Source organism: Oncorhynchus masou, unplaced genomic scaffold (genome assembly GCF_036934945.1).
Source record: "Oncorhynchus masou masou isolate Uvic2021 unplaced genomic scaffold, UVic_Omas_1.1 unplaced_scaffold_1733, whole genome shotgun sequence".
In the NCBI taxonomy this organism is placed as follows: Eukaryota; Metazoa; Chordata; class Actinopteri; order Salmoniformes; family Salmonidae; genus Oncorhynchus; species Oncorhynchus masou.
The window spans coordinates 36,306-108,394 of NW_027007474.1; the positions used below are offsets into that span (position 1 = coordinate 36,306).

General features: G+C 42.6%; 2 protein-coding genes across 2 annotated transcripts in view; one reads left to right on the forward strand and one right to left on the reverse strand.

The window, feature by feature from the left end:
• Positions 1 to 23,715: 23,715 nt before the first annotated feature.
• On the reverse strand, positions 23,716 to 54,799 carry LOC135532118 (Fc receptor-like protein 5). The gene is made up of 5 exons (XM_064959743.1): positions 54,775 to 54,799; positions 36,461 to 36,736; positions 34,979 to 35,221; positions 26,256 to 26,396; positions 23,716 to 24,336 (listed from the first exon to the last, which is right to left on the reverse strand). The coding sequence occupies exons 1-5, from the start codon at positions 54,797 to 54,799 to the stop codon at positions 24,317 to 24,319; spliced, it is 705 nt and encodes a 234-aa protein (XP_064815815.1). The 3' UTR covers positions 23,716 to 24,316.
• An 8,831-nt stretch (positions 54,800 to 63,630) lies between these two features.
• Positions 63,631 to 72,089, forward strand: part of LOC135532119 (butyrophilin subfamily 1 member A1-like) — a 10,691-nt gene continuing 2,232 nt past the window's right edge. Inside the window, exons 1-2 of the mRNA XM_064959744.1 lie at positions 63,631 to 63,672; positions 68,670 to 69,017. Coding sequence (XP_064815816.1) covers positions 68,693 to 69,017 — 325 coding nt within the window. The 5' untranslated portion in view covers positions 63,631 to 63,672; positions 68,670 to 68,692. The remainder of the gene's footprint in view (positions 63,673 to 68,669; positions 69,018 to 72,089) is intronic.

Here is a 72,089-nt window from a genome sequence, read left to right on the forward strand (position 1 = left end):
TCACTGTATCACTAACCCTAATGTACTGACTGAGGTAGGTCCAGATCACAGTATCAATACCCCTAATGTACAGACTGAGGTAGGTCCAGATCACTGTATCACTAACCCTAATGTACAGACTGAGGTAGGTCCAGATCACTGTGTCACTAACCCTAATGTACAGACTGAGGTAGGTCCAGATCACTGTGTCACTAACCCTAATGTACAGACTGAGGTAGGTCCAGATCACTGTATCACTAACCCTAATGTACAGACTGAGGTAGGTCCAGATAACAGTATCACTAACCCTAATATACAGACTGAGGTAGGTCCAGATCACTGTATCACTAACCCTAATGTACAGACTGAGGTAGGTCCAGATCACTGTATCACTAACCCTAATGTACAGACTGAGGTAGGTCCAGATCACTGTATCACTAACCCTAATGTACAGACTGAGGTAGGTCCAGATCACTGTATCACTAACCCTAATGTACAGACTGAGGTAGGTCCAGATCACTGTATCACTACCCCTAATGTACAGACTGAGGTAGGTCCAGATCACTGTATCACTAACCCTAATGTACAGACTGAGGTAGGTCCAGATCACTGTATCACTAACCCTAATGTACAGACTGAGGTAGGTCCAGATCACTGTATCACTACCCCTAATGTACAGACTGAGGTAGGTCCAGATCACTGTATCACTAACCCTAATGTACAGACTGAGGTAGGTCCAGATCACTGTATCACTAACCCTAATGTACAGACTGAGGTAGGTCCAGATCACTGTATCACTACCCCTAATGTACAGACTGAGGTAGGTCCAGATCACTGTATCACTAACCCTAATGTACAGACTGAGGTAGGTCCAGATAACAGTATCACTAACCCTAATGTACAGACTGAGGTAGGTCCAGATCACTGTATCACTAACCCTAATGTACAGACTGAGGTAGGTCCAGATCACTGTATCACTAACCCTAATGTACAGACTGAGGTAGGGCCAGATCACTGTATCACTAACCCTAATGTACAGACTGAGGTAGGTCCAGATCACTGTATCACTAACCCTAATGTACAGACTGAGGTAGGTCCAGATCACTGTATCACTAACCCTAATGTACAGACTGAGGTAGGTCCAGATCACTGTATCACTAACCCTAATGTACAGACTGAGGTAGGTCCAGATCACTGTATCACTAACCCTAATGTACAGACTGATGTGGTCCAGATCACTGTATCACTAACCCTAATGTACAGACTGAGGTAGGTCCAGATCACTGTATCACTAACGCTAATGTACAGACTGATGTAGGTCCAGATCACTGTATCACTAACCCTAATGGACAGACTGAGGTAGGTCCAGATCACTGTATCACTAACCCTAATGGACAGACTGAGGTAGGTCCAGATCACTGTATCACTAACCCTAATGGACAGACTGAGGTAGGTCCAGATCACTGTATCACTAACCCTAATGTACAGACTGAGGTAGGTCCAGATCACAGTATCACTAACCCTAATGTACAGACTGAGGTAGGTCCAGATCACTGTGTCACTAACCCTAATGTACAGACTGAGGTAGGTCCAGATCACTGTATCAATACCCCTAATGTACAGACTGAGGTAGGTCCAGATCACTGTATCACTAACCCTAATGTACAGACTGAGGTAGGTCCAGATCACTGTATCACTAACCCTAATGTACAGACTGAGGTAGGTCCAGATCACTGTATCACTAACCCTAATGTACAGACTGATGTAGGTCCAGATCACTGTATCACTAACCCTAATGTACAGCCTGAGGTAGGTCCAGATCACTGTATCACTAACCCTAATGTACAGACTGAGGTAGGTCCAGATCACTGTATCACTAACCCTAATGTACAGACTGAGGTAGGTCCAGATCACTGTATCACTAACCCTAATGTACAGACTGAGGTAGGTCCAGATCACTGTATCACTAACCCTAATGTACAGACTGAGGTAGGTCCAGATAACATATTAACTAACCCTAATGTACAGACTGGGGTTGGTCCAGATCACTGTATCACTAACCCTAATGTACTGACTGAGGTAGGTCCAGATCACAGTATCAATACCCCTAATGTACAGACTGAGGTAGGTCCAGATCACTGTATCACTAACCCTAATGTACAGACTGAGGTAGGTCCAGATCACTGTGTCACTAACCCTAATGTACAGACTGAGGTAGGTCCAGATCACTGTGTCACTAACCCTAATGTACAGACTGAGGTAGGTCCAGATCACTGTATCACTAACCCTAATGTACAGACTGAGGTAGGTCCAGATAACAGTATCACTAACCCTAATATACAGACTGAGGTAGGTCCAGATCACTGTATCACTAACCCTAATGTACAGACTGAGGTAGGTCCAGATCACTGTATCACTAACCCTAATGTACAGACTGAGGTAGGTCCAGATCACTGTATCACTAACCCTAATGTACAGACTGAGGTAGGTCCAGATCACTGTATCACTAACCCTAATGTACAGACTGAGGTAGGTCCAGATCACTGTATCACTAACCCTAATGTACAGACTGAGGTAGGTCCAGATCACTGTATCACTAACCCTAATGTACAGACTGAGATCCAGATCACTGTATCACTAACCTAATGTACAGACTGAGGTAGGTCCAGATCACTGTATCACTACCCCTAATGTACAGACTGAGGTAGGTCCAGATCACTGTATCACTAACCCTAATGTACAGACTGAGGTAGGTCCAGATCACTGTATCACTAACCCTAATGTACAGACTGAGGTAGGTCCAGATCACTGTATCACTACCCCTAATGTACAGACTGAGGTAGGTCCAGATCACTGTATCACTAACCCTAATGTACAGACTGAGGTAGGTCCAGATAACTGTATCACTAACCCTAATGTACAGACTGAGGTAGGTCCAGATCACTGTATCACTAACCCTAATGTACAGACTGAGGTAGGTCCAGATCACTGTATCACTAACCCTAATGTACAGACTGAGGTAGGGCCAGATCACTGTATCACTAACCCTAATGTACAGACTGAGGTAGGTCCAGATCACTGTATCACTAACCCTAATGTACAGACTGAGGTAGGTCCAGATCACTGTATCACTAACCCTAATGTACAGACTGAGGTAGGTCCAGATCACTGTATCACTAACCCTAATGTACAGACTGAGGTAGGTCCAGATCACTGTATCACTAACCCTAATGTACAGACTGAGGTAGGTCCAGATCACTGTATCACTAACCCTAATGTACAGACTGAGGTAGGTCCAGATCACTGTATCACTACCCCTAATGTACAGACTGAGGTAGGTCCAGATCACTGTATCACTAACCCTAATGTACAGACTGAGGTAGGTCCAGATCACTGTATCACTAACCCTAATGTACAGACTGAGGTAGGTCCAGATCACTGTATCACTAACCCTAATGTACAGACTGAGGTAGGTCCAGATCACTGTGTCACTAACCCTAATGTACAGACTGAGGTAGGTCCAGATCACTGTGTCACTAACCCTAATGTACAGACTGAGGTAGGTCCAGATCACTGTATCACTAACCCTAATGTACAGACTGAGGTAGGTCCAGATAACAGTATCACTAACCCTAATATACAGACTGAGGTAGGTCCAGATCACTGTATCACTAACCCTAATGTACAGACTGAGGTAGGTCCAGATCACTGTATCACTAACCCTAATGTACAGACTGAGGTAGGTCCAGATCACTGTATCACTAACCCTAATGTACAGACTGAGGTAGGTCCAGATCACTGTATCACTAACCCTAATGTACAGACTGAGGTAGGTCCAGATCACTGTATCACTACCCCTAATGTACAGACTGAGGTAGGTCCAGATCACTAACTAACCCTAATGTACAGACTGAGGTAGGTCCAGATCACTGTATCACTAACCCTAATGTACAGACTGAGGTAGGTCCAGATCACTGTATCACTACCCCTAATGTACAGACTGAGGTAGGTCCAGATCACTGTATCACTAACCCTAATGTACAGACTGAGGTAGGTCCAGATCACTGTATCACTAACCCTAATGTACAGACTGAGGTAGGTCCAGATCACTGTATCACTACCCCTAATGTACAGACTGAGGTAGGTCCAGATCACTGTATCACTAACCCTAATGTACAGACTGAGGTAGGTCCAGATAACAGTATCACTAACCCTAATGTACAGACTGAGGTAGGTCCAGATCACTGTATCACTAACCCTAATGTACAGACTGAGGTAGGTCCAGATCACTGTATCACTAACCCTAATGTACAGACTGAGGTAGGGCCAGATCACTGTATCACTAACCCTAATGTACAGACTGAGGTAGGTCCAGATCACTGTATCACTAACCCTAATGTACAGACTGAGGTAGGTCCAGATCACTGTATCACTAACCCTAATGTACAGACTGAGGTAGGTCCAGATCACTGTATCACTAACCCTAATGTACAGACTGAGGTAGGTCCAGATCACTGTATCACTAACCCTAATGTACAGACTGAGGTAGGTCCAGATCACTGTATCACTAACCCTAATGTACAGACTGAGGTAGGTCCAGATCACTGTATCAATACCCCTAATGTACAGACTGAGGTAGGTCCAGATCACTGTATCACTAACCCTAATGTACAGACTGAGGTAGGTCCAGATCACTGTATCACTAACCCTAATGTACAGACTGAGGTAGGTCCAGATCACTGTATCACTAACCCTAATGTACAGACTGAGGTAGGTCCAGATCACTGTATCACTAACTTCAACCTTCTTCAACTCTAACTTCAATTCTGTCCCTAAATTCAAGCCGAATCCTAATTTCAACTCTAACCCTTAAACCTTAACTTCAAAATGAAGTGTTTATTATGAATGATGTAACATGTTGTGGTTGTTATGAATGATGTAGCAAGTTGGGTTAAGAATATTGTAGCATGTTGTGTTTTCTGTGAACGATGTAGCAAGTTGTGTTTGTTATTAACGATGGAGCATGTTGTGTTATGAATGATATAGAACATTGTGTTTGTTGTGAAATGTAGCATGCTGTGTTTGGTATGAATGATGTAGCATGTTGTGTTATGAATGAATTAACATGTTCTGTTATGAATTATGTAGCATGTTGCTTGTTATGAAGGATGTAACATGTGTGTTTGTTACAATTGATGTAGCATTTTGTGTATGTTATGAATGATTTATCATGTTTCGTTTGTTATCAATGATGTAGCGTGTTGTGATGTTAATGATGTAGCGTGTTGTGATGTTAATGATGTAGCGTGTTGTGCTTGTTATGAATTATGTAGTGTGTTTTGTTTGTTTTGAATGATGTAAAATGTTCTTTATGAATGATGTAGCATGTTGTGTTATGAATGATGCAGCATGTTATGTTGTCAATGATGTAGCATTTGGCGTTTGTTATGAAATGTAACATGTTGTGTTTGTTATGAACGATGAAGAAAGTTGTGTATGATATGAATGATGTAACATGTTTTGTTTGTTATTAATGATGAAGCATGTTGTAATATTAATGATGTAGCATGTTGTGTTATGTCGTTTCTAGCATGTTGTGTTTGTTATGAATGATGTAGCATGTTATGTTATGAATGATTTTAGGACTTTGTGGTTGTTATGAATGATATGACATGTTCTGTTTGCTATGAATGATGTCGCATGTTTTGTTAGTTATGAATGATATAACATGTTGTAAAATTAATGATGTAGCAAGTCATGTTAAGAATGATGTAGCATGTTGTGCTTGTTATGAATTATGTAGAATCGGCGTCCTATATCGCAACAAAGCATCCTTCACTCATGCTGCCAAACATACCCTCATAAAACTGACCGTCCTACCGATCCTCGACTTCGGAGATGTCATCTATAATATAGCCTCCAACACTCTACTCAACAAACTGGATGCAGTCTATCACAGTGCCATCCGTTTTTTCACCAAAGCCCCATACACTACCCAACATTGCGACCTGTAGCATGTTGTGTTTGTTATGAACGATGTAACATGTTATGTTATGAATGATGTTGCATTTTGTGTTAGTTATCATTGATGCATTTTGTGTTTGTTATGAATTATGTAGCATGTTTTTGTTAAGAATGACGCAGCATGTTGTGTTTGTTATGAATGATGTAGCATGTTGTGCTATGAATGATATAGAACATTGTGTTTGTTATGAATGATGTGACATGTTGTTTTATGAGGTAAGATGTTATGAAATGTAGTATGTTATATTATGAATAATGAATCGTTTTATGTTATGGATGATAGAGCATGTTGTGTTTGTTATTAATTATGCAGCATGTTGTGTTTGTTATGAATGATGTAGCATGTTGTGTAATGAATGAAGTAGCATGTTACTCTATGAATGATGTAGAATGTTGTGTTTGTTATGAATGATGTAGCATGTTTGTGTTTGTTTTGAATGATGTAGCATGTTGTTTGTTATGAATGATGTAGCACGTAGTGTTTGTTATGAATCATGTAGCACGTAGTTTTTGTTATTAATGATGTAGCATGTTCTGTTTGTTATGAACGATGTAACATGTTGTGTTATGAATTATGTAGCATGTTGTGTTATGAATGATAATCAAATCAAATCAAATCAAATATATTTATATAGCCCTTCGTACATCAGTACAGAAATCCAGCCTAAAACCCCAAACAGCAAGCAATGCAGGTTTTAGAAGCACGGTGGCTAGGAAAAACTCCCTAGAAAGGCCAAAACCTAGAAAGAAACCTAGAGAGCAACCAGGCTCTGAGGGGTGGCCAGTCCTCTTCTGGCTGTGCCGGGTGGAGATTATAACAGAACATGGCCAAGATGTTCAAATGTTTATAAATGACCAGCATGGTCAAATAATAATAACCACAGGCAGAACAGTTGAAACTGGAGACAGCAAGGAGTCATCATTCCAGGTCGTCCTAAGGCATGGTCCTAGGGCTCAGCTCCTCCGAGAGAGAGAAAGAAAGAGAGAAAGAGAGAATTAGAGAGAGCATACTTAAATTCACACAGGACACCGGATAGGACAGGAGAAGTACTCCAGATATAACAAACTGTCCCGAGCCCCCAACACATAAACTACTGCAGCATAAATACTGGAGGCTGAGACAGGAGGGGTCAGGAGACACTATAACCCCACCCACTTTGCCAAAGCACAGCCCCCACACCACTAGAGGGATATCTTCAACCACCAACTTACCATCCTGAGACAAGGCCGAGTATAGCCCACAAAGATCTCCGCCACGGCACAACCCAAGGGGGTGAGCCAACCCAACATGCATGTTGTGTTTGTTGTGAATGATGTAGCATGCTATGAATGATATAGAATGTTGTGTTTGTTATGAATGATGTAGCATGTTGTGGTATGAATGATGTAGCATGTTGTGTTTGTTATGAATGATGTAGCATGTTATGTTTGTTATGAATGATGTAGAATGTTGTGTTATGAATGATATAGAACGTTGTGTTTGCTATGAATGATGTATCATGTTGAATTATGAAAAATTATGAAAAATGTAGCATGTAGCATGTTGTGTTTGTTAATAATGATGTAGCATGTTGCACCATCTCACTTTCACACCCAGAGGCCTACCCCAAATCACACCCTGTGTGACAGTATTCCCCCCATCCCCCTAAAGGTGCGGACTCTGGCCGCACAACCAGAACCCATAGGGCATTTCTAAGCTTTGGCAGCTCTGGTGAGGTACGTAGACCCCGCTCCACCTCTGGCTCGGCCCACTTAGGTGGCAGGGACCCTCGCCGCCGACCCCGGACTGGGGACCCTCATTGCGAGGGCCGGACTGTAGGGCGCCTCTGGGAGCTCCGGACTGAAGGGCGCCTCTGGAGGCTCCGGACTGAAGGGAGCCTCTAGAAGCTCCAGACTGAAGGGCGCCTCTAGAAGCTCCAGACTGAAGGGCGCCTCTGGAGGCTCCGGACTGGAGGGCGCCTCTGGAGGGTCCGGACTGGAGGGCGTTGCTGGAGGATCCGGACTGGAGGGCATCGTTGGAGAATCCGGACTGGAGGGCATCGCTGGAGGCTCCGGGCTGGAGGGCGATTCTGGAGGGTCCGAACTGGGGAAGACTCTGGAGGGAGGAATCGCCGAGACAGCCTGGAGCGTGGGGCTGCCACAGGGCCCACCAGGCTGGGGAGAACTACAGGAGGCCTGGTGTGGAGAGGAGGCACCGGATGAACCGGGCTGTGGGAGAGCTCTGGTGTGCAGCTTTGACACCACTCCTCCAGGCTGAATGACCACTTTAGCCAACAATAGAGGATATGTCAATAGAAAGCTCCTTGGTAATAACCAGGTCCAGAGTATGGCTGTGGTTATGGGTGGGCCCAGTAGAACGCCCCTTGGTAGATAACCAGGTCCAGAGTATGGCTGTGGTTATGGGTGGGCCCAGTAGAAAGCCCCCTGGTAATACCCAGGTCCAGAGTATGGCTGTGGTTATGGGTGGGCCCAGCAGAAAGCCCCTTGGTAATAACCAGGTCCAGAGTATGGCTGTGGTTATGGTGGCTGACATTTAAACAGTATAACATGATGTTCTGGTCTGGTTGGCTGACATTTAAACAGTATAACATGATGATCTGGTTGCTGATATTTAAACAGTATATCATGATGCTCTGGTCTGGTGGCTGACATTTCAAATCAAATCAAAAATCAAATCAAATTTATTTATATAGCCCTTCGTACATCAGCTGATATCTCAAAGTGCTGTACAGAAACCCAGCCTAAAATCCCAAACAGCAAGCAATGCAGGTGTAGAAGCACGGTGGTTAGGAAAAACTCCCTAGAAAGGCCAAAACCTAGGAAGAAACCTGGAGAGGAACCAGGCTATGTGGGGTGGCCAGTCCTCTTCTGGTTTTGCCGGGTAGAGATTATAACAGAACATGGCCAAGATGTTCAAATGTTCATAAATGTCCAGCATGGTCGAATAATAATAAGGCAGAACAGTTGAAACTGGATCAGCAGCACGGCCAGGTGGACTGGGGACAGCAAGGAGTCATCATGTCAGGTAGTCCTGGGGCATGGTCCTAGGGCTCAGGTCCTCCGAGAGAGAGAAGGAGAGAATTAGAGAACGCACACTTAGATTCACACAGGACACCAAATTGGACAGGAGAAGTACTCCAGATATAACAAACTGACCCCAGCCCCCGACACATAAACTACTGCAGCATAAATACTGGAGGCTGAGACAGGAGGGGCCAGGAGACACTGTGGCCCCTTCCGAGGACACCCCCGGACAGGGCCAAACAGGAAGGATATAACCCCACCCACTTTGCCAAAGCACAGCCCCATTTAAACAGTATAACATGACACTCTGGTTGCTGATATTTAAACAGTATAACATGATGCTCTGGTCTGGTTGTTGACATTTAAACAGTATAACATGATGCTCTGGTCTGGTGGTTGACATTTAAACAGTATAACATGATGCTCTGGTCTGGTGGCTGACATTTAAACAGTATAACATGATGCTCTGGTCTGGTGGCTGACATTTAAACAGTATAACATGATGCTCTGGTCTGGTGGCTGACATTTAAACAGTATAACATGATGCTCTGGTGGCTGACATTTAAACAGTATGACATGATGCTCTGGTCTGGTAGCTGACATTTAAACAGTATAACATGATGCTCTGGTCTGGTGGCTGACATTTAAACAGTATAACATGATGCTCTGGTCTGGTGGCTGACATTTAAACAGTATAACATGATGCTCTGATGGCTGACATTTAAACAGTATAACATGATGCTCTGGTCTGGTGGCTGACATTTAAACAGTATAACATGATGCTCTGGTCTGGTGGCTGACATTTAAACAGTATAGCATGATGCTCAAAATACCCAAAGCCATCATGCCAAATGTCCTTACTGATAGCGTTTCTAAAAATAGAGGCTGTCTCCACCCCACACATAGACGTATCAGAGCAGTAGATCTGTGTCTGTTTGAGGTTGTATCTGTATGTGAACAACATCACCCATTGTTAAACACCTCTGTTCCTCTGTCACACATTTCACATATAATTTTGATCATTTAACTCTTGTCCAGAGCAGCTTACAGTCGTGAGTTGATACATTATTGTACTTTGTCCTGTACTGGTCCCCTGTGGGAATCAAACCCACAACCCTACATTGCAAGGGCAATTCTCTACCAACTGAGCCACACTGGAATCAGACGAACACACAAAAACACACAGACAGATTGGGGTGTATAAATGCATCTAACTACACATTAAACACTGAGACCTGTTAGGGGAGTATAAATGTATCTAACTACACATTAAACACTGAGACCTGTTGGGGTCTATAACTGTTCCTGTGGTGTTGGAGGTCTTCACTGTAGTAGACTGGATCAGCTCCACTGTCCCTCACTCATCTCTCTCTCTCTCTCTTTACCTAGTGACACTGTTCATCAGAACATCATGGTGGAAGGAAAAATATGCTCTCCAGCTGCGGTGAATAACCACAACCCTGTCAGTCCATCTCTGTACTTCTCCTTTCTCTTCTCTCTCCCTCCTTCCCTTTTCACACCAACGGACTTATCTTTAGACTCTGCGGCCGCCATCAACAGCATCAGCAACTGAGAGGTGTGAAATTTCCACAACAGAGCTAATTTCAATGCACTTCTCTTTAGATGCTGCAGCCTTGTCCTCAAGTTAGTTTATCATGAGAACATACAGACACCACTGACTGGAACTATCAACAACAAGAGTTGGTTTATCATGAGAACATACAGACACCACTGACTGGAACCATTTTTCTATGGAACCAATTATCTTTAGCAGCACCAATTTATGGGTGCCAACTTGCCAAATATAGCTTCCAAGACCTGGAGGTTCTAGTGTTTTATCCTGATTTGTCCACTAGATGGCGGTGTTCCATGTGTTGTATCCTGATCTGTCCACTAGATTGCAGTGCTCCATGTGTCCACTATTTTCTGTTTATTTATTTCACCTTTATTTAACCAGGTAGGCTAGTTGAGAACAAGTTCTCATTTGCAACTCTGACCTGGCCAAGTTAAAGCTTAGCAATTCGACACATACAACAACACAGAGTTACACATAGAATAAACAAAACACAGTCAAAAATACAGTAGAACAAAAGAAAACAAAAAGTGTATGTACAGTGAGTCCAAATGAGGAAAGTTAAGGAAATAAATTGGCCATGGTGGCGAAGCAATTACAATATAGCAATTAACTTAAACACTGGAATGGTAGATCGGCAGAAGATGAATGTGCAGGTAGGGATACTGGGGTGCAAAGGAGCAAAATAAATAAATACCAGTATGGGGATGAGGTAGTTGGATGGGCTGTTTACAGATGGGCTATGTACGGGTGCAGTGATCTGTAAGCTGCTCTGACAGCTGGTGCTTAAAGCTAGTGAGGGAGATTTGAGTCTCCAGCTTCAGAGATTTTTGCAATTTGTTCCAGTCATGGGAAGCAGAGAACTGGAAGGAAATTGGCTTTGGGGGTGACCAGTGAGATATACCTGCTGGAGTGCGTGCTACGAGTGGGTGCTGCTATGGTCACCAGTGAACTGAGATAAGGCGGGGCTTTACCTAGCAGAGACTTGTAGATAACCTGTAGCCAGTGGATTTGGCGACGAGTACGACGAGGGCCAACCAACGAGAGCGTACAGGTCTCAATGGTGGATAGTGTCTGGGGCTTTGGTGACAAAACGGATGGCACTGTGATAGACTGCATCCAGTTTGTTGAGTAGAGTGTTGGAGGCTATTTTATAGATGACATCAGCAAAGTCGAAGATCGGTAGGATGGTCAATTTTACGAGTATGTTTGGCAGCATAAGTGAAGGATGCTTTGTTGCGATATAGGAAGCCGATTCTAGATTTAATTTTGGATTGGAGATGCTTAATGTGAGTCTGGAAGGAGAGTTTACAGTCTAACCAGACACCCAGGTATTTGTAGTTGTCCACGTATTCTAAGTCAGAGCCGTCCAGAGTAGTGATGCTGGACAGGAGAGCAGGTGCGGGCAATGATTGATTGAATAGCATGTATTTAGTTATACTTGCGTTTAAGAGCAGTTGGAGGCAACGGAAGGAGAGTTGTATGGCATTGATGCTCGTCTGGAGGTTAGTTAACACAGTGTCCAAGGAGATGGCAGTGCTCCATGTATTGTATCCTGATCTGTCCACTAGATGGCAGTGCTCCATGTATTGTATCCTGATCTGTCCACTAGATGGCAGTACTCCATATGTTGTATCCTGATCTGTCCACTAGATGGCAGTGTTCCATGTGTTGCATCCTGATCTGTCCACTAGATGGCAGTGTTCCATATGTTGCATCCTGATCTGTCCACTAGATGGCAGTGCTCCATGACTTGAATCTAATTTGTCCACTAGATGGCAGTGTTCCATGTGTTGTATCCTGATCTGTCCACTAGATGGCAGTGTTCCATGTGTTGTATCCTGATCTGTCCACGAGATGGCAGTACTCCATGTGTTGTATCCTGATCTGTCCACTAGATGGCAGTGCTCCATGTGTTGTATCCTGATTTGTCCACTAGATGGCAGTACTCCATGTGTTGTATCCTGATCTGTCCACTAGATGGCAGTGCTCCATGTGTTGTAATGGTGTAATACTAAACACTGTGATACATCTATTACATTCCCTGGCTGCAGACATGGATGATCCTTTAAATAGAAGTTGTCCCTAACCACAGATCTAGGATCAGATTCCTCTACCTACAATTCTGTCAAATCAAATAACACTGTATTTGTCACATGCTCCGAATACAACAGGTGTAGACCTTTACCGTGAAAAGTGTACTTACAAGCCCCTAACCAACAATGTAGTTCAAGAAATAGAGTTAAGAAAATATTTACTAAATAAACTAAAGTAAAAATAAAATATAAAGTAACACAATAAAATGACATAACAATAACGAGGCTAAATACAGGGGTGCCGTTACCAAGTCAATATGTGGGGATACAGGTTAGACCAGGTAATTTATACTGTAGGTAGGGGGAAAGAGACTATGATATAGATAATAAACAGTAGTACAGGTTAGACCAGGTAATTTATACTGTAGGTAGGGGTAAAGAGACTATGATATATAGATAAACAGTAGTACAGTTTAGACCAGGTAATTTCTACTGTAAAGTGACTGATATATAGATAATAAACAGTAGTACAGGTTAGACCAGGGAATTTGTACTGTAGGTAGGGGTAAAGAGACTATGTACTGCTTGTCATGTGGTAACATGGAGAACAGTCTAAGACTTGATGACTGGAGTCTCTGACCATTTTATGGGCTTTCCTCTGACAACGGCTGGTATATAGGTCCTGGATGGCAGGAAGCTTGCCCCCAATGATGTATTGCGTCGTACGCACTACCCTCTGTAGTGCCTTGCTGTCGCAGGCCGATCAGCTGCCATACAGGTCAGGATGCACCCGCTGCACTACAGCCCCGTCGGCACTACACTGCAGGTCTCTGACCTCTTCCCTATAGGCTGTCTCATCGTCGTCGGTGATCAGGCCTACCACCTTTGTGTCGTCAGCAAACTTAATGATGGTGTTGGAGACCTGCTTGGACAATCAGTTGTGGGTGAACAGGGAGTACAGGAGGGGACTAAGCACCCACCCCTGTGGGTTCCCGGGGTTGAGGATCACTAAGCTAAGGACCCTGGGACTAAACACTTCCCTCTGAAACTGGATCCGGGACTTCCTGACGGGCCAGGTGGTAAGGGTAGGAAACAACACATCTGCCAAGCGTGGCACTATGGTGTTGAACACTGAGCTGTAGTCAATGAACAGCATTCTCACATAGATGTTCCTTTTGTCCAGGTGGGAAAGGGCAGTGTGGTGTGCGATTGAGATTGCGTCATCTGTGGCTCTGTTAGGGCGATATGCTAATTTGGGTGGGTATAGGGTTTCCGGGATGATGGTGTTGATGTGAGACATGACCAGCCTTTCAAAGCACTTCATGGCTACCAATGTGAATGCTACTGGGCAGTAGTCTTTTAGGCAGGTTACCTTCGCATTCTTGGGCACAGGGACGATGGTGGTCTGCTTGAAATGTGGGTATTACAGACATGGTCAGGGAGACGATGTACAAAAACACACAATAGCACAATTGTTTAGGGGACTGTAAAATGGCAGCCATTCTCCCCTCCTGACACCGACAACAGTGTCTGCTCAATGTTCATTGAAACAGTGTTGATTGTTGTGTTGTGACAAGGTAGGGGTGGTATACAGAAGATATCCCTACCTGGTAAAAGACTAAGTCCATATTATGGAAAGAACAGCTCAAATAAGCAAAAAGAAACAACAGTCCATCATTACTTGAAGACATTAAAACCTCTAGTGACTCTCCATCCCGCATGAGGGAGCGTAATCATCGAATGACACTAATTAGCATAACGCAACAGACATACATATTCCTAGAAAATATTCCTATTCATGAAAATCACAAGTGAAATATATTGAGACACAGCTTAGCCTTTTGTTAATCACCCCGTCATCTCAGAATGTCAAAATATGCTTTACAGCCAAAGCTAGATAAGCATTTGTGTAAGTTTATCGATAGCCTAGCACAGCATTTTGTCCAGCTAGCAGCAGGTAAATCGTTTACCTTTGATGAGCTTCAGATGTTTTCACTCACGAGACTCCCAGTTAGATAGCCAATGTTCATTTTTTCCAAAAATATTATTTTTGTAGGCGAAATAGCTTCACGTTTGGCTGAGAAATCGCGCTGAAATTGCAGTCACAAACACCAAAAAATATTTCAAATTAGCTCCATAATATCGACAGGAAAGTAGCAAACATTGTTTATAATCAATCCTCAAGGTGTTTTTCAAATATCTATTCGATAATATATATTCACCGGGACAATTAGTTTTTCAGTAGGACCGATTGGAATAATTGCTACCTCTGTATTTTACGCGAGAATCTCTCTGGGAGCATCAGGTGACCACTTGCGCAATATAGCCGCTTATGGGTATTCTTCAACATAAATGCATAAAACTACGTCACAATGCTGTAGACAGCTTGGGGAATACAGAGAAAAAGTAATCTGGTTGATAGCCCATTCACTGCTCAATAGGGACGCATTGGAAAGCAGCGCTTTCAAAACATGAGGCACTTCCGGATTGGATTTTTCTCAGGCTTTCGCCCGCAACATCAGTTTTGTTATAGTTTTGTTATAGTTTTGGAAACTTTAGAGTGTTTTCTATCCTAAGCTGTCAATTATATGCATATTCTAGCATCTTGTCCTGACAAAATATCCCGTTGACTACGGGAACGTTATTTTTTCCAAAAATGAAAATACTGCCCCCTAGTCACAAAAGGTTATTAAGGTCAGTCAATTAAACCACATACAAACATGGTCTATTTTTTTCTTTCTATAAGGCAGCTCCAAAATGCAAGTATTTCAGCTCAGTGCTTTCTGTGGTGGTGAGGCAGCCAGCAGAAAATATATAGCGTAGGGGTTGGTAATGTTCTGTAGTTGCGCCGTGATTGGCTCAGTGTTCTGTCACTCATAGGGACACCACATCACAGCAAAATCTACAGGGAGAGCTCGAAAATTCAAGCCCCTTGGGTGCTACCATAGAGTTACATTAGAAGTGCCATCCAAGAAGGCTCAAGGTCATTGACCACAGATATAATTACATCAAATCTTGTTATATCTATCATAGCTTTGGCTGGACTGATCTGGATCTACTCCAAGTCGGGATCTACTCCTCTTTGCTCCGACCTGAAGATAACTCATGTCATGATACAATTTTTTTCAGAATTCCCAGTTGTCTTGAAAGCACCATTACTTTGATGAGAAAATTTGCCCCCAAGAATGACTGCCGTGCCACCTCCAAAAATGTTTTGTATGCTACTGCATAAATTATGTAACATGCCAGGTACTAAATATGCATACTGTAGCAAAGAAAGTCATCCTACGTGTATGTTGGGTAGTAAGTTGTTCCTCACCCAAATAATTTGGTCTATATCCCCCTCATAATGTAGCCTACTGTTCTGACTTGGTGGTGCACATGTAGCCTATAACCTGTTTTAGAGAAATGCCATCATCAAATATAGTAAGACCTTTCATTGTCTGCTTATAAGCTCCCTTTTCTTATCCTACTGTTCTGACTTGGTGGTGCACATGTAGCCTATAACCTGTTTTAGAGAAATGCCATCATCAAATATAGTAAGACCTTTCATTGTCTGCTTATAAGCTCCCTTTTCTTATCCTACTGTTCTGACTTGGTGGTGCACGTGTAGCCATTAGCCTGTTTTAGAGAAATGTCATCATCAAATATAGTAAGACCTTTCATTGTCTGCTTATATGCCCCCGTTTCATTCTACGACGGTGTGCAGGGAGAATACTGTAAGAGCGGCCTACATAGAGGTATGTGACTGTAGGTGGAGGTATAGAGGTATGTGACTAGGGAGAATACTGTAAGAGCGGCCTACATAGAGGTATGTGACTAGGGAGAATACTGTAAGAGCGGCCTACATAGAGGTATGTGACTGTAGGTGGAGGTATAGAGGTATGTGACTAGGGAGAATAGTGTAAGAGCGGCCTACATAGAGGTATGTGACTAGGGAGAATACTGTAAGAGCGGCCTACATAGAGGTATGTGACTGTAGGTGGAGGTATAGAGGTATGTGACTAGGGAGAATAGTGTAAGAGCGGCCTACATAGAGGTATGTGACTAGGGAGAATACTGTAAGAGCGGCCTACATAGAGGTATGTGACTAGGGAGAATAGTGTAAGAGCGGCCTACATAGAGGTATGTGACTAGGGAGAATACTGTAAGAGCGGCCTACATAGAGGTATGTGACTGTAGGTGGAGGTATAGAGGTATGTGACAAGGGAGAATACTGTAAGAGTGGCCTACATAGAGGTATGTGACTGTAGGTGGAGGTATAGAGGTATGTGACAAGGGAGAATACTGTAAGAGCGGCCTACATAGAGGTACGTGACAAGGAGAATACTGTAAGAGTGGCCTACATAGAGGTATGTGACTGTAGGTGGAGGTATAGAGGTTTGTGACCATGGAGAATACTGTAAGAGTGGCCTACATAGAGGTATATGACTGTAGGTGGAGGTATAGAGGTATGTGACTGTAGGTGGAGGTATAGAGGTATGTGACTGTAGGTGGAGGTATAGAGGTATGTGACTGTAGGTGGAGGTATAGAGGTATGTGACTGTAGGTGGAGGTATAGAGGTATGTGACTAGGGAGAATACTGTAAGAGCGGCCTACATAGAGGTATGTGACTGTAGGTGGAGGTATAAAGGTATGTGACTGTAGGTGGAGGTATAGAGGTATGTGACTGTAGGTGGAGGTATAGAGGTATGTGACTGTAGGTGGAGGTATAGAGGTATGTGACTGTAGGTGGAGGTATAGAGGTATGTGACTAGGGAGAATACTGTAAGAGTGGCCTACATAGAGGTATGTGACTGTAGGTGGAGGTATAGAGGTATGTGACTAGGGAGAATACTGTAAGAGTGGCCTACATAGAGGTATGTGACTGTAGGTGGAGGTATAGAGGTATGTGACTAGGGAGAATACTGTAAGAGCGGCCTACATAGAGGTATGTGACTAGGGAGAATACTGTAAGAGTGGCCTACATAGAGGTATGTGACTGTAGGTGGAGGTATAGAGGTATGTGACAAGGGAGAATAGTGTAAGAGCGGCCTACATAGAGGTATGTGACAAGGGAGAATACTGTAAGAGCGGCCTACATAGAGGTATGTGACTAGGGAGAATACTGTAAGAGTGGCCTACATAGAGGTATGTGACTGTAGGTGGGGGTATAGAGGTATGTGACAAGGGAGAATACTGTAAGAGTGGCCTACATAGAGGTATGTGACTGTAGGTGGAGGTATAGAGGTATGTGACAAAGGAGAATACTGTAAGAGCGGCCTACATAGAGGTATGTGACTGTAGGTGGAGGTATAGAGGTATGTGACAAGGGAGAATACTGTAAGAGCGGCCTACATAGAGGTATGTGACAAGGGAGAATACTGTAAGAGTGGCCTACATAGAGGTATGTGACTGTAGGTGGAGGTATAGAGGTATGTGACTAGGGAGAATACTGTAAGAGTGGCCTACATAGAGGTATGTGACTGTAGGTGGAGGTATAGAGGTATGTGACTAGGGAGAATACTGTAAGAGTGGCCTACATAGAGGTATGTGACTGAAGGTGGAGGTATAGAGGTATGTGACTGTAGGTGGAGGTATAGAGGTATGTGACTAGGGAGAATACTGTAAGAGCGGCCTACATAGAGGTATGTGACTGTAGGTGGAGGTATAGAGGTATGTGACTGTAGGTGGAGGTATAGAGGTATGTGACTGTAGGTGGAGGTATAGAGGTATGTGACTGTAGGTGGAGGTATAGAGGTATGTTACTAGGGAGAATAGTGTAAGAGCGGCCTACATAGAGGTATGTGACTGTAGGTGGAGGTATAGAGGTATGTGACTGTAGGTGGAGGTATAGAGGTATGTGACTGTAGGTGGAGGTATAGAGGTATGTGACTAGGGAGAATACTGTAAGAGCGGCCTACATAGAGGTATGGGACTGTAGGTGGAGGTATAGAGGTATGTGACTGTAGGTGGAGGTATAGAGGTATGTGACTGTAGGTGGAGGTATAGAGGTATGTGACTAGGGAGAATACTGTAAGAGCGGCCTACATAGAGGTATGTGACTAGGGAGAATAGTGTAAGAGCGGCCTACATAGAGGTATGTGACTGTAGGTGGAGGTATAGAGGTATGTGACTGTAGGTGGAGGTATAGAGGTATGTGACTAGGGAGAATAGTGTAAGAGCGGCCTACATAGAGGTATGGGACTGTAGGTGGAGGCATAGAGGTATGTGACTAGGGAGAATACTGTAAGAGCGGCCTACATAGAGGTATGTGACTGTAGGTGGAGGTATAGAGGTATGTGACTAGCGAGAATAGTGTAAGAGCGGCCTACATAGATGTATGTGACTAGGGAGAATACTGTAAGAGCGGCCTACATAGAGGTATGTGACTAGTGAGAATACTGTAAGAGCGGCCTACATAGAGGTATGTGACTAGGGAGAATACTGTAAGAGTGGCCTACATAGAGGTATGTGACTGTAGGTGGAGGTATAGAGGTATGTGACTGTAGGTGGAGGTATAGAGGTATGTGACTGTAAATGGAAGTATAGAGGTATGTGACTGTAGGTGGAGGTATAGAGGTATGTGACTGTAGGTGGAGGTATAGAGGTATGTGACTGTAGGTGGAGGTATAGAGGTATGTGACTGTAAGTGGAAGTATAGAGGTATGTGACTGTAGGTGGAGGTATAGAGGTATGTGACTGTAGGTGGAGGTATAGAGGATAGAGGTATGTGACTAGGGAGAATTCTGTAAGAGCGGCCTACATAGAGGTATGTGACTGTAGGTGGAAGTATAGAGGTATGTGACTGTAAGTGGAAGTATAGAGGTATGTGACTGTAGGTGGAGGTATAGAGGTATATGACTGTAGGTGGAAGTATAGAGATATGTGACTGTAAGTGGAAGTATAGAGGTATGTGACTGTAGGTGGAGGTATAGAGGTATGTGACTGTAGGTGGAGGTATAGAGGTATGTGACTAGGGAGAATACTGTAAGAGTGGCCTACATAGAGGTATGTGACTGTAGGTGGAGGTATAGAGGTATGTGACTAGGGAGAATACTGTAAGAGCGGCCTACATAGAGGTATGTGACTGTAGGTGGAGGTATAGAGGTATGGGACTGTAGGTGGAGGCATAGAGGTATGTGACTGTAGGTGGAGGTATAGAGGTATGTGACTGTAGGTGGAGGTATAGAGGTATGTGACTGTAGGTGGAGGTATAGAGGTATGTGACTAGGGAGAATACTGTAAGAGTGGCCTACATAGAGGTATGTGACTGTAGGTGGAAGTATAGAGGTATGTGACTGTAGGTGGAGGTATAGAGGTATGTGACTAGGGAGAATAGTGTAAGAGCGGCCTACATAGAGGTATGTGACTGTAGGTGGAGGTATAGAGGTATGTAACTAGGGAGAATAGTGTAAGAGCGGCCTACATAGAGGTATGTGACTGTAGGTGGAGGTATAGAGGTATGTGACTGTAGGTGGAGGTATAGAGGTATGTGACTGTAGGTGGAGGTATAGAGGTATGTGACTAGGGAGAAAACTGTAAGAGCGGCCTACATAGAGGTATGGGACTGTAGGTGGAGGTATAGAGGTATGTGACTGTAGGTGGAGGTATAGAGGTATGTGACTAGGGAGAATACTGTAAGAGCGGTCTACATAGAGGTATGTGACTGTAGGTGGAGGTATAGAGGTATGTGACTAGGGAGGAAACTGTAAGAGCGGCCTACATAGAGGTATGTGACTAGGGAGAATACTGTAAGAGCGGCCTACATAGAGGTATGTGACTAGGGAGAATACTGTAAGAGCGGCCTACATAGAGGTATGTGACTGTAGGTGGAGGTATAGAGGTATGTGACTGTAGGTGGAGGTATAGAGGTATGTGACTAGGGAGAATACTGTAAGAGCGGCCTACATAGAGGTATGTGACTAGGGAGAATACTGTAAGAGCGGCCTACATAGAGGTATGTGACTGTAGGTGGAGGTATAGAGGTATGTGACTAGGGAGAATACTGTAAGAGCGGCCTACATAGAGGTATGTGACTGTAGGTGGAGGTATAGAGGTATGTGACTAGGGAGAATACTGTAAGAGCGGCCTACATAGAGGTATGTGACTGTAGGTGGAGGTATAGAGGTATGTGACTGTAGGTGGAGGTATAGAGGTATGTGACTGTAGGTGGAGGCATAGAGGTATGTGACTGTAGGTGGAGGTATAGAGGTATGTTACTAGGGAGAATAGTGTAAGAGTGGCCTACATAGAGGTATGTGACTGTAGGTGGAGGTATAGAGGTATGGGACTGTAGGTGGAGGTATAGAGGTATGTGACTGTAGGTGGAGGTATAGAGGTATGTGACTGTAGGTGGAGGTATAGAGGTATGTGACTGTAGGTGGAGGTATAGAGGTATGTGACTGTAGGTGGAGGTATAGAGGTATGTGACTGTAGGTGGAGGTATGTGACTGTAGGTGGAGGTATAGAGGTATGTGACTAGGGAGAATAGTGTAAGAGCGGCCTACATAGAGGTATGTGACTAGGGAGAATACTGTAAGAGCGGCCTAAAAAGAGGTATGTGACTGTAGGTGGAGTTATAGAGGTATGTGACTGTAGGTGGAGGTATAGAGGTATGTGACTGTAGGTGGAGGTATAGAGGTATGTGACTAGGGAGAATACTGTAAGAGCGGCCTACATAGAGGTATGTGACTGTAGGTGGAGGTATAGAGGTATGTGACTGTAGGTGGAGGTATAGAGGTATGTGACTGTATGTGGAGGTATAGAGGTATGTGACTGTAGGTGGAGGTATAGAGGTATGTGACTGTAGGTGGAGGTATAGTGGTATGTGACTGTAGGTGGAGGTAAAGAGGTACGTGACTGTAGGTGGAGGTAAAGAGGTACGTGACTGTAGGTGGAGGTAAAGAGGTACGTGACTGTAGGTGGAGGTAAAGAGGTATGTGACTGTAGGTGGAGGTATAGAGGTATGGGACTGTAGGTGGAGGTATAGAGGTATGTGACTAGGGAGAATACTGTAAGAGCGGCCTACATAGAGGTATGTGACTGTAGGTGGAGGTAAAGAGGTACGTGACTGTAGGTGGAGGTAAAGAGGTACGTGACTGTAGGTGGAGGTATAGAGGTATGTGACTGTAGGTGGAGGCATAGAGGTATGACTGTAGGTGGAGGTAAAGAGGTATGACTGTAGGTGGAGGTAAAGAGGTACGTGACTGTAGGTGGAGGTAAAGAGGTACGTGACTGTAGGTGGAGGTAAAGAGGTATGTGACTGTAGGTGGAGGTAAAGAGGTACGTGACTGTAGGTGGAGGTATAGAGGTATGTGACTGTAGGTGGAGGTAAAGAGGTACGTGACTGTAGGTGGAGGTAAAGAGGTACGTGACTGTAGGTGGAGGTATAGAGGTATGTGACTGTAGGTGGAGGCATAGAGGTATGACTGTAGGTGGAGGTATAGAGGTATGTGACTGTAGGTGGAGGTAAAGAGGTACGTGACTGTAGGTGGAGGTAAAGAGGTACGTGACTGTAGGTGGAGGTAAAGAGGTATGTGACTGTAGGTGGAGGCATAGAGGTATGACTGTAGGTGGAGGTAAAGAGGTACGTGACTGTAGGTGGAGGAATAGAGGTATGTGACTGTAGGTGGAGGTATAGAGTTATGTGACTGTAGGTGGAGGTATAGAGTTATGTGACTGTATGTGCGGGTAAGGATGACAGGGTCAGAATATATTACCGTTAACCCGGTATTTATTTCCTTCACACAGTAATTTGGGGTAAAATGGGCTGGACCAAAGCAAAGAGAGTAAAAGTGAAGGAATCCCCTCCTACCTATCTTAGCACCACCTGGCACGCTAACCAAAATACAGGGGAGGGTCCGCCCACGTCTTACCTTGTGACAGAGTACATACTACGGGTATATGTATGTCCGCAGGCCTCTTGCCTAAGCACTCCCAAGGTGCCTTCCTTCGGGAACAAATGAAACAGAATAACACACACTTAGAGTGAACAATTTCCATAATCAAAAACAAAGAGTCCTATTGGCACACACATACCTCAGAAGGACCTGCTACAAAATAACTTACAGACCAACATCAAAACACAGGACATATATGTATGCCCCCAGTACCAAGAAGCTCTCTCTCCTAACAAAGGAACACTGGCTTTTCAAGCTGCAGAAGGAGTCCTCATTGTTATAGAAACTCTCCTCGCGAGAGGGCGGGGTCAGAGCTTCAATCAATGGGTTGAACCAATCAGCTGCTTGAAATCCAGGAAGCCATTTCCTGAAATGCACACATACACTAAACCTACAAACCGAAAACACAGAAACTGGGGAATGTAACAATTGATCATGTAAAATAAATGTTGTGGATTAGCTAGATAGGTGTGAGCAGTATGGCATAAATTACTGGGGGTTGTATGGTGGGACCTGGAATGGAGCATGTAGAAGATACTCAAGGCTCTGGGGGCTGTATGGTGGGACCTGGAATGGAGCATGTAGAAGATACTCAAGGCTCTGGGGGCTGTATGGTGGGACCTGGAATGGAGCATTTAGAAGATACTCAAGGCCCTGGAGGCTGTAGGGGGAACCTGGAATGGAGCATTTAGAAGATACTCAAGGCCCTGGAGGCTGTATGTGGAACCTGGAATGGAGCATTTAGAAGATACTCAAGGCCCTGGGGGCTGTAGGGGGAACCTGGAATGGAGCATTTAGAAGATACTCAAGGCCCCGGGGCTGTAGGGGAACCTGGAATGGAGCATTTAGAAGATACTCAAGGCCCTGGGGGCTGTAGGGGGAACCTGGAATGGAGCATTTAGAAGATACTCAAGGCCCCGGGGCTGTAGGGGGAACCTGGAATGGAGCATTTAGAAGATACTCAAGGCCCTGGGGGCTGTAGGGGGAACCTGGAATGGAGCATTTAGAAGATACTCAAGGCCCTGGAGGCTGTAGGGGGAACCTGGAATGGAGCATTTAGAAGATACTCAAGGCCCCTGGGGCTGTAGGGGGAACCTGGAATGGAGCATTTAGAAGATAAATAAAGGGAAGTGAGTGAAATTATAAACAGAGTGGTTGTGATGTCATTCAGAACTGATTAAAAAACAGGCTACATGATTGAGGAAAATCATTTATTTAAATCTATATGCTACAAAGACAAAAGCAATATCTTACCAGGATGATTAATAGAAAAATAATGGTTTTGCACAAAACCACAATAAAACAAAGGCCTACATTAGTTTCATGTTTAAACAAAATAACATAATGACACCAAAATGGGAAAATAAAGAAAATAATTATAATAATTGAATTCTCCTCTCCTGTATGTTTTCTATCTCTGTAACATGTAGCGGTATAACATTATACTGAACCTGTGACAATAATGCCTGAACCACAACACCTATCAGTTGATCTGTATAGACATGAGAAGTGAAGGCATTGACAATGTATCAACCATAATGCTACACAGTATATGACCAGTATATGGCTGATGTTAAAGGACAGCTGCTGAATGAATAATACAACACACATATTAAAACACATTCCAATCAGAATAATACATGTATCAGTTAATAGATCACATTAGATCAAATGCCACTATTGTTCCAGCAGGTGGAGCTACAATGTAACAACATACAGCATTGTGACTCACAGTTCTATATTAGAATTCCATGAGTTCCATTCTGATGGTTGTTATGGTGATCAGGTGATCTCAGCCTCACTCTTCAACACGATCACCTGTTCAACACAGAAGTAGTTCATCAGTGTGGCCATGTATTTACTTATCCAATACAGAACCACTTAGAAATGTAAATCATATCAGATGTTTACTAGTCGATACTGTGCTACTTAGAATCCGATCAAAATCTCTTCCAATGGGGCTCCTGCTTATGTCCAGTTCTCCCTTATCAATAACAGGGCAATTTACTAATTATCAATACCAGGGCATTTACTATTTATGAATACCAGGACTATTTACTATTTATCAATACCAGGGCTATTAACTATTTATCAATACCAGGGAGTACAGTTATCAACCCTTTAAACATGGTTCAGAGTTACAGTTACCAACCCTTTAAACATGGTTCAATCAGAGCTACAGTTATCTACAGAGGTCAGTGAACCATGTCCAAATGACATGTATACTGCCCAAATGATATATTGCACTGTTAAGCCATGAATAAACCTAGATGGTTTATTTGTCATGTATGACAAGAAGATAGAGCCAGCAGCATACCACCCTGCATACCGATGACCGTGAAGATTCTCATCTCCCATACAGCAAATGCCAAATTGTTCCCTTCAGGTATGATAGGACCATTAGCCAGTCAGTCCACAGTGATAGGACCATTAGCCAGTCAGTCCACAGTGATAGGACCATTAGCCAGTCAGTCCACAGTGATAGGACCATTAGCCAGTCCACAGTGATAGGACCATTGGTCAGTCCACAGTGATAGGACCATTGGTCAGTCCACAGTGATAGGACCATTGGTCAGTCCACAGTGATAGGACCATTGGTCAGTCCACAGTGATAGGACCATTGGTCAGTCCACAGTGATAGGACCATTGGTCAGTCCACAGTGATAGGACCATTGGTCAGTCCACAGTGATAGGACCATTGGTCAGTCCACAGTGATAGGACCATTGGTCAGTCCACAGTGATAGGACCATTGGTCAGTCCACAGTGATAGGACCATTGGTCAGTCCACAGTGATAGGACCATTGGTCAGTCAACATTGATAGGACCATTGGTCAGTCCACAGTGATAGGACCATTGGTCAGTCCACAGTGATAGGACCATTGGTCAGTCAACAGTTATAGGACCATTGGTCAGTCAACAGTTATAGGACCATTGGTCAGTCAACATTGATAGGACCATTGGTCAGTCAACATTGATAGGACCATTGGTCAGTCAACATTGATAGGACCATTGGTCAGTCAACATTGATAGGACCATTGGTCAGTCAACATTGATAGGACCATTGGTCAGTCAACATTGATAGGACCATTGGTCAGTCAACATTGATAGGACCATTGGTCAGTCAACATTGATAGGACCATTGGCCAGTCAACATTGATAGGACCAAATAGTTAATCAATGTGATTCTTCCATAAATAGACAAGTATTTACCTCTCCATGGTTGCAGAATTGTATCTAATTTTGCAAACTATTGATTGAAATGAATTGTGGTCAGTTCATTTATATTTTGTAGATGTGAATACCAAGTATGTCTACTTCACCATCCACCCATTTCATTGGTAAACTACAAGGTGGTGTAAACACTGTATTTTAATGATCCAATACATAATACGATCCAATACAATACATTCTTGTCATCATTAGGTTTTAGTCCAGAGAGGCTAGAAAAGTGACCAAGATCTTTAATGAGACTGTGCAGGGATCTAGATTGGGGACTAGACTCATCAACATACATTGAGACTGTGCAGGGATCCAGACTAGAGAGCTCAACATACATTGAGCCTCTGCAGGGATCCAGACTAGAGGCAACAACATGCATTGACACTTTTGTTTTTATCCCCTGGATTTCCCTTGTTGTTCTTGTCGGATCTAATTTTAATAGCTAGCATTTCAATGGCCATAATAATAGAATTCTGATTTACAAATGAGCCGATCCTGTATAAACTCAGGATCTCACCTTGAGCCCTGCTCCTGCAGCCTTTCACCAGCAGTATGATGGTCACCAGCAGGTAGGGAGACCCCACCAGTAGACTACACAGCAGCCTGGGTAGAGACATGGACAACACTGGGACTGCTGGAGGTGGAATGGGAGTTGGACCTGCACATGGAGAAAGAATGAGACCTGTATTATGAGCACATTTATGGGTAGGGAGACCCCACCAGTAGACTACACAGCAGCCTGGGTAGAGACGTGGACAACACTGGGACTGCTGGAGATGGAATGGGTGGAGACATGGACAAAACTGGGGCTGCTGGAGATGGAATGGGAGTTGAAACTGCAGTTGGAGAAAGAAAACAATTTAAAACAACACTGGAGATGGTGATGGACAGAGAGATGGACAACACTGGGATGGTGCTGGGCAGAGAGATGGACAACACTGGAGATGGTGCTGGGGGGAGACATGGACAACACTGGAGATGGTGATGGTGATGGGTAGAGACATGGACAACACTGGAGATGGTGCTGGTAGAGACATGGACAACACTGGAGATGGAGATGGTGATGGGTAGAGACATGGACAACAGTGGGACTGCTGGAGATGGAATGGGAGTTGGAACTGCAGTTGGAGGAAGATTGAATAAACCCCCAGTGCAATCAGCTAACATGCAATCAATGGACAATACAATTGACGACCTACGAGGAAGATGAAACTACCAACGGGACATTAAAACTGTAATATCTTATGCTTCATTGAGTCGTGGCTGAACAACGACATTACCAACATACAGCGGGATGGTTATACGCTGTATCAGCAGGATAGAACAGCAGAGTAAGACAAGGGGGGAGGGGTCGGACTATGTATATTTGTAAACAACAGCTGGTGTACAATATCTAAGGGAGTCTCAAGGTTTTGCTCGCCTGAGGTAGAGTATCTCATGATAAGCTGTAGACCACACTATCTACCTAGAAAGTTTACATCTGTATCTGTCTACATACCAGCACAGACCGATGCACTAAGACCACACTCAATGACTTGTATTACACCATAAGCAAAGAATATGCTCATCCAGAGGTGGCGCTCCTAGTGGCCGGGGACTTTAATGCAGGGAAACTTACATCTGTTTTACCTGATTTCTATCAGCATGTTAAATGTGCAACCAGAGAGGAAAAAACTAGAGACCACCTTTACTCCACACACAGAGACACGTATAAATCTCTCCCTCGCCCTCCATTTGGCAAATCTGACCATAATTCTATCCTCCTGACTCCTGCTTACAAGCAAAAATTAAAGCAGGAAGCACCAGTGACACGGTCAATAAAAAAAGTGGTCAGATGAAGCAGATGCTAAACTACAGGACTGTTTTTCTGTTTAGCACAGACTGGAATATGTTCCCGGGATTCTTCCGATGACATTGAGGAGTACACCACATCAGTCATTGGCTTCATCAATAAGTGCATCGAGGACGTCATCGTCTCAGTGACTGTACATACATAACCCAACCAGAAGCCATATATTACAGGCAACATTCGCACTCAGCTAAAGGGTAGAGCTGCCGCTTTCAAGGAGCGGGACTCTAACCCGGAAGCTTATAGGAATTCCCGCTATGCCCTCCGACAAACGATCAAACAAGCAAAGCATCATTACAGGACTAAGATCGAATCTGTACTACACCATCTCCTACGCTCGTAGGATGTGGCAGGGCTTGATAACCATTACAGACTACAAAGGGCAGCACTGCCGAGAGCTGCCCAGTGACACGAGCCAACCAGACGAGCTAAATCACTTCTATGCTCACTTCAAGGCAAATAGCACTGAAAAACACATGAGAGCACCAGCCGTTCCAGATGACTGTGTGATCACACTCTCCTTAGCCGATGTGAGTAAGACCTTCAAACAGGTCAACATTCACAAAGCCGCAGGGCCAGACAGATTACCAGGACGTGTACTGCGAGCATGTGCTGACCAACTGGCAAGTGTCTTCACTGACATTTTCAACCTCTCCCTGTCCGAGTCTGTAATACCAACATGTTTTAACAGACCACCGTAGTCCCTGTGCCCAAGATCACTAATGTAACCTGCCTAAATGACTACAGACCCGTAGCACTCATGTCTGTAGCCATGGAGTGCTTTGAAAGGCTAGTGGCTCACATCAACACCATTATCCCAGAAATTCTAGACCCACTCCAATTTGCATACCACCCAAACCGATCAACAGATGACGTAATCTCTTTTGCACTCCACACTGCCCTTTCCCACCTGAACAAAAGGAACACCTATGTGAGAATGCTATTCATTGACTACAGCTCCGCGTTCAACACCATAGTGTCCTCAAAGCTCATCAATAAGCTAAGGACACTGGGACTAAACACCTCCCTCTGCAAATGGATCCTGGACTTCCTGACGGGCAGCCCCCAGGTGGTAAGGGCAGGTAACAACACATTTTCCACGCTGCTCCTCAACACAGGGGCCTCTCAGGGGTGCGTGCTCAGTCCCCTCCTGTACTCCCTGTTCACTCATGACTGCATGGCCAGGCACGACTCCAACACCATCACTAAGTTTGCTGATGACACAACAGTGGTAGGCCTGATCACCGACGAGACATCCTATAGGGAGGAGGTCAGAGACCTGGCCATGTGGTGCCGGGACAACAACCTCTCCTCAACGTGAACAAGACAAAGGAGATGATTGTGGACTACAGGAAAAGAGGACCGAGCACGCCCTCATTCTCATCGAAAGGGATGTAGTGGAGCAGGTCGAGAGCTTCAAGTGTCAACATAACAAACAAAATAACAGTACAGAGTCAATGTGGAGGCTATATACAGGGTATTACGGTACAGAGTCAATGTGGAGGCTATATACAGGGTATTACGGTACAGAGTCAATGTGGAGGCTATATACAGGGGGTACACATCACCAACAAACTAGAATTGTCCAAGCACACCAAGACAGTCATGAAGAGGGCACGACGAAACCTATTCCCACTCAGGTGACTGAAAAGATTTGGCATGAGTCAGATCCTAAAAAGGTTCTACAGCTTCACCATCGAGAGCATGGTTGCATCACTGCCTGGAACGGCAACTGCTCGGCATCTGACCGTAAGGCACTACAAGGGGTAGTGGGCAAGGCCCAGGGCCGAGCTTCCTGCCATCCAGGACCTCTGTACCAGGCGGTGTCAGAGGAAGGCCCTAAAAATAATCAAAGACTCCAGCCACCCTAGGCATAGAGCATTCTCTCTGCTACCGCAAGTGATACCGGAATGCCAAGACTAGGTCCAAGAGGCTTAAAACAGCTTCTACCCCCAAGCCATAAGACTACTGAACATCTAATAAAATGGCTACCCAGACAATTTGCATTGCCCCCCCCCCCCCCACCCATCTTCTACGCCGCTGCTAGGCTCTGTTATTATCTATGCATAATGTAGATACTTTAATAACTCTACCAGATGTACATATTACCTCAATTACCTCGACTAACCGGTGCCCATGCACTTTGACTCTGTAACGGTACCCCGTGATATAGCCTCCATATTGACTCTGTACCATAATAACCTGTATATAGCCTCCACATTGACTCTGTACCAGTACCCCTGTATATAGCCTCCATATTGACTCTGTGACGGTACCCCTGAATACAGCCTCCACATTGACTGTGTACCAGTACCAACCTGTATCAAATCAAATTTTATTTGTCACATACACATGGTTAGCAGATGTTAATGCGAGTGTAGCGAAATGCTTGTGCTTCCAGTTCCGACAATGCAGGAATAACCAACAAGTAATCTAAATAACAATTTCAAAACTAATATCTTATACACAGTGTAAGGGGATAAAGAATATGTACATAAAGATATGAATGATTGATGGTACAGAGCAGCATAGGCAAGATACAGTAGATGGTATCGAGTACAGTATATACATATGAGATGAGTATGTAAACAAAGTGGCATAGTTAAAGTGGCTAGTGATACATGTATTACATAAGAATGCAGTAGATGATAGAGTACAGTATATACGTATACATATGAGATGAATAATGTAGGGTATGTAAACATTATATTAGGTAGCATTGTTTAAAGTGGCCAGTGATATATTTTACATCCTTTCCCATCAATTCCCATTATTGAAGTGGCTGGAGTTGAGTCAGTGTGTTGGCAGCAGCCACTCAATATTAGTGGTTGCTGTTTAACAGTCTGATGGCCTTGAGATCGAGAGAATGAAACAGCTTCTGTCCCAGCTTTGATGCACCTGTACTGACCTCGCCTTCTGGATGATAGCGGGGTGAACAGGCAGTGGCTCGGTGGGTGTTGTCCTTAATGATCTTTATGGCCTTCCTGTAACATCGGGTGGTGTAGGTGTCCTGGAGGGCAGGTAGTTTGCCCCCGGTGATACGTTGTGCAGACCTCACTACCCTCTGGAGAGCCTTGCGGTTGTGGGCGGAGCAGTTGCCATACCAGGCGGTGATACAGCCCGCCAGGATGCTCTCGATTGTGCATCTGTAGAAGTTTGTGAGTGTTTTTGGTGACAAGCCAAATTTCTTCAGCCTCCTGAGGTTGAAGAGGCGCTGCTGCGCCTTCTTCACGATGCTGTCTGTGTGAGTGGACCAATTTAGTTTGTCTGTGATGTGTATGCCGAGGAACTTAAAACTTACTACCCTCTCCACTACTGTTCCATCGATGTGGATGGGGGGGGGGTTGTTCCCTCTGCTGTTTCCTGAAGTCCATAATCATCTCCTTAGTTTTGTTGACGTTGAGTGTGAGGTTATTGTCCTGACACCACACTCCGAGGGCCCTCACCTCCTCCCTGTAGGCCGTCTCGTCGTTGTTGGTAATCAAGCCTACCACTGTTGTGTCGTCAGCAAACTTGATGATTGAGTTGGAGGCGTGCGTTGCCGCGCAGTCGTGGGTGAACAGGGAGTACAGGAGAGGGCTCAGAACGCACCCTTGTGGGGCCCCAGTGTTGAGGATCAGCGGGGTGGAGATGTTGTTGCCTACCCTCACCACCTGGGGGTGGCCCGTCAGGAAGTCCAGTACCCAGTTGCACAGGGCGGGGTCGAGACCCAGGGTCTCGAGCTTGATGACGAGCTTGTAGGGTACTATGGTGTAAAATGCCGAGCTGTAGTCGATGAACAGCATTCTCACATAGGTATTCCTCTTGTCCAGATGGGTTAGGGCAGTGTGCAGTGTGGTTGAGATTGCGTCGTCTGTGGACCTATTTGGGCGGTAAGCAAATTGGAGTGGGTCAAGGGTGTCAGGTAGGGTGGAGGTGATATGGTCCTTGACTAGTCTCTCAAAGCACTTCATGACGACGGAAGTGAGTGCTGCAGGGCGGTAGTCGTTTAGCTCAGTTACCTTAGCTTTCTTGGGAACAGGAACAATGGTGGCCCTCTTGAAGCATGTTGAATATGTCCGTAAACACACCAGCCAGGTGGTCTGCGCATGCTCTGAGGGCGCGGCTGGGGATGCCGTCTGGGCCTGCCGTCTGGGCCTGCAGCCTTGCGAGGGTTAACACGTTTAAATGTTTTACTCACCTCGGCTACAGTGAAGGAGAGACCGCATGTTTCCGTTGCAGGCCGTGTCAGTGGCACTGTATTGTCCTCAAAGCGGGCAAAAAGTCTGCCTGGGAGCAAGACATCCTGGTCCATGACTGGGCTGGATTTCTTCTTGTAGTCCGTGATTGACTGTAGACCTTGCCACATACCTCTTGTGTCTGAGCCGTTGAATTGAGATTCTACTTTGTCTCTATACTGACGCTTAGCTTGTTTGATAGTCTTACGGAGGGGATAGCTGCACTGTTTATATTCGGTCATGTTACCAGTCACCTTGCTCTGATTAAAAGCAGTGGTTCGAGCTTTCAGTTTCACGCGAATGCTGCCATCAATCCACGGTTTCTGGTTAGGGAATGTTTTAATCGTTGCTATGGGAACGACATCTTCAACCCACGTTCTAATGAACTCGCACACCGAATCAGCGTATTCGTCAGTGTTGTTGCCTGACGCAATACGAAACATGTCCCAGTCCACGTGGTGGAAGCAGTCTTGGAGTGTGGAATCAGCTTGGTTGGACCAGCGTTGGACAGACCTCAGCGTGGGAGCTTCTTGTTTTAGTTTGTCTGTTGGGAGGGATCAGCAAAATGGAGTCGTGGTCAGCTTTTCCGAAAGGAGGGCGGGGCAGGGCCTTATATGCGTCGCGGAAGTTAGAATAACAGTGATCCAACGTTTTGCCAGCCCTGGTTGCGCAATCGATATGCTGATACATTTTAGGGAGTCTTGTTTTCAGATTAGCCTTGTTAAAATCCCCAGCAACAATGAATGCAGCCTCAGGATGTGTGGATTCCAGTTTGCAAAGAGTCAAAGTTCGTTCAGAGCCATCGATGTGTCTGCTTGGGGGGAATATATACGGCTGTGATTATAATCGAAGAGAATTCTCTTGGTAGATAATGCGGTCTACATTTAATTGTGAGGAATTCTAAGTCAGGTGAACAGAAGGATTTGAGTTCCTGTATGTTTCTGTGATCACACCACGTCTCGTTAGCCATAAGGCATACGCCCCCACCACTCTTCTACCAGAAAGGTGTTTGTTTCTGTCGGTGCGATGTGTGGAGAAACCCGCTGGCTGCACCGCATCCGAGAGCGTCTCTCCAGTGAGCCATGTTTCCGTGAAGCAAAGAACGTTAGTCTCTGATGTCCCTCTGGAATGCTACCCTTGCTTGGATTTCATCAACCTTGTTGTCAAGAGACTGGACATTGGCGAGAAGAATGCTAGGAAGTGGGGCACGATGTGTCCGTCTCCGTAGTCTGACCAGAAGACCTCCTCGTTTCCCTCTTTTACGAAGTCGTTTTTTTCGGTCGCCGGCTGGGATCCATTCCGTTGTCCTGGTTGAAAGGCAGAACACAGGATCCACTTCGCGAAAGTCATATTCTTGGTCGTACTGATGGTGAGTTGACGCTGATCTTATATTCAGTAGTTCTTCTCGACTGTATGTAATGAAACCTAAGATGACCTGGGGTACTAATGTAAGAAATAACACGTAAAAAAATAAAATAATAAAAAACTGCATAGTTTCCTAGGAACACGAAGTGAGGCGGCCATCTGTCGGCGCCGGAAGTACTGTATAGCCTCCACATTGACTCTGTACCGTAATAACCTGTATATAGCCTCCACATTGACTCTGTACCGTAATAACCTGTATATAGCCTCCACATTGACTCTATACTGTAATAACCTGTATATAGCCTCCACATTGACTCTATACCGTAATAACCTGTATATAGCCTCCACATTGACTCTATACTGTAATAACCTGTATATAGCCTCCACATTGACTCTATACCGTAATAACCTGTATATAGCCTCCACATTGACTCTATACGGTAATAACCTGTATATAGCCTCCACATTGACTCTATACCGTAATAACCTGTATATAGCCTCCACATTGACTCTATTCTGTAATAACCTGTATATAGTCCCGCTAGTTATTTTACTGCTGCTCTTTAATTGTTCCTTTTGTTTCTTATTATTTTTAGTAATTTATTTAAATGCATTGTTGGTTAAGGGCTGGTCAGTCTGCATTTCACTGTGAGGTCTACACCTGTTGGTTAAGGGCTGGTCAGTCAGCATTTCACTGTGAGGTCTACACCTGTTGGTTAAGGGCTGGTCAGTCTGCATTTCACTGTGAGGTCTACACCTGTTGGTTAAGGGCTGGTCAGTCAGCATTTCACTGTGAGGTCTACACCTGTTGGTTAAGGGCTTGTCAGTCAGCATTTCACTGTGAGGTCTACACCTGTTGGTTAAGGGCTGGTCAGTCAGCATTTCGCTGTGAGGTCTACACCTGTTGGTTAAGGGCTGGTCAGTCAGCATTTCACTGTGAGGTCTACACCTGTTGGTTAAGGGCTGGTCAGTCAACATTTCACTGTGAGGTCTACACCTATTGGTTAAGGGCTGGTCAGTCTGCATTTCACTGTGAGGTCTACACCTATTGTATTCAGCATTTCACTGTAAGGTCTACTACACCTGTTGTATTCGTAGCATGTGAAAAATACAATTTGATTTGTCTTGAAGCATGGTGGTGGCAGCATCATGTGACTAATAACATTTTATTTTAATTTATTTTAATTAAAAATACATGCTTTGTCATACTTGTGATATACCACGGCTTCCAGCCAATCAGCTTTCAGGACTGGAACCCCCAGTTTATAATGCAGGTTTCAGCACCTCTTAACAGTGTAAAGAAGAACCCCCAGTTTATAATGCAGGTTTCAGCGCCTCTAAACAGTGTAAAGAAGAACCACCCAGTTTATAATGCAGGTTTCAGCGCCTCTTAACAGTGTAAAGAAGAACCACCCAGTTTATAATGCAGGTTTCAGCACCTCTTAACAGTGTAAAGAAGAACCACCCAGTTTATAATGCAGGTTTCAGCACCTCTTAACAGTGTAAAGAAGAACCACCCAGTTTATAATGCAGGTTTCAGCACCTCTTAACAGTGTAAAGAAGAACCACCCAGTTTATAATGCAGGTTTCAGCACCTCTTAACAGTGTAAAGAAGAACCCCCAGTTTATAATGCAGGTTTCAGCACCTCTTAACAGTGTAAAGAAGAACCCCCAGTTTATAATGCAGGTTTCAGCACCTCTTAACAGTGTAAAGAAGAACCACCCAGTTTATAATGCAGGTTTCAGCACCTCTTAACAGTGTAAAGAAGAACCAGATAACCTGAATGTCAAGGTTTCTCATATTCTCACCTGTCACTGTCATCCAGCTCTCTGGTGATTCTCCTTCAGAGTTGGTACACTTGCAGAGTCCTTCATCTGACTTGGATACTGCAGGGATGGTCATCTCTCCTGTAGTCTCAGTCCTGATGAGGGATCCATCTTTGTAGAAAACAGCTGTGAGGTCAGAGGGAGTTACCTGATATCTGCAGCGCAGAGTCACAGAATCTCCCTCAGTCACAGGAAGGGCAGGGCTCTCCAGGATCACAGCTCCATCTGTATATAATATATAAACATCATATATAAACAGGGCTCTCCAGGATCACAGCACCAACTGTATATAATATATAAACATCATATATAAACAGGGCTCTCCAGGATCACAGCTCCAGCTGTATATAATATATAAACATCATATATAAACAGGGCTCTCCAGGATCACAGCTCCATCTGTATATAATATATAAACATCATATATAAACAGGGCTCTCCAGGATCACAGCTCCAGCTGTATATAATATATAAACATCATATATAAACAGGGCTCTCCAGGATCACAGCTCCAGCTGTATATAATATATAAACAGGTCTCTCCAGGATCACAGCTCCAGCTGTATATAATATATAAACATCATATATAAACAGGGCTCTCCAGGATCACAGCTCCATCTGTATATAATATATAAACATCATATATAAACAGGGCTCTCCAGGATCACAGCTCCAGCTGTATATAATATATAAACATCATATATAAACAGGGCTCTCCAGGATCACAGCTCCAGCTGTATATAATATATAAACATCATATATAAACAGGGCTCTCCAGGATCACAGCTCCAGCTGTATATAATATATAAACATCATATATAAACAGGGATCTCCAGGATCACAGCTCCAGCTGTATATAATATATAAACATCATATATAAACAGGGCTCTCCAGGATCACAGCTCCAGCTGTATATAATATATAAACATCATATATAAACAGGGATCTCCAGGATCACAGCTCCAGCTGTATATAATATATAAACATCATATATAAACAGGGCTCTCCAGGATCACAGCTCCAGCTGTATATAATATATAAACATCATATATAAACAGGGCTCTCCAGGATCACAGCTCCAGCTGTATATAATATATAAACATCATATATAAACAGGGCTCTCCAGGATCACAGCTCCAGCTGTATATAATATATAAACATCATATATAAACAGGGCTCTCCAGGATCACAGCTCCAGCTGTATATAATATATAAACATCATATATAAACAGGTCTCTCCAGGATCACAGCTCCAGCTGTATATAATATATAAACAGGGCTCTCCAGGATCACAGCTCCAGCTGTATATAATATATAAACATCATATATAAACAGGTCTCTCCAGGATCACAGCTCCAGCTATATATAATATATAAACATCATATATAAACATAACATCAGCTCTCTGAAACCAGATGAGGCACTCACAACTATAATGTCAGTAGATGGTGTATGTGGACATACCAGGTACTGTGATGTTGACAGCATTGCTGTGTTCTCCAGACCCAGACTCACACCAGTACACTCCACTGTGCGATGTTATTAGTGACACGTTGCATGAAGACCCCTGTTGTTTTCCCCAGTCAGTATTACACTCTGAAAGGATTCCTCTCGATGTGTTCCTCACCACTCTCCATCCAGCAGAGTTCCCCTGAACCTCACAGCTCAGAGAGACAGACTCAAATTTAAAGAACTGAGATCTGTCAGGACTGACGCTCAGAGACGCTGGAGGAGAGAGATCTAAGAGAGAGAGAAAGAAAGGGAGAGATAAAGAAGGAGAGATAGAGTTGCATTGTCTCATGTACACTTTAAAATACAGGCCCTTAAGAGTGATGAAGCCTGGAACAGTGATGCTGAAACACAGCAGAAAGAGGCTATTCTCCAGCTGTTTAACCTGGTGATGAGGGTAGGCTGAGACCTGGAGACAAGGCTTTATAAAACCTAGACACAAAAAATAGTGACAAGTTTGATATATATATTTATTTTATTTCACTTTATTTATTAACCAACCATTTATTATCTGTCTTTGCTCTCTTTTTTATGTTTATTTCACCTTTATTTAACCAGGTGGCTAGTTGAGAACACCTTTATTTAACCAGGTACGCCAGTTGAGAACACCTTTATTTAACCAGGTAGGCCAGTTGAGAACACCTTTATTTCACCAGGTAGGCCAGTTGAGAACACCTTTATTTAACCAGGTGGCCAGTTGAGAACACCTTTATTTAACCAGGTAGGCCAGTTGAGAACACCTTTATTTAACCAGGTAGGCCAGTTGAGAACAAGTTCTCATTTACAACTGCGACATGGCCAAGATAAAGCAAAGCAGTTCGACACAAACAACAACACAGAGTTACACATGGATTAAACAAACATACAGTCAATAATACATTAGAAAAAAAGTATATATACAGTGTGTGCAAATGAGGTTAGATAAGGGAGGTAAAGGCAATAAAATAGGCCATAGTGTCGAAGTAATTGCAATATAGCAATTAAACACTGGAATGATAGATGTGCAGAAGATGAATTTGCAAGTAGAGACATTGGGTTGCAAAGGAGCAAAATAAATAAATAAATACAGTATGGGGATGAGGTAGTTGGATGGGCTATTTACAGATGGGCTATGTGCAGGTGCAGTGTGTCACGAATATTACCGAAGGTGACTCCCCTTCTTGTTCGGGTGGCGCTCGGCGCTCGTCGTCGCCGGTCTGTTAGCTATCACCGATCCGTTGTTCTGTGTTCCTTTGGTTTTGTCTGATTGGTATCACCTGTTTCTTGTTTGGTTGTTTGGGTGGGGATATATATAGTTTGTTCAGCCCGCTTCTGTTTCGTTCGTCTGTTCTGTGTTTGAGTGTATTTTGTTTGTATTTTGGGTTTTGCGCTGTCCGTTATTATTTCTGATCATTCGTTTTCCTACTTTTGTTCATGTTATTTTTCCTGGACATTAAAGCATGTTTTTTCCCACATCTTTTGCTCTCTGCGCCTGACTCCACACCTCCTCACTCATTTGTCGTAACACAGTGATCTGTGAGCTGCCCTGACAGCTGGAGCTTGAATTTAGTGAGGGAGATAAGAGAGCGATTTTTGCAGTTTGTTCCAGTCATTGGCAGCAGAGAACTGTAAGGAAAGGCGGCCAAAGGGGGAACAAGTCAGAACCGTCCAGAGTAGTGATGCTGATACGGCCAGGTACCTTCTTTACTAAGACAATAAGGACTGGAGACCGATATGAAGGGTTGGTGTAGACTGATATGAAGTCACAACCAATGAAGAGACAGGAATACATTATACTATTATAGAACAGGTGATGAATATAGAGAAATGTTACTTTTGTAGAACAGGTGATGAATATATATAAATGTTGCTATTATAGAACAGGTGATGAATATAGAGAAATGTTACTATTATAGAACAGGTGATGAATATAGAGAAATGTTACTTTTGTAGAACAGGTGATGAATATAGAGAAATGTTACTTTTGTAGAACAGGTGATGAATATATATAAATGTTGCTATTATAGAACAGGTGATGAATATAGAGAAATGTTACTATTATAGAACAGGTGATGAATATAGATAAATGTTACTATTATAGAACAGGTGATGAATATAGAGAAATGTACTCACCTCCACCTTGTCTGAGGCTACAGTATACCAGTGTACTCAACAGCACTGAAACACACAGAGAGAACTATCACTGTGGTACATGATATAAACACTGAACCACACAGAGAGAACTATCACTATGGTACATGATGGAAACACTCAAACACACAGATAACTATCAATGTGGTACATGATGTAAACACTGAAAAACACAGAGAGAGCTATCACTATGGTACATGATGGAAACACTGAAACACACAGAGAGAACTATCACTATGGTACATGATGTAAACACTGAAACACACAGAGAGAACTATCACAATGGTACATGATGTAAACACTGAAACACACAGAGAGAACTATCACCATGGTGCATGGTGTAAACACTGAAATACACAGAGATAACTATCACTATGGTACATGATGTACACACTGAAACACACAGAGAGAACTATCACGGTGGTACATGATGTAAACACTGAACCACACAGAGAGAACTATCACTATGGTACATGATGGAAACACTGAAACACACAGAGAGAAATATCACGATGGTACATGATGGAAGCACTCAAACACACAGAGAGGACTATTACTATGGTACATGATGGAAACACTGAAACACACAGAGAGAACTATCACCATGGTGCATGGTGTAAACACTGAAATACACAGAGATAACTATCACTATGGTACATGATGTACACACTGAAACACACAGAGAGAACTATCACGGTGGTACATGATGTAAACACTGAACCACACAGAGAGAACTATCACTATGGTACATTATGTAAACACTGAAATACACAGAGATAACGATCGCAATGGTACATGGTGTCAACAATGAAACACACAGAGAGAACTATCACTATGGTACATGATGTAAACACTGATACACACAGAGAGAGCTATCACTATGGTACATGATGTAATCACTGAAACACACACAGAGAACTATCACTATGGTGCATGATGGAAACACTTAAACACACAGAGAGAACTCTCTCTATGGTACATGATGTAAACACTGAAACACTCAGAGAGAACTATCACCATTTTACATGATGTAAACATTGAAACACACAGGGATAACTATCACTATGGTCCATGATGTAAACACAGAAACACACAGAGAGAACTATCACTATGGTACTTGGTGTAAACACTGAAACACACAGAGAGAACTTTCACCATGGTACATGGTGTAAACACCGAAATACACAGAGAGAACTATCACTATAGTACATGATGTAAACAATGAAACAGAGAGAGAGAGATATCACTATGGTACATGATGTAAAGACTGAAACACACAGATAGACTTATCACTATGGTACACGATGGAAACACTGAAACACACAGAGAGAACTATCACTATGGTACATGATGGAAACACTGAAACACACAGAGAGAACTATCGCTATTGTCCATGATGTAATTACTGAAAGGCACAGAGAGAACTATCACTATGGTACATGATGGAAACAATGAAACACACAGAGAGAACTATCACTTTGGTACATGATGTAAATACTGAAACACAAAGAGAGAACTATCACTATGGTACATAATGTAAACACTAAAATACACAGAGATAACTATCACAATGGTACATGGTGTAAACGATGAAACACACAGAGATAACTATCACTATGGTAAATGATGTAAACACTGAAACACTCAGAGAGAACTATCACCATTTTACATGATGTAAACATTGAAACACACAGGGATAACTATCACTATGGTCCATGATGTAAACACAGAAACACACAGAGAGAACTATCACTATGGTACTTGGTGTAAACACTGAAACACACAGAGAGAGCTATCACTATGGTACATGATGTAAACACTGAAACACACAGAGAGAACTATCACAATGGTACATGATGTAAACACTCAAACACACAGAGAGGACTATTACTATGGTACATGATGGAAACACTGAAACACACAGAGAGAACTATCACCATGGTGCATGGTGTAGACACTGAAATACACAGAGATAACTATCACTATGGTACATGATGTACACACTGAAACACTCAGTGAGAACTATCACCATTTTACATGATGTAAACATTGAAACACACAGGGATAACTATCACTATGGTCCATGATGTAAACACAGAAACACACAGAGAGAACTATCACTATGGTACATGATGTAAACACTGATACACACAGAGAGAGCTATCACTATGGTACATGATGGAAACACTGAAACACACAGAGAGAACTATCACCATGGTGCATGGTGTAAACACTGAAATACACAGAGATAACTATCACTATGGTACATGATGTACACACTGAAACACACAGAGAGAACTATCACGGTGGTACATGATGTAAACACTGAACCACACAGAGAGTACTATCACTATGGTACATTATGTAAACACTGAAACACACAGAGGTAACTATCGCAATGGTACATGATGTAATCACTGAAACACACACAGAGAACTATCACTATGGTACATGATGGAAACACTGAAACACACAGAGATAACTATCACTATGGTGCATGATGGAAACACTTAAACACACAGAGAGAACTCTCTCTATGGTACATGATGTAAACACTGAAACACTCAGAGAGAACTATCACCATTTTACATGATGTAAACATTGAAACACACAGGGATAACTATCACTATGGTCCATGATGTAAACACAGAAACACACAGAGAGAACTATCACTATGGTACTTGGTGTAAACACTGAAACACACAGAGAGTACTGTTACTATGGTACATGATGGAAACACTGAAACACACAGAGAGAACTTTCACCATGATACATGGTGTAAACACCGAAATACACAGAGAGAACTATGACTATGGTACATGATGTAAACAATGAAACAGAGAGAGAGATATATCACCATTGTACATGATGTAAAGGCTGAAACACACAGAGAGAACTATCACTATGGTACATGATGGAAACACTGAAACACACAGAGAGAACTATCGCTATTGTCCATGATGTAATTACTGAAAGGCACAGATAGAACTATCACCATTGTACATGATGTAAAGGCTGAAACACACAGAGAGAACTATCACTATGGTACATGATGGAAACAATGAAACACACAGAGAGAACTATCACTTTGGTACATGATGTAATCACCGAAACACACAGTGAACTATCACTATGGTACATGATGTACACACTGAAACACACAGAGAGAACTATCACTATGGTGCATGATGGAAACACTTAAACACACAGAGAGAACTATCACTATGGTACTTGTTGTAAACACTGAAACACACAGAGAGTACTATTACTATGGTACATGATGGAAACACTGAAACACACAGAGAGAACTTTCACGGTGGTACATGATGTAAACACTGAACCACACAGAGAGAACTATCACTATGGTACATTATGTAAACACTGAAATACACAGAGATAACTATCGCAATGGTACATGGTGTAAACAATGAAACACACAGAGAGAACTATCACTATGGTACATGATGTAAACACTGATACACACAGAGAGAGCTATCACTATGGTACATGATGTAATCACTGAAACACACACAGAGAACTATCACTATGGTACATGATGTAAACACTGAAACACACAGAGAGAACTATCACTATGGTGCATGGTGTAGACACAGAAATACACAGAGATAACTAGCACTATGGTACATTATGTAAACACTGAAATACACAGAGATAACTATCGCAATGGTACATGGTGTAAACAATGAAACACACAGAGAGAGCTATCACTATGGTACATGATGTAAACACTGAAACACACAGACAGAACTATCACCATGGTGCATGGTGTAGACACTGAAATACACAGAGATAACTATCACTATGGTACATGATGTACACACTGAAACACACAGAGAGAACTATCACGGTGGTACATGATGTAAACACTGAAACACACAGAGGTAACTATCGCAATGGTACATGATGTAATCACTGAAACACACACAGAGAACTATCACTATGGTACATGATGGAAACACTGAAACACACAGAGATAACTATCACTATGGTGCATGATGGAAACACTTAAACACACAGAGAGAACTCTCTCTATGGTACATGATGTAAACACTGAAACACTCAGAGAGAACTATCACCATTTTACATGATGTAAACATTGAAACACACAGAGAGAACTATCACTATGGTACATGATGTAAACATTGAAACACACAGGGATAACTATCACTATGGTCAATGATGTAAACACTGAAATACACAGAGATAACTATCACAATGGTACATGATGTAAACAATGAAACACACAGAGAGAACTATCACTATGGTACATGATGTAAACACTGATACACACAGAGAGAGCTATCACTATGGTACATGATGTAATCACTGAAACACACACAGAGAACTATCACTATGGTACATGATGTAAACACTGAAACACACAGAGAGAACTATCACTATGGTACATGATGTAAACATTGAAACACACAGGGATAACTATCACTATGGTCAATGATGTAAACACTGAAATACACAGAGATAACTATCACAATGGTACATGATGTAAACAATGAAACACACAGAGAGAACTATCACTATGGTACATGATGTAAACACTGATACACACAGAGAGAGCTATCACTATGGTACATGATGTAATCACTGAAACACACACAGAGAACTGTCACTATGGTACATGATGTAAACACTGAAACACACAGAGAGAACTATCACCATGGTGCATGGTGTAGACACAGAAATACACAGAGATAACTAGCACCATGGTACATGATGTACACACTGAAACACACAGAGAGAACTATCACGGTGGTACATGATGTAAACACTGAACCACACAGAGAGAACTATCACTATGGTACATTATGTAAACACTGAAACACACAGAGGTAACTATCGCAATGGTACATGATGTAATCACTGAAACACACACAGAGAACTATCACTATGGTACATGATGGAAACACTGAAACACACAGAGATAACTATCACTATGGTGCATGATGGAAACACTTAAACACACAGAGAGAACTCTCTCTATGGTCCATGATGTAAACACAGAAACACACAGAGAGAACTATCACTATGGTACTTGGTGTAAACACTGAAACACACAGAGAGTACTGTTACTATGGTACATGATGGAAACACTGAAACACACAGAGAGAACTTTCACCATGATACATGGTGTAAACACTGAAATACACAGAGATAACTATGACTATGGTACATGATGTACACACTGAAACACACAGAGAGAACTATCACGGTGGTACATGATGTAAACACTGAACCACACAGAGAGAACTATCACTATGGTACATGATGGAAACACTGAAACACACAGAGAGAAATATCACGATGGTACATGATGGAAGCACTCAAACACACAGAGAGGACTATTACTATGGTACATGATGGAAACACTGAAACACACAGAGAGAACTATCACAATGGTACATGATGTAAACACTGAAACACACAGAGAGAACTATCACCATGGTGCATGGTGTAAACACTGAAATACACAGAGATAACTATCACTATGGTACATGATGTACACACTGAAACACACAGAGAGAACTATCACGGTGGTACATGATGTAAACACTGAACCACACAGAGAGAACTATCACTATGGTACATGATGGAAACACTGAAACACACAGAGAGAAATATCACGATGGTACATGATGGAAGCACTCAAACACACAGAGAGGACTATTACTATGGTACATGATGGAAACACTGAAACACACAGAGAGAACTATCACCATGGTGCATGGTGTAAACACTGAAATACACAGAGATAACTATCACTATGGTACATGATGTACACACTGAAACACACAGAGAGAACTATCACGGTGGTACATGATGTAAACACTGAACCACACAGAGAGAACTATCACTATGGTACATTATGTAAACACTGAAATACACAGAGATAACGATCGCAATGGTACATGGTGTCAACAATGAAACACACAGAGAGAACTATCACTATGGTACATGATGTAAACACTGATACACACAGAGAGAGCTATCACTATGGTACATGATGTAATCACTGAAACACACACAGAGAACTATCACTATGGTGCATGATGGAAACACTTAAACACACAGAGAGAACTCTCTCTATGGTACATGATGTAAACACTGAAACACTCAGAGAGAACTATCACCATTTTACATGATGTAAACATTGAAACACACAGGGATAACTATCACTATGGTCCATGATGTAAACACAGAAACACACAGAGAGAACTATCACTATGGTACTTGGTGTAAACACTGAAACACACAGAGAGAACTTTCACCATGGTACATGGTGTAAACACCGAAATACACAGAGAGAACTATCACTATAGTACATGATGTAAACAATGAAACAGAGAGAGAGAGATATCACTATGGTACATGATGTAAAGACTGAAACACACAGATAGACTTATCACTATGGTACACGATGGAAACACTGAAACACACAGAGAGAACTATCGCTATTGTCCATGATGTAATTACTGAAAGGCACAGAGAGAACTATCACTATGGTACATGATGGAAACAATGAAACACACAGAGAGAACTATCACTTTGGTACATGATGTAAATACTGAAACACAAAGAGAGAACTATCACTATGGTCCATGATGTAAACACAGAAACACACAGAGAGAACTATCACTATGGTACTTGGTGTAAACACTGAAACACACAGAGAGAGCTATCACTATGGTACATGATGTAAACACTGAAACACACAGAGAGAACTATCACAATGGTACATGATGTAAACACTCAAACACACAGAGAGGACTATTACTATGGTACATGATGGAAACACTGAAACACACAGAGAGAACTATCACCATGGTGCATGGTGTAAACACTGAAATACACAGAGATAACTATCACTATGGTACATGATGTACACACTGAAACACACAGAGAGAACTATCACGGTGGTACATGATGTAAACACTGAACCACACAGAGAGAACTATCGCAATGGTACATGATGTAAACAATGAAACACACAGAGAGAACTATCACTATGGTACATGATGTAAACACTGATATACACAGAGAGAGCTCTCACTATGGTACATGATGTAATCACTGAAACACACACAGAGAACTATCACTATGGTACATGATGTAAACACTGAAACACACAGAGAGAACTATCACCATGGTGCATGGTGTAGACACTGAAATACACAGAGATAACTATCACTATGGTACATGATGTACACACTGAAACACTCAGTGAGAACTATCACCATTTTACATGATGTAAACATTGAAACACACAGGGATAACTATCACTATGGTCCATGATGTAAACACAGAAACACACAGAGAGAACTATCACTATGGTACATGATGTACACACTGAAACACACAGAGAGAACTATCACGGTGGTACATGATGTAAACACTGAACCACACAGAGAGTACTATCACTATGGTACATTATGTAAACACTGAAACACACAGAGGTAACTATCGCAATGGTACATGATGTAATCACTGAAACACACACAGAGAACTATCACTATGGTACATGATGGAAACACTGAAACACACAGAGATAACTATCACTATGGTGCATGATGGAAACACTTAAACACACAGAGAGAACTCTCTCTATGGTACATGATGTAAACACTGAAACACTCAGAGAGAACTATCACCATTTTACATGATGTAAACATTGAAACACACAGGGATAACTATCACTATGGTCCATGATGTAAACACAGAAACACACAGAGAGAACTATCACTATGGTACTTGGTGTAAACACTGAAACACACAGAGAGTACTGTTACTATGGTACATGATGGAAACACTGAAACACACAGAGAGAACTTTCACCATGATACATGGTGTAAACACCGAAATACACAGAGAGAACTATGACTATGGTACATGATGTAAACAATTAAACAGAGAGAGATATATCACCATTGTACATGATGTAATCACTGAAACACACAGAGAGAACTATCACTATGGTACATGATGTAAACACTGAAACACACAGAGAGAACTATCACCATGGTGCATGGTGTAGACACAGAAATACACAGAGATAACTAGCACTATGGTACATGATGTACACACTGAAACACACAGAGAGAACTATCACGGTGGTACATGATGTAAACACTGAACCACACAGAAAGAACTATCACTATGGTACATTATGTAAACACTGAAACACACAGAGGTAACTATCGCAATGGTACATGATGTAATCACTGAAACACACACAGAGAACTATCACTATGGTACATGATGGAAACACTGAAACACACAGAGATAACTATCACTATGGTGCATGATGGAAACACTTAAACACACAGAGAGAACTCTCTCTATGGTACATGATGTAAACACTGAAACACTCAGAGAGAACTATCACCATTTTACATGATGTAAACATTGAAACACACAGGGATAACTATCACTATGGTCCATGATGTAAACACAGAAACACACAGAGAGAACTATCACTATGGTACTTGGTGTAAACACTGAAACACACAGAGAGTACTGTTACTATGGTACATGATGGAAACACTGAAACACACAGAGAGAACTTTCACCATGATACATGGTGTAAACACCAAATACACAGAGAGAACTATGACTATGGTACATGATGTAAACAATGAAACAGAGAGAGATATATCACTATGGTACATGATGTAAAGACTGAAACACACAGAGAGACTTATCACTACGGTACACGATGGAAACACTGAAACACACAGAGAACTATCACTATGGTACATGATGGAAACACTGAAACACACAGAGAAACTATCACTATGGTACATGATGTAAACACTGAAACACACAGAGAGAACTATCACCATTGTACATGATGTAAAGGCTGAAACACACAGAGAGAACTATCACTATGGTACATGATGGAAACACTGAAACACACAGAGAGAACTATCACTATGGTACATGATGTAAACACTGAAACACACAGAGAGAACTATCGCTATTGTCCATGATGTAATTACTGAAAGGCACAGAGAGAACTATCACCATTGTACATGATGTAAAGGCTGAAACACACAGAGAGAACTATCACTATGGTACATGATGGAAACACTGAAACACACAGAGAGAACTATCACTTTGGTACATGATGTAATCACCGAAACACACAGAGAGAACTATCACTATGGTACATGATGTAAACACTGAAACACACAGAGAGAACTATCGCTATTGTCCATGATGTAATTACTGAAAGGCACAGAGAGAACTATCACCATTGTACATGATGTAAAGGCTGAAACACACAGAGAGAACTATCACTATGGTACATGATGGAAACAATGAAACACACAGAGAGAACTATCACTTTGGTACATGATGTAATCACCGAAACACACAGTGAACTATCACTATGGTACATGATGTAAACACTGAAACACACAGAGAGAACTATCACCATGGTGCATGGTGTAAACACTGAAATACACAGAGATAACTATCACTATGGTACATGATGTACACACTGAAACACACAGAGAGAACTATCACGGTGGTACATGATGTAAACACTGAACCACACAGAGAGAACTATCACTATGGTACATTATGTAAACACTGAAACACACAGAGATAACTATTGCAATGGTACATGATGTAATAACTGAAACACACACAGAGAACTATCACTATGGTACATGATGGAAACACTGAAACACACAGCGATAACTATCACTATGGTCCATGATGTAAACACAGAAACACACAGAGAGAACTATCACTATGGTACTTGGTGTAAACACTGAAACACACGGAGAGAACTTTCACCATGGTACATGGTGTAAACACCGAAATACACAGAGAGAACTATCACTATGGTACATGATGTAAACAATGAAACAGAGAGAGAGATATATCACTATGGTACATGATGTAAAGACTGAAACACACAGAGAGACTTATCACTACGGTACACGATGGAAACACTGAAACACACAGAGAAAACTATCACTATGGTACATGATGGAAACACTGAAACACACAGAGAGAACTATCACTATGGTACATGATGGAAACACTGAAACACACAGAGAGAACTATCGCTATTGTCCATGATGTATTTACTGAAAGGCACAGAGAGAACTATCACCATTGTACATGATGTAAAGGCTGAAACACACAGAGAGAACTATCACTATGGTACATGATGTAAACACTGAAACACAAAGAGAGAACTATCACTATGGTACATGATGTAAAGACTGAAACACACCGAGAGAACTATCACTATGGTACATGATGGAAACACAGGGCTGGACCACAGATATTAATTTCCTAGTAGTCAGAGTTGTTGTTGTTGTTGTTGTTGTTGTTGTTGTTGTTGTCTGCAGTGGAAAGTGTCAAAGGATTCGTCTGAAGTCAGTCAGCTGTTCAGTCAGTTGGGACAAACTACAAACTACAAACAAAAGAGGAGACTCAGATACAAACTAATATGACCCCACTATGGAAAAGGGAGACTCAGCTACAAACTAATATGACCCCACGATGGAAAGAGGAGACTCAGCTACAAACTAATATGACCCCACTATGGAAAGAGGAGACTCAGATACAAACTAATATGACCCCACGATGGAAAGAGGAGACTCTCAGCTACAAACTAATATGACCCCACGATGGAAAGAGGAGACTCAGCTACAAACTAATATGACCCCACTATGGAAGGGGAGACTCAGTTACAAACTAATATGACCCCACTATGGAAAGAGGAGACTCAGCTACAAACTAATATGACCCCACTATGGAAGGGGAGACTCTCAGATACAAACTAATATGACCCCACGATGGAAAGAGGAGACTCAGCTACAAACTAATATGACCCCACTATGGAAGGGGAGACTCTCAGATACAAACTAATATGACCCCACGATGGAAAGAGGAGACTCTCAGCTACAAACTAATATGACCCCACCATGGAAAGAGGAGACTCAGCTACAAACTAATATGACCCCACTATGGAAGGGGAGACTCTCAGATACAAACTAATATGACCCCACTATGGAAAGAGGAGACTCTCAGCTACAAACTAATATGACCCCACGATGGAAAGAGGAGACTCAGCTACAAACTAATATGACCCCACGATGGAAAGAGGAGACTCAGCTACAAACTAATATGACCCCACTATGGAAAGAGGAGACTCAGCTACAAACTAATATGACCCCACGATGGAAAGAGGAGACTCAGCTACAAACTAATATGACCCCACTATGGAAGGGGAGACTCTCAGATACAAACTAATATGACCCCACGATGGAAAGAGGAGACTCTCAGCTACAAACTAATATGACCCCACCATGGAAAGAGGAGACTCAGCTACAAACTAATATGACCCCACTATGGAAGGGGAGACTCTCAGATACAAACTAATATGACCCCACTATGGAAAGAGGAGACTCTCAGCTACAAACTAATATGACCCCACGATGGAAAGAGGAGACTCAGCTACAAACTAATATGACCCCACGATGGAAAGAGGAGACTCAGCTACAAACTAATATGACCCCACTATGGAAGGGGAGACTCAGTTACAAACTAATATGACCCCACTATGGAAAGAGGAGACTCAGCTACAAACTAATATGACCCCACTATGGAAGGGGGAGACTCTCAGATACAAACTAATATGACCCCACGATGGAAAGAGGAGACTCAGCTACGAACTAATATGACCCCACTATGGAAGGGGAGACTCTCAGATACAAACTAATATGACCCCACTATGGAAAGGGGAGACTCAGCTACAAACTAATATGACCCCACTATGGAAGGGGAGACTCAGCTACAAACTAACATGACCCCACTATGGAAAGAGGAGACTCAGCTACAAACTAATATGACCCCACGATGGAAGGGGAGACTCAGCTACAAACTAATATGACCCCACGATGGAAAGAGGAGACTCAGCTACAAACTAATATGACCCCACTATGGAAACAGGAGACTCAGGTACAAACTAATATGACCCCACGATGGAAAGAGGAGACTCAGCTACAAACTAACATGACCCCACTATGGAAGGGGAGACTCAGCTACAAACTAATATGACCCCACTATGGAAAGAGGAGACTCAGCTACAAACTAATATGACCCCACGATGGAAAGAGGAGACTCAGCTACAAACTAACATGACCCCACTATGGAAGGGGAGACTCAGCTACAAACTAATATGACCCCACTATGGAAAGAGGAGACTCAGCTACAAACTAATATGACCCCACGATGGAAAGAGGAGACTCAGCTACAAACTAACATGACCCCACTATGGAAGGGGAGACTCAGCTACAAACTAATATGACCCCACTATGGAAAGAGGAGACTCAGCTACAAACTAATATGACCCCACGATGGAAAGAGGAGACTCAGCTACAAACTAATATGACCACACTATGGAAAGAGGAGACTCAGCTACAAACTAATATGACCCCACGATGGAAAGAGGAGACTCAGCTACAAACTAACATGACCCCACTATGGAAGGGGGAGACTCAGCTACAAACGAACATGACCCCACGATGGAAAGAGGGAGACTCAGCTACAAACTAATATGACCCCACTATGGAAAGGGGACTCTCAGCTACAAACTAACATGACCCCACTATGGAAAGAGGAGACTCTCAGCTACAAACTAACATGACCCCACTATGGAAACAGGAGACTCAGCTACAAACTAACATGACCCCACTATGGAAAGTGGAGACTCTCAGCTACAAACTAACATGACCCCACTATGGAAACAGGAGACTCAGCTACAAACTAATATGACCCCATTATGGAAGGGGAGACTCAGCTACAAACTAATATGACCCCACTATGGAAGGGGAGACTCAGCTACAAACTAATATGACCCCACTATGGAAGGGGGAGACGCAGCTACAAACTAATATGACCCCACTATGGAAAGAGGAGACTCAGATACAAACTAATATGACCCCACTATGGAAAGAGGAGACTCAGATACAAACTAATATGACCCCACTATGGAAGGGGGAGACTCAGCTACAAACTAATATGACCCCACTATGGAAAGAGGAGACTCAGCTACAAACTAATATGACCCCACTATGGAAACAGGAGACTCAGCTACAAACTAATATGACCCCACTATGGAAAGAGGAGACTCAGCTACAAACTAATATGACCCCACGATGGAAGGGGAAGACTCAGCTACAAACTAATATGACCCCACTATGGAAGGGGAGACTCAGCTAAAAACTAATATGACCCCACTATGGAAAGAGGAGACTCAGCTACAAACTAATATGATCCCACTATGGAAAGGGGAGACTCTCAGCTACAAACTAATATGACCCCACTATGGAAAGGGGAGACTCTACGACCACCACAAGTGTCAAGGGACTCGTCTGAAGGTAAATTATTATATTTCCTTAGGATAGACTCTCCAAAACCATATAGATATTAAACCATAAAGATATTAAACGACATAGATATTAAACCATACAGACATTAAACTATATAGATATTAAACTATTTAGGTATTAAACCATACAGATATGAAAATATATAGATACTAAACTATATAGATATTAAACCATATAGATATTAAACTATATAGATATTAAACTATACAGATATTAAACTATATAGATATTAAACTATATAGATATTAAACTACATAGATTTTAAACCATATAGATATGAAACTATATTGATACTAAACTATACAGATATTAAACTATATAGATATTAAACTATATTGATATTAAACTATATAATTTTTAAACTATATAGATATAAAACCATAAAGATTTTAAACCACATATATATATTAAACCATTTAGATAATATTCAACTCACAGAGTTGAAAACAGGTTCGTTCCATCTCCATGTGTCGATCACTAACTGTATCTAAACTCTAATGACTTGTAGCCTGTCCATCCCGCCACCCACCTCTCCTCACCCATCTACACTTCCTCTTGAGAATATATACAGAGAGAGAGAGAGAGAGAGAGAGAGAGAGAGAGAGAGAGAGAGAGAGAGAGAGAGCGACAGAGAGATAGAGAAAGAGATGGAGACAAAGAGACACAGCTGCATGTGAGCTCACACATTTTCAGGATGTTTTTACAAAAAGATAGATTAGAGTTACTTTAATAAACTTAAATTTTTCCACAAGGATATATATAGGATAATACCCTCCATAATATAACATTCACTCCAAATGAAAACTCCATATCTACAACCTGATTTTGGACAAAACTACCTGGAATTATTCCTACAACCAAAGATTCTTATTTCCAAGATTTACAGCAAATGGTCTACAGCAAACAACCAACAGAAACCTGAAACACCATACAACCTGGAACTCAGTGAGTCATGTTTATTCTGAAGTCCAACCTGGAACTCAGTGAGTCATGTTTAGTCTGAAGTCCAACCTGGAACTCAGTGAGTCATGTTTAGTCTGAAGTCCAACCTGGAACTGAGTGAGTCATGTTTAGTATGGAGTCCAACCTGGAACTCAGTGAGTCATGTTTAGTCTGAAGTCCAACCTGGAACTGAGTGAGTCATGTTTAGTCTGAAGTCCAACCTGGAACTGAGTGAGTCATGTTTAGTATGAAGTCCAACCTGGAACTGAGTGAGTCATGTTTAGTCTGAAGTCCAGCCTGGAACTGAGTGAGTCATGTTTAGTATGAAGTCCAACCTGGAACTGAGTGAGTCATGTTTAGTATGAAGTCCAACCTGGAACTGAGTGAGTCATGTTTAGTATGAAGTCCAACCTGGAACTGAGTGAGCCAAGACGAAAATACATTACAATGATATATTTTACTTTATAAGGACTGAATGCTGCGTTAAGGCTACCAAGCCTGTTAGGACAGCTAGCAAGCTTGTTAGGACAGCTACCAAGCTTGCAAGGACAGCTACCAAGCTTGCTAGGACAGCTACCAAGCTTGTTAGGAAAGCTACCAAGCTTGTTAGGACAGCTACCAAGCTTGTTAGGACAGCTACCAAGCTTGCTAGGACAGCTACCAAGCTTGCTACAGTGGTTCTTCCTGTAAAAGTTGTGTCAAACTACAGCACACCTTGCTGCCTCAGAATTCTATAGCATGTTATTTAATTATTTAATTAATAATTATTTAATTATTTAGTATGTTTTAAGTTCGTCGGCGTAGCGCAGTAGCGCCTCTTCAACCTCAGGAGGCTGAAGAAATTCGGCTTGTCACCAAAAGCACTCAGAAACTTCTACAGATGCACAATCGAGAGCATCCAGTCGGGCTGTATCACCGCCTGGTACGGCAACTGCTCCGCCCACGACCATAAGGCTATCCAGAGGTATAGTGAGATCTGCACAACGCATCAACGGAGGCAAACTACCTGCCCTCCAGGACACCTACACCACCCGATGTCACAGGAAGGCCATAAAGTTCATCAAGGACAGCAACCACCCGAGCCACTGCCTGTTCACCCCGCTATCATCCAGAAGGCGAGGTCAGTACAGGTGCATCAATGCGGGGACCAAGAGACTGAAAAACAGCTTCTATCTCAAGGCCATCAGACTATTAAAGCATTAGACCTCCCACTAAAGGCTTCAGTCATACAAAAGGTAAACTTAAATCCGAACTGGTTGGAGATTATAAGAGTACATGGCCATAAAGGCCAGATTCATTTTTCAAGCTGTTCAAACATTTATAGATGACCAGCAGGGTCAAATAATATAAACAGTGGTTTTAGAGGGTGCAACCTTAGGAGTAAATGTCAGTTGGCTTTTCATAGCTGAGCATTCAGAGGTCAAGAGGTCAAGAGAGAGAGAGAGAGAGAGAGAGAGAAAGAGAGCTGCATGTGAGCTGAGAGAGTACCGAAACACACACAGTGATGTGTGGAATCCAGCAATAAGAATGGCAGTTTAATATGCAGATCACCTCCTATTACCCTTCCCAGAGTTTAAAAAATGGTCTGTGTTCAATTATTAGTGACATTGTGGCATTTAAGGCATGTGGCCAACTATTTCAACTATGGTCTTGATAAATAAATGAGATTTTTATTTTTCACTGAATCTCTGTTTTGGTACAATTAGGGTGTGGAAATGTTAGGATTATTTTGCTCTGTAGCCTACTCACGACCGTCCACGTTGTACAGCGCCATAACCCTGATGGTTTTGTTTTTTATTTTCTTGGAATAGAAACACCATAATATTAATCAAATGAATTAAGCTACATTTCTTAAAATCATTCCCATATACTATGTTCTTACAAAAAAAGATATCTAGTACAGCCAATATTTTAAAAAATCTACTGCTTCTCAAAGATGCCCTCTGGCGGTGACACTAGCACTAACTAAAAGTAACAATGGCTGACACTTAAATCAAATCAAATCAAATTGTATTTGTCACATACACATGGTTAGCAGATGTGAATGCGAGTGTAGCGAAATGCTTGTGCTTCTAGTTCCGACAATGCAGTAATAACCAACGAGTAATCTAACCTAACAATTCCAAAACTACTACCTTATACACACAAGTGTAAAGGGATGAAGAACATGTACATAAAGATATATGAATGAGTGATGGTACAGAAAGGCATAGGCAAGATGCAGTAGATGGTATCGAGTGCAGTATACATATGAGATGAGTAATGTAGGGTATGTCAACATTATATTAGGTGGCATTGTTTAAAGTAGGTAGTGATACATTTTTTTTTACATCCATTTCCATCAATTTCCATTATTAAAGTGAGTTGGAGTTGAGTCAGTGTGTTGGCAGAATCCACTCAATGTTAGTGGTGGCTGTTCAAAATGTAAAAATATTTAAATAATTTCTACCCTCTGATCTCATATTCATTATATAAATAGGCCCATGTGCTCCTCCATCAGATGAACCGCACTAAAGCGATTTTATTAAAGTTTGTAATATTGTCATAATATTGTCATAGTGATCTGTTATCCAAAGATTATTATTATTGTTATTATTATTATTAACACTGCATTATAATTATATAAAAGCCACCTAGATATTCTGTGTTTTTATTTGAAGTAGTGATGGACAGCTAGATCGAATTACATTTAGAGGATTCTAAATTCATATCCAATTACAATGCAGGGTTAGTAATACATTAATATATTAGTTGATGCACTGAGCTGCCCCAAATTTAGCTTAATTAATTTGATTCATATTATGGTGTTTCTATTCCAAGAAAAATTCAAACGAAACCCTCAGGGTATCCGTTAGGAAAATATGGTTAGAGAGTTGGACTAGTAACCGAAAGGTTGCAAGTTCATATCCCGAGCTGACAAGGTATAAATCCGTCCTTCTGCCCCTGAACAGGCAGTTAACCCACTGTTCCCTGGCCGTCATTGAAAATAAGAATTTGTTCTTAACTGACTTGCCAGGTTCAATAAAGAATAAATAAATGTGTAACGCTGCTTCGAGGGTGGCTGTTGTCGATGTGTTCCTGGTTTGTCAAGTTCTGTTGTCAGAAGAGGAATGGAAATGTCAGGGTGAACCTGACGATCTTGCCACATATGAGCAGAATGGTACCGCCCTGAACCCCCATTGATTACAGTGGCCTATGATAGAAACAGTAGATCAATTAAGCATTTAAAGTGACTACAACACACAAAAGCTGAGTACAGAAACACATGTTAAGAATCTAGCAAAACGAACTACTTTCTTGGGAACAATGCATTCTCCACGGATGGTTGTCGGCATGGTTGTATGCTCTGCAAAAACACATTCACGTCTTTAGTACACAATTATCGATTTTATTACACACATTGATAGGCTATATACATTGTTTTAAGAGTACAAGGACAGAGAGCTGTTTGGCATCTGTGTTGGCTCTAAGACCATTTAACACTTGAACTAAGGCTGTTTCTGTGCTGTGGTGGGCACCAAAACTAGATAGGATTTTTTTTAAACAGTTGTCAATTTAAAAAATAATGTAGCTCTTGGAACACCAACTAATCCAGAACTCTGCTTAAGAGTTAATAATGTCTAAGAGCTGAGGAATGTAGATTCATTTCTTCAGAAGGGGTTTCACCATAACAGATTTTAGTGCAGCGGGGAAAGTGTCTGTGAACAGGGAGGGATAAACAATAGCTTGCACTTCTTCTTCAAAACAGGTTTTGATTGTATATCTGAAGGTGGTGGGGATAGGATGGAGAAGGCAGGTAGAAGGTGGTGGGGATAGGATGGAGAAGGCAGGTAGAAGGTGGTGGGGATAGGATGGAGAAGGCAGGTAGAAGGTGGTGGGGATAGGATGGAGAAGGCAGGTAGAAGGTTAAGTTGTGATGTCACTTTCCCGAACATGTCTGTGTCGACCAGGGTAAAAAATCCATGGTACCTTTGTGTGGTAGGCTGGTACACATATCATCAGACTTCCAGTCAGGTCTTGACTGATACCTAGTCTAATGTTGAATCTTATCTCTGAAATATGCTGCATTTAGATGTGTAGAGTTCACATAGGTTTGCGGGGTAGGATTTTCATTCAGTATTACCCTGAGCTGTGGGAAACAAGGTAGTATAAATCCCCAGTGGTGATCAAAGCAACATCAACAATAGAGGATATGTCAATAGAAAGCCCCTTGGTAATAACCAGGTCCAGAGTATGGCTGTGGTTATGGGTGGGTCCAGTAGAAAACCCCTTGGTAATAACCAGGTCCAAAGTATGTCTGTGGTTATGGGTGGGCCCAGTAGAAAATTCCTTGGTAATAACCAGGTCCAGAGTATGGCTGTGGTTACGGGTGGGTCCAGTAGAAAGCCCTTGGTAATAACCAGGTCCAGAGTATGGCTGTGGTTACGGGTGGGTCCAGTAGAAAGCCCCTTGGTAATAACCAGGTCCAGAGTATGGCTGTGGTTATGGGTGGGCCCAGTAGAAATCCCCTTGGTAATAACCAGGTCCAGAGTATGGCTGTGGTTATGGGTGGGTCCAGTAGGACGCCCTTGGTAATAACCTTGTCCAGAGTATGGCTGTGGTTATGGGTGGGCCCAGGAGAAAGCCCTTCTCAAGGACAACATACAATAGTTCAGAGAAACCAGTAAAGAACGTGGCCAAAACAGGGTTATGATGCTCTGGTCTGGTGGGTGATATTTAAACACTATAACATGATGCTCTGGTCTGGTGGCTGACATTTAAACAGTATAAGATGATGCTCTGGTCTGGTGGCTGTCATTTAAACATTATAACATGATGCTCTGGTCTGGTGGCTGACATTGAAACAGTTTAACATGATGCTCTGGTCTGGTGGCTGACATTGAAACAGTTTAACATGATGCTCTGGTCTGATGGCTGACATTTAAACAGTATAACATGATGCTCTGGTCTGGTGGCTGACATTTAAACAGTATAACATGAAGCTCAAAATACCCAAAGTCACCAAGCCAAATGTCCTTTCAAATGATATCATTAGTAAAAATAGAGGCTGTCTCTTCCCCACATATAGACTTATCAGAGCAGTAGATCTCTGTATATTAGAGGTTATAGCTGTAGGTCTATAGATGTATATATATAGAGAGAGACTTATCAGATCAGTAGGTCTGTGTCTGTTTGAGGTTATAGCTCTATGTCTATAGATGTATATATATATATATATATATATATAGTGTCACGTTCTTCGTCGGGCGAAAGAGAGGAGGACCAAAATGCAGCGTGATGATTTTCCAATTTTAATTGAAAACTACTGGACCCTGGTCGTAAGTACTGGACCCTGGAGGCGCACTGGTGGCCTGGTGCGTGGTGCCGGCACTGGTGGTACCGGGCTGGGCGAGTGCGGGGAGCAGGCTTACAGGGCTGTGGAGGCCTACTGGAGGTCTGGAGTGTAGAGCTGACTGGAGGGGAACTCCACCTCCCCATTCAGCTGAAAAGGTGGCGCAGGGAATTCAAAAATATTCTTTAGAAATATTTAACTTTCACACATTAACAAGTCCAATCCATCAAATGAAAGATAAACATCTTGTTCATCTACCCATCATGTCCGATTTTTAAAATGTTTTACAGCGAAAACACAACATATATTTATGTTAGACCACCATCAAATCAAAGGTAAAACGCGGTTTACATTGAAGCCATGTTCAGAACTGCCTCCAAAATATCCGGAGGAATTATAGAAAGCTACTGTCAGGACCCGGTTACGAACCTGGGTCGCCGGAGTGAGAAACAGTCACTTAACCAACTGAGCCACGAATAGTCAGCAGAACCCAGAAGATGAGGCAGACACAGCAGTACTTAAGACGGTGTATTTAATAAAGTAAAAAGTAAAAAGGAGAAGTCCTTCAATACAAAATGGCAAATCCAAAAGGTGGTAGATATAGCACAAAAAAGCCTCAAGAGATACTCAAAAAACAAAAACAGAATTCCACAAGAGCGTCCACCGGAATCGACAAGAATACACAGAACACTAGGGCTGGGTGCTAACATACAAACACAGAGCACAGAACTGAGGGAAACTAAGGGTTTAAATACAATCAGGGGAAACGAGGCACAGGTGCAAATAATAATGGGAATCAAGGGAAAAAAACATAAGGTCAAAAAGCACAATGGGGGCATCTAGTGACCAAAACCCGGAACAACCCTGGCCAAATCCTGACAGCTACGCCAGATAACAGAAATACTCATCATAAACTTTGACTAAAGATACATGTTCTACATATAATTAAAGATGGTTCTTAATGCAGACGTTACCGCCATGTTGGAGTCAAAAGAAATACGAAATTACTTCATAAATATTCCCCTACCTTTGATGATCTTTCATCAGAATGCAAGGAATCCTAGTTCCACAATAAATCGTTGTTTTGTTCCATTATGTCCATTACTAGTGTCCAATTAGCTGCATTTGCTATCACTTTCAGCTCATGAGAACTTGTTCTCAATTAGCCTACCTGGTTAAATAAAGGTTAAATAAATACAATAAATGTTACCTCTTAGTAGAAGTAGAATGTAGGATGGATTAGAGTCAACTACCACAATATGTTATAACCTGCTCAAGTTATGGATGTGTCACTGCAACCTTAAAGTTCCTCAATGATGTCACCATTGTCCTTGATCGTAAGAAATATTGTGTTGCTTTTTTATTGTCTTGTACTGTAGACCATTCCATTATTGTGGGCTTTTGACACGGTAGACAATTCCATTCTTGTGGACCGGCTAAGGAGTACTGATGTCTCTGAGGGGTCTTTGGCCTGGTTTGCTAACTACCTCTCTCAGAGAGTGCAGTGTATAAAGTCAGAAAATCTGCGGTCTCAGCCACTGCCTGTCACCAAGGGAGTACCCCAAGGCTCAATACTAGGCTCCACGCTCTTCTCAATTTACATCAACAACATTGCTCAGGCAGTAGGAAGCTCTCTCATCCATTTATATGCAGATGTAAGAGTCTTATACTCAGCTGGCCCCTCCCGGATTTTGTGTTAAATGCTCTACAACAAAGCTTGCTTAGAGTCCAACAAGCTTTCTCTGCCCTTAACCTTGTTCTGAACACCTCAAAAACAAAGGTCATGTGGTTTGGTAAGAAGAATGCCCCTCTTCCCACAGGTGTGATTACTACCTCTGAGGGTTTCTGAGGGTCCTTCTCTCAGCACATATCAAAGCTGCAGGATGAAGTTAAATCTAGTCTTGGTTTCCTCTATCGAACCTCTTTCACCCCAGCTGTCAAACTAACCCTGATTCAGATGACCATCCTAACCATGCTAGATTACGGAGACATAATTTATAGATCGGCAGATAAGGATGCTCTCGAGCGGCTCGATGTTCTTTACCATTCAGCCATCAGATTTGCCACCAATGCTAATTATAGGAAACATCACTGCACTCTATACTCCTCTGTAAACTGGTCATCTCTGTATAGCCGTTGTTGATGCTTATTTATTAAACCCACTTATGCCTCACTCCCCCTATCTGAGATATCTACTGCAGCCCTCATCCTCCTCATACACACCCGTTCTGCCAGTCACATTCTGTTAAAGTTCCCCAAAGCACACACATCCCTGGGTCGCTCCTCTTTTCAGTTTGCTGCAGCTAGTGACTACCAAAATATGCAACTGATATGAATGAATGCATTTAGGAGCATATAGCCTGGATATTGAATAGGAGTCAATAGCCTTGATATTGATAAGGAGTAAATATCCCGGGTATTGATAAGGAGTAAATAGCCCTGGTATTGATAAGGAGTAAATAGCCCAGGTATTGATAAGGGAGAACCGGACATAAGCAGGAGCCCCATTGGAAGAGATTTTGATCGGATTCTAAGTAGCACAGTATTGACTAGTCAATCATCTGATATGATTTACATTTCTAAGTGGTTCTGTATTGGATAAGTAAATACATGGCCACACTGATGAACTACTTCTGTGTTGAACAGGTGATCGTGTTGACGAGTGAGGCTGAGATCACCTGATCACCATAACAACCATCAGAATGGAACTCATGGAATTCTAATATAGAACTGTGAGTCACAATGCTGTATGTTGTTATATTGTAGCTCCACCTGCTGGAACAATAGTGGCATTTGATCAAATGTGATCTATTAACTGATACATGTATTATTCTGATTGGAATGTGTTTTAATATAATGTGTGTTGTATTATTCATTCAGCAGCTGTCCTTTAACATCAGTCATATACTGGTCATATACTGTGTAGCATTATGGTTGATACATTGTCAATGCCTTCACTTCTCATGTCTATACAGATCAACTGATAGGTGTTGTGGTTCAGGCATTATTGTCACAGGTTCAGTATAATGTTATACCGTTACATGTTACAGAGATAGAAAACATACAGGAGAGGAGAATTCAATTATTATAATTATTTACTTTATTTTCCCATTTTGATCTCATTATGTTATTTTGTTTAAACATAACTAATGTAGGCCTTTTGCTTTATTGTGTTTTGTGCAAACCCATTATTTTTCTATGAATCATCAGGATTTTGATTTCGTCTTTGTAGCAAATATAATTAAATAAATTATTTTCCTCAATCATGTAGCCTGTTTTTTAATCTGTTTCTTAATCTGTTCTGAATGACATCACAACCACTTTGCATTTAATTTCACTCACTTCCCTTTATGTATAGAAATGTGAATTGTTTCTTTCTCAAGAAAAGGGCACCAATGAAAGTAGAACTGGGGAAGTGATAGAGGAATTCTAAATTCCTTTATGTTTTGTAGCCAAAACCAAATTCACACTCCATCTATTTCTTAATAAGTTGTTTTTAGAACATCAATCACAGAACTCAAATCCCCCAGAATCGAGAATTAAAAATTACTGACCTGTTGCTGACTGGGAAAAGCGCTGTTCGTTTGAATCTGTCACCTTTTCTGTGATCTGTAGTAATACGCAGGCCTGTAATTTAAACTCAATTCGGAGGTCTTTAGTAAAACAAGTCCGAACTCGTTTCGTGCACGTTTTTCAGCGTACTCCAGATAACAGGGAGGGGTATTTAGATCCGGGATCGAAGGACCAAGTGATAGAGGAATTCTAAATTCCTATATGTTTTGTAGCCAAAACCAAATTCACACTCCATCTATTTCTTAATAAGTTGTAAGTTTATTATTTTACATGAAATAGATCGAGACCAGTCTTAAAAGTCAGGTAGTAGCGATTAATCCAAGAGAGTACTGACCCAAAATACAAAGAACATTACATTTTAGGGGGAGAACATAAAATGCCATCATCAGTTTCTCACACTCTCTCCGATCCACACAATAGCGCAGTGTCTTTAGTCCTGGAGACCGTCTTCTACTCCCCTCATAAAACAAAACATTCCAATCTGTCTAAAAGATATAATTTATTCTCCACTAATGGAACATCAAACAAACATTCTTACCTGTCTGGAAGGATATCATTTATTCTCCACTAATGGAACATTCTTACCTGTCTGGAAGGATATCTGCCCTCCTTCTCCCTTTTGCAAGGTACAAACAATTCATTTGTTTTACCTACATTTACCTAGTTTAACCAAGAACCCACACATTTCATACCACAACATAATAGTATTACAACTTAATGGTTCTAAAAGAAATGTATACATAATTAATCATTTCAACTGTAATTTCCTCCAACAGGAAGCAGTAAACGTTGACCAGCTGAGGGGAAAGATTCCCAGTGTGATGCTGGTCGTTTGATGTGACCCACACAGGGAGGGAAACAGAAGAGTTCTGTTCTTTTGAGTTTTGAAGTTGAGTTTTTGCCCGACAAAGAGAAGTTAGGATATATAAGTTATCCTGTACGAGCGTATGTGCCAAACACATTATGATGTTACAGGAGTCATGATTATGGGCATGTGGCAGCAGTGTGTAGGAGGGAGGGTCCAATGTGGCAGCAGTGTGTAGGAGGGAGGATCCAAGGTGTGAGAAATGTGCAGATGGGCATGAGACAAAGGAATGTGTAGTATTGGGGAAAGTAGTGTAAAGTAGGTGTGCCCATGGAGCTGGTGGATCAGAAGTTGTCATATACTGAGGCAGTGAAGAAAGTAGAGGAAGATGGGTTAAGGGCGATGAGTGGTGAGAGTAGTAGAGATATACCAGGACAGAGGGACAAACAGTGAAATACGTTTTAATAAGATTGGATTGTTAGTATTTATATCAACGGTTATCAACTGGACAGCAGGGATGGAACGGAAGTCTCAGGAAATAGAGGTTGTGGTAGCAGCAGCAGAGAGGTATTTGGGTGTGTGGGAGACTTGACAATAGAAAGGGTAACAGTGGTGGTGTCCCATTCTTTCAGGGTGATGGCAATGAGGTAGGAATAAATACATTTAATTAGTGGAGTAGGGGGGTGTTAATTTTATTTTGTATAATTTTGAAATTAATGAGTATAGTGTTAGATGGTAGGGTATTTATTCAGTACATTTAAAAAAAATGTTTTAAAGGGAGTTGTACTCCAGGCTCGTAGGTGGCGGTAATGGATGCCAACCGCTGTTAAACCTCATAGAAGAAGAAGAAGAAGACCAGTGCTGAGAACGTCATTTCAGGAAGAAGAAGAACAGGAACAGTGTGAAACTAACTTCGCAAGTGATAACGGCATCAAACGTAACATTGCTTGTAAAATGTATATATTTTCTCGTTATGGTTTGCATTTATGCTGGTTGTGCTTTTGCTGTCTTTCATCAACAACTGAAGGTGGGTTTCTCACAACATCGCTTAGCTACCTAGCTAGCTAAGTTAGCTGTTAAAACAATGTAAGCTGGCTAGCAAAGATACATCCTAAAGTGAAATAATGTTATTCATAATACGATGTGAAGTTCTGTGGTGTTATTCTCAACTTGCTATCATCTTAGATCATCCAGATGCAGGTTTTACGTAGCTAGTTAGCGTTAACGTTAGCAAATAATGTTGACATTATGGTCAATTGTGGCTCCCTAGTGGTGCAGAGGTCTGCATTTCATTACGTCGCTCCAGACCCTGGTTCGATTCCAGGCCGTATCACAACCGGCTGTGATTGGGAGTCCCATAGGGTGGCACACAATTGGCCCAGCGTCGCCCGGGTTTGGCCCGTGTAGGCCGTCATTGCAAATAAGAATGTGTTCTTAACTGACATGCCTGGTTAAATAAAGGTTTTAAAAAACGTCAATTTCCAGTGACACCGTAGCCAGTTAGCTGTGCAGATCCTATTATCATTCTAGGACACCTGCTGTTAATTTAATGTTGTTCAGGGATTCCCAGAGTACTGAGACAAGATGGGGGTGACATGACAGTGTGTTATTAGAGGACTGAGACAAGATGGTGAAGGAAATGGAAGTCACAGGGTACATCCCACATAGCAGCATATACCCTATAAAGGACACTACTGTTGACCAGGAGCCTGATCAGCAGAGGTTCACTATGTAGTTGACAGGGTGCGATGTGGGACACAACCACAGTTCTCTCGTGCCCTGTGTTCTCTCGTGCCCTGAGTTCCTCGTGCCCTGAGTTCCCTCGTGCCCTGAGTTCCCTCGTGCCCTGAGTTCCCCTCGTGCCCTGAGTTCCCTCGTGCCCTGAGTTCCTCGTGCCCTGAGTTCCCTCGTGCCCTGAGTTCCCTCGTGCCCTGAGTTCCCTCGTGCCCTGAGTTCCCTCGTGCCCTGAGTTCCCTCGTGCCCTGAGTTCCTCGTGCCCTGAGTTCCCTCGTGCCCTGAGTTCCTCGTGCCCTGTACACGGTAGTGTCTATACATTAGACCGCTGTATCTCTGATCAGCAGTATCAAATTGTATTTGTCACATGCCCTGAGTTCTCTCGTGCCCTGAGTTCTCTCGTGACTTGTACACGGTAGTGTCTATACATTAGACCGCTGTATCTCTGATCAGCAGTATCAAATTGTATTTGTCACATGCCCTGAGTTCTCTCGTGCCCTGAGTTCTCTCGTGACTTGTACACGCTAGTGTCTATACATTAGACCGCTGTATCTCTGATCAGCAGTATCAAATTGTATTTGTCACATGCCCTGAGTTCTCTCGTGCCCTGAGTTCTCTCGTGACTTGTACACGGTAGTGTCTATACATTAGACCGCTGTATCTCTGATCAGCAGTATCAAATTGTATTTGTCACATGCCCTGAGTTCTCTCGTGCCCTGAGTTCTCTCGTGACTTGTACACGGTAGTGTCTATACATTAGACCGCTGTATCTCTGATCAGCAGTATCAAATTGTATTTGTCACATGCCCTGAGTTCTCTCGTGCCCTGAGTTCTCTCGTGACTTGTACACGGTAGTGTCTATACATTAGACCGCTGTATCTCTGATCAGCAGTATCAAATTGTATTTGTCACATGCTCTGTATACAACAGGTGTAGTAGACCACTGTCCTGGGCGGCGAAGACGTGGATGTTGATTAAGGCAGCCCCCGCACCTCCCTGATTCAGAGGGGTTAAATGTGGAAGACACATTTCAGTTGAATGCATTCAGTTGTACAACTGACTAGTTTCCACCTTTCCCTTAGTGAAATGCTTACTTACAAGTCCTTAACCAAAAATGCAGTTCAAGAAATAGTTAAGATTTTTTTAACTAAATTAACTAAAGTACATTTCTTTATAAAGTAACACAATAACAAGGCTTTATACAGGGGGTGCAGAGTGAATATGTGGGGGTACAGGGTAGTTGTAATTTGTACATGTAGGTAGGAATATGTTGAGTAGCAGCAGTGTAAATACAAATGTAAATAGTCTGCAGTCTTGGTCCCAGTGATGTTCTGGGCCGTAACACTGCCCTCTGAAGCACCTTACAGTCAGAGGCCAATCAGCTGCCACACCAGGTGGTGATGGGTCGTAACGCTGCCCTCTGAAGCACCTTACGGTCAGAGGCCAATCAGCTGCCACACCAGGTGGTGATGGGTCGTAACGCTGCCCTCTGAAGCACCTTACAGTCAGAGGCCAATCAGCTGCCACACCAGGTGGTGATGGGTCGTAACGCTGCCCTCTGAAGCACCTTACAGTCAGAGGCCAATCAGCTGCCACACCAGGTGGTGATGGGTCGTAACGCTGCCCTCTGAAGCACCTTACGGTCAGAGGCCAATCAGCTGCCACACCAGGTGGTGATGGGTCGTAACGCTGCCCTCTGGAGCACCTTACAGTCAGAGGCCAATCAGCTGCTGTTATCTTCAGTCTGCTACTTTCTGATGTGGCAGAATCTGAGAAAGCCAGTAGGAGGATGGTCAGATGTTTTTTTTCTTGATCTCAAGTAATTTGTCTTATTTCATTAAACAGCATAATACAAGCATATAGTTGGTTTTATTAAAACACACGGGGTTTGTCTATATATGGAAAACATTTTAGAGAACAGTTGACTATTGGGTTTTATTTGACCTTTATTTAACTAGAACACGTTCTTATTTACAATGACGGCCTAGGAACAGTGGGTTAACTGCTTCGTTCAGGGGCAGAACGACAGATTTACATTGACAGCTCGGAGATTCTATCTAGCAACCTTCCGGTTACAAGTCCAATGCTCTAACCACTAGGCTGCCTGCCGCCCTCTAACCACTAGGCTACCTGCCGCCTCTAACCACTAGGCTGCCTGCCGCCCTCTAACCACTAGGCTACCCGCCGCCCCTCTAACCACTAGGATACCCGCCGCCCTCTACCCACTAGGCTACCCGCCTCCTCTACACTAACCACTAGGCTACCCGCCGCCCCTCTAACCACTAGGCTACCCGCCGCCCCTCTAAACACTAGGCTACCCGCCTCCTCTACACTCTAACCACTAGGCTACCCGCCGCCCCTCTAAACACTAGGCTACCTGCCGCCCTCTAACCACTAGGCTACCCGCCGCCCCTCTAAACACTAGGCTACCCGCCTCCTCTACACTCTAACCACTAGGCTACCCGCCGCCCCTCTAAACACTAGGCTACCTGCCGCCCCTCTAACCACTAGGCTACCCGCCGCCCTAACCACTAGGCTACCCGCCGCCCTCTAACCACTAGGCTACCCGCCGCCCTCTAACCACTAGGCTACCCGCCGCCCTCTAACCACTAGGCTACCCGCCGCCCCTCTAACCACTAGGATACCCGCCGCCCCTCTACCCACTAGGCTACCCGCCTCCTCTACACTCTAACCACTAGGCTACCCTCCGCCCCTCTAACCACTAGGCTACCCGCCTCCTCTACACTCTAACCACTAGGCTACCCACCGCCACTCTAACCACTAGGCTACCTGCCTCTTCTACACTCTAACCACGAGGCGACCTGCCTCTTCTACACTCTAACCACGAGGCGACCTGCCTCCTCCACACTCTAACCACTAGGCTACCCGCTGCCCCTCTAACCACTAGGCTACCCGCCGCCCCTCTAACCACTAGGCTCCCCGCCTCCTCTACACTCTAACCACTAGGCTCCCCGCCTCCTCTACACTCTAACCACTAGGCTACCCGCCTCCTCTACACTCTAACCACTAGGCTACCCGCCGCCCCTACACTCTAACCACTAGGCTACCCGCCGCCCCTACACTCTAACCACTAGGCTACCCGCCGCCCCTACACTCTAACCACTAGGCTACCCGCCGCCCCTACACTCTAACCACTAGGCTACCCGCCTCCTCTACACTCTAACCACTAGGCTACCTGCCTCCTCTACACTCGAACCACTAGGCTACCTGCCTCCTCTACACTCTAACCACTAGGCTACCTGCCTCCTCTACACTCGAACCACTAGGCTACCTGCCTCCTCTACACTCTAACCACTAGGCTACCTGCCTCCTCTACACTCTAACCACTAGGCTACCTGCCTCCTCTACACTCTAACCACTAGGCTACCTGCCTCCTCTACACTCTAACCACTAGGCTACCTGCCTCCTCTACACTCTAACCACTAGGCTACCTGCCTCCCTCTACACTCTAACCACTAGGCTACCTGCCTCCTCTACACTCTAACCACTAGGCTACCTGCCTCCTCTACACTCTAACCACTAGGCTACCTGCCGCCCCTACACTCTAACCACTAGGCTACCTGCCTCCTCTACACTCTAACCACTAGGCTACCTGCCGCCACTACACTCTAACCACTAGGCTACCTGCCGTTAATGCCGTAACTAGTATGTTTTCAGTGGATTTCAAGTTTAGCTGTCACCCTGATATTTCCTGTGTCCCGGCGTTGTGCTGCCGGCTTGCCGGTCATGCCCCATTTCCATTTGAGTATACTGCTGTATCAGGGTGAAATCCAGATTGTTACGGAAAAAAAGTTTATTAATATGTTTGGTAGAAAAACAGTTGGAAACGTTAACGCCGGCGACCATAGTGATGGAAGCAAACTCATTTCGGCACCTGAATACAAAAGTGGTGCACATGATTGAGTTCCCATCAATATAAACAACTTCTTGTTTTTATAATTCACTATCGCCCAGCTGTTGAATCTGTTCTAATTTGGTGTTCATTCTCCGCGGATCAGTCTGCCCTGTTGGGTAAAGTAGTAGTATTTTGTGTTACGTGAGTCTGTTCACGACAAATACAAAATATGCTACTAAGTACTAAACTCTACCCTATTACCATACTAAACTTCTTTTTTGATAAGTTGTATACAACATTTAGACTGTGTCTTAAAGATATTCTCTCTGATTTTGTTTTTTCAGGTCAGGTTCAGGTTGTTGCTCCAATGTCCAGGGTTCATGCCATAGCGGGTGGTGATGTCATTCTTCCCTGTTTCCTGAACCCCACTATGAATGCTGCGAACCACACAGTGGAGTGGCTCAGACCAGACTTGAAGCCAAAAGAGGCACATTGTTACCGCGACCATCGTGACTCTGAAGAGGACCAGAATCCATCCTACAAGAGAAGGACGTCACTGTTTAAAGAAGAACTGAAGAATGGCAATGTCTCATTGAAACTAACAGGAGTTACTCTCTCTGATGCTGGAAGCTACACCTGCTTCATTCCAACAGTGAGCAGGACTCAGAGACCTGTCGTTCAACTCCTGGTCGGTGAGTCATGTAAATACTAGTGTAGTATATATACAGTTTGGCAAAAAAGTATTTAGTCAGCCACCAATTGTGCAAGTTCTCCCACTTAAAAATATGAGAGAGGCCTGTAATTTTCATCATAGGTACACTTCAACTATGACAGACAAAATGGGATTTTTTTTCTCCAGAAAATCACATTGTAGGATTTTTAATTAATTAATTTGCAAATTATGGTGGAAAATAAGTGTATATATACTATATATACACACACACAACTCCTGGTCGGTGAGTCATGTAAATACTAGTGTAGTATATATACACATCAGATGTTATTTTCTCTGTCAAGTACAATGTCTGATCCTTATTTATATAAATTATCAAAATGTTGCCTTTTCCTTTGTGCTTCATAAGTGTTATTATGTCATCAGCACATTTTCATTGAGATTATCACAATGTCATTCATCTATTTTTCATAGATGACAAAAAATATTCATCTCCCCAAGACAACCATCACCATCAAGTGAGTTTCCAACAATACAAACAACCAGTGGACCATTAATCCAGTGTCTGATTTCAAAAGGCTTTACAGCGAAAGCTCCACAAACGATTATGTTAGGTCCCCACCAACTCACAGAAAAACCCAGCCATTTTTCCAGCCAAAGAGAGGAGTCACAAAAAGCACAAATAGAGAAAATATGAATCACTGACCTTTGATCTTCATTAGATGACACTCATAGGACTTCGTTACACAAATACATGTATGTTTTGTTTGGGAAAGTTCATATTTATATCCTAAAATCTTATTTTACATTGGCGTGTTATGTTCAGTAGTTCCAAAACATGCCGTGTTTTTGCAGAGAGCCATATCAATTTACAGAAATACTCATTACAATTTTTTATGAAAATACATGTGTTATACATGAAATATATATAAACTTCTCCTTAATGCAACCGCTGTGTCAGATTATTTTTTTTTACGGGAAAAAAACTGTCAGAAATAGCATTATAAATATCCACTTACCTTATTACCTAGTAATATCAACTAACACCCAGTGGACCAATAAGAAACAGTAAGACCGACTAACACCCAGTGGACCAATAGGAAACAGTAAGACCGACTAACACCCAGTGGACCAATAGGAAACAGTAAGACCGACTAACACCCAGTGGACCAATAGGAAACAGTAAGACCGACTAACACCCAGTGGACCAATAAGATTTTGTGACTAGGGGGCAGTATTTTCATTTTTGGAAAGATAACGTTCCCGTAGTCAACGGGATATTTTGTCAGGACAAGATGCTAGAATATGCATATAATTGACAGCTTAGGATCAAAAACACTCAAGTTTCCAAAACTGTAAAAATATTGTCTGTGAGTATAACAGAACTGGTTTTGCAGGCGAAAGCCGTTTTACGTGACTGCAATTTCCGGGCGATTTCTCAGCCAAACGTGAAAAACAAACGGAGCTATTTCGCCTACAAAAATAATATTTTTGGAAAAAAGGAACATTGGAAAAAAAGTAACATCTACCTAGGAGTCTCGTGAGTGAAAACATCTGAAGCTCATCAAAGGTAAACTATTTAATTTGATTGCTTTTCTGATTTCCGTGACTGGGTTACCTGCTGCTAGCTGGACAAAATGCTATGCTAGGCTATCGATAAACTTACACAAATGCTTGTCTAGCTTTGGCTGTAAAGCATATTTTGAAACTCTGAGATGACAGGGCGATTAACAAAAGGCTAAGCTGTGTATCAATATATTCCACTTGTGATTTTCATGAATAGGAATATTTTCTAGGAATATTTATGTCCGTTGCGTTATGCTAATTAGTGTCAGTCGATGATTAAGATCCCGGACCCGGGATGGGGAGTAAAGAAACAGTAATATTAACTTACACCCAGTGGACCATTAAGATTTTCTCTTTGTCAGCTCGGGGATTTGATCTTTCAACCTTTCGGTTACTAGTCAAGTGCTCTAACCACTAGGCTACCTGCCCTCACTAATGCTAAGCTACAGGACTGTTTTGCTAGCACAGACTGGAATATGTTCCGCGATTCATTCAATGGCATTGAGGAGTCATCAGTCACTGGCTTCATCAATAAGTGCATCGAAGATGTCGTCTTCACAGTGACTTTACGTATATCCCAACCAGAAGCCATGGATTACAGGCAACATCCACACCGAGCGAGAGGCGAGAGCTGCCGCTTCCAAGGAGCGGGATATTTGTGTGCTTATAATAAATCCCCTATCTCCTCAGACAAAGCATCAAACAGGCAAAGCATCAATACAGGACTAAGATTGAATCCTACTTTATCGTCTCTGATGCTCATTGGATGTGGCAGGGCTTGCAAGCTATTATGGACTACAAAGGGAGACCCAGCCGCGAGCTGCCCAGTGACCAGACGAGTTAAATGTCTTTTATGCTTTCTTTGAGGCAAGCAACATTGACGCATGTGAGTATGCGCAGACCAACTGGTATTTAGCTGCCATTTTCAACATGTCTGAGTCTGTGATACCTACAGGTTTCAAGCAGACCAGCATAGTCTGTGTCCAAAACACCAAGGCAACCTACCTAAATGACTGTAGCACTCACGTCTGTAGCCATTAAGTGCTTTGAAAGGCTGGTCATGGCTCACATCAACACCATCATCCCGTAAACCCTAGACCCACTCCAATTGGCATTCCGCCCTAACAGATCCACAGATGACATAATCTCTATATCACTCCACACTGCCCTTTTTCTACCTGGTCAAAAGGAACACGCAAACTACCATTCAAATGTTTGGGGGCTACTTTTTTGTCAATTTAAATAACATCAAATTGATCGGAAATACAGTGTAGACATTGTTAATGTTGTAAATAACTATTGTAGCTGGAAGCAGATAATTTTTTTAATGGAATATCTACATAGGCGTACAGAGCCTCATTATCAGCAACCATCACTCCTGTGTTCCAATGGCCTGTTGTGTTAGCTAATCCAAGTTTATCATTTTTAAAGGCTAATTGATCATTAGAAAATCCTTTTGCAATTATGTTAGCACAGCTGAAAACTGTTGTTCTGATTTAAAGAAGCAATAAAACTAGCCTTCTTT

Bases quoted from the DNA above. Each gene is read 5' to 3' on its own strand.
- LOC135532118 (XM_064959743.1), bottom strand. From the start codon at position 54,799: ATGGCGCTGTACAACGTGGACGGTC. The intron at 35,222-36,460 runs GTATGTCCACAT...TATTATATACAG, and splicing joins TGTCAACATCACAGTACCTG to ATGGAGCTGTGATCCTGGAG. The intron at 24,337-26,255 runs GTGAGATCCTGA...TGTGTTGAACAG, and splicing joins CTGCAGGAGCAGGGCTCAAG to GTGATCGTGTTGAAGAGTGA.